Here is a 72,089-nt window from a genome sequence, read left to right on the forward strand (position 1 = left end):
TGTGAATATACTTATATTTTTTATGTATTTAAGTCCTTACAAAGTGCTTAAATACATTATATATACGATACATGTATAAGCATTATAGATTATAAGTATATATATCAAAGAATGTTACGTATAGTTATCGTTTTGAAAACTTAAGTTAGTAGTTTCAAAATATCCTTATAACTCATTGTCATTAGTACACAATGAGATATTAAACTATCCTTACATCATGTTAAATATATATAAATACATATATATACACAAACGTATAATTATCGTATGTTATATAGTTCGTGATATCATCGGTCATATTGGACGGTCAAACGTTGTGTAAAACTCTTTTCAAAAACACAAGTCTCAACAATTTGGATTGCTTATCATGTTGGTATGGTTTAATTTATGTAAATATTAATCTCATAAGTATAATTTGGTCGGAAAATTCCGGGTCATTACAGTACCTACCCGTTAAAGAAATTTCGTCCCCGAAATTTGATAGAGGTTGTTATGGATAACAATAAGAAGGTTTTCATGACAAATATAAGGTGATAATGGAGTTTTATCATCATTGAGTAATGTAGATAAAACGATTCGATTATGCGAAGAATATAAATGAGACTATCGTAAAAGAGTGAGATGAGTAAAATATATTCGTCTTAACCGATGACATAGTTATGATTGATTTCTGGGATTTAAGGGATTTAAAGAGAATCTTACGTAATAAGATTTGGTTCTTTGGTGATTAAGGAAATCAGGATCTTCTTTGATTATATGCAATAATCTGTTTCGATTGTTCTGTCGGATATTTCACTATAAATTCACCCCTTCGTTTCCTTATTTTCTACGACTCACACCTTCTATTCTTTCTCCCTTGATTCTTACTTTAAAGCATTCATCAATATGCTCCATCCAGTCCTGATTCTTGATATACTCCTAACTTTTATATCTGTCATTCTTCTTTTTCATCTACCACCAGAAGAATCTATTTACTTCTACTATACTCTTGTGTTTATAGTGTTTCTAATTCTCCCGTGTCTCTATATTGCTATCTGCATCGATATACATGGTTTGTAATTTCGGGGTTATTATCGAAGTTTATATTCTTCATTATTTTTCCGAGCTTCATGCTTTCGTTTTCTCTTCCCGACTTCGAGTCAAGCGAGTAATGGTCCAGAATTCGTAGATATGAAATTCAGAATGAACATAGCTAATGCTCTAAGAAGAAAATGGTAATAGAACGATTTTGATTTGTTAAATTACCAGAATAGCCTGGAGAAGACCGAGTCATCCAGAAAAATATTCTCTTGATATGTTTAGAGATTAGATAGAATGTAAGAGTCGTGTAAATGGCACATGATGATGGTACTGTGAATCATCATGCTTCATTAGAAACTCAGCATGACTTACTGTAATATAATGACGTTGATCAAGTGTCATTATATTATACTAATCCATGCTTCAGTTCCCAACACTACTTCAAAACATTCATATTTTAAACTCGAAGGTTTCAGAATTTAGAAACTAATACAGTTTCTTTTATGTTGCAGATATTACGGAGAGATAAATGATCTCAGATAAGAATAGTTGTGAAAATATCGCTAGAAATATGGAGGATATTTATAATAGAAAATACGAGAATATCTTAGAATTTCTAATATCAATGGATGATGAAGAAGATTTGTCTGTGAAGGTTTAGAATGAGAAATAAGATGTTTGCTAACGATTTCAACAGGCACAGAATCATTTGGATTCTTTGAAGGCAAACTTATTCTTTGTGATTTGTCCACGGCTTTCTTCATAGTTTCGCATAATTCGATTTTCGGTACTAAATTTTCTATCGAGCGTTCCTAACACTCCTTTCTTTATCATCAAACTTTTGCCCATTAAGATCATCTACAACAAGTTGCTTCGTCAGCATTTTCAAAGTTAACTGATCTGAGTCATCGGTTATCAAACCGAGGTAGTTTCAGGAGAATTGTGTTTTTTTAGAATGATTAATCGCTGATGGTAATATTGTGGAATATAAAAGGTTCCCCAGTAACAATAAAGAGTACGCATATATATCGCAGTTATAATAAAGTTGTTTCGGATGAAAAGTCGGAGTTGACTTGCTGGAGCTGTGACAAAATTAGCTACTTTGGAAAGGGATTGCAAAACGATCTTCGGTAATAACAATGTCAAAGGAACTAGAACAGATACGTGTCAAACGTTTTACTCAGTTTCCGAGGGTTTTTTAGGTGCATAACTATATGCATCAATCTTTTCTTCCGTAGATGAAGTGCGGTTGGTTTATCCTCTCGATTGAGGTGTTTTTAAGAATCATGATAGATTTGAATGTTGATTGTAATCGTCGAGATACAATGAGGTTTAAGATGAAATCAAGTGGCAATCTTGAAGAAATGTTTAGTTTCATATGTTATAATCAATATTTTAATTCATTTTAATTGTCCAATGTCATTAGTCCATAGTCGATAGTCCACAGTAACAGTCCAATAATTCATATATAGTTTAATATATAATATACGAATTAATTAATACGTGTCGTGACCCATATATGTCTCAGACTCGATCACAAATCAAACTATATATATTATTGTAGAATCAACCTCAACCCTGTATAGAGAACTCGATCATTACTACATATAGAGTGTCTATGGTGATTCCAAATAATATATATAGATGCGTCGATATGATATGTCAAAACATTGTATACGTGTCCCGATATTTAAAGTGCGTAAAATAATTACAGAAATTAAATGACGATAAATAAAAGTGCGATAATTAAATTGTGATAAATAAACTACGATAAATAAAATGTAATCAGTTAGCTAGGAACAGTTAGCTGGAACAGTTAGCGTGGATTCTTAACAAAATTTTTCATAGTTAACTTGTTTTTTTCTAACAGATTTTATTTTGTCATATGTTTTCTTTTTATGCCACTTGTTGGATTCTGGGAAGTCAAAATCCAAATATGAAATTGAATGAAAATGGTTATTCTGCGGTGAACGGATACGTATATCGGTGGTTGTAAGTAGGATAGTAAATGACTGTTGAATCAGCTTCGACGAGTGTACAATGTAACTTATTAAGATGAAATCTAATTATTCCTCGGGTATTACCTACCCGTTAAAAAAAATTTCACCATTATTATTTTTTACAAAAGAACTTTTAATTACAATCTTTATGAAAACATATATACATATATATATTTTCTTCAGATGAAATCATGAATTTAATGAGTTAATATGATATTAATATCATTTGCTTTTCGGTTTGAGCTAGAATAAGAAATCTCTAAAACTTTTCGAAACCACATATTCTTCGCAGAATATCAATGAAGTTATGGATCAATACTTCATCGTTCATTATTGTTGGTACTCCTTGGTTTCTATGGTGCGTATGATGTTGATGTTTGTGGGACAGATTATGATGTCGAGACGTGTGATGCGGATGTTGTTTATTAGTGGTGATGATGGTATTTTTGATGTTATTGATGGTGGTGCTGATTATGCTGCTGGTGCCGCTGCTGGTGTTTGCAACCTTCGCACCATGTTCTCCAAAGCCGTCACGCGAGCGCGAAGTTCGTTAACTTCTGCTAGTACACCGGGATGATTGGCGGTTGGAGCGAGCGAATGAACAAGATTTGTAATATGGGATAGTATATAATCGTGACGAGATACTCTAGAAATGAGAGAGAAAATGGTGTTTCGAATAGGTTCGCCGGTAAGTGCTTCAGGTTCATCGCCAAGAGGGCAATTAGGTGGATGGAATGGATCACCTTCTTCTTGTCTCCAGTGATTTAGTATATTACGAACCCATCCCCAATTCGTCCAGAATAGATGATGGGAAATTGGTTGATCCATTCCGGTGACGCTGCTTTCGGAGCCCGAATGGAAATCCATATCGGCATAACTGTCGGAATCTGAAGAATTCGAACTAGATGCGGAATCCATCTTGTATAATGGGGAAAATGAATTTTTGGTATGGAATAGATTATAGGAGTTAGATTTTTACTCTTCAATACATAATTTACATATGTATATATAATACCAAAATCCCGTAAATTACGGAGAATCTTTGAAAAGATATCAGTCAAAGTTCACAATAACAGATATGCTAAGATAAGAATTCGTCTATACACTATCAATGCAGTAAATGCAGTAAAACTTGTCTAGACTTATGAATGATAAGCAGGTAATTTACTAAGGATGATAAGCAGATAATTTCCGACTAGAAATGATAAGCAAAACTTTTGACATGTAGACACGGTCGAAGTCCAGACTCATTAATGCATCCTGACAACTACTAGTTAGACACACTAATACAAGACCTGGTTCGCTACGACCACTGCTCTGATACCAACTGAAAGGACCCGTCCTAATCCACCTGGACGAAGTCATCAACATTTGGTCCCATTGCGATGATCGGCTCCAAGTAATGTCCTTATATTGAGCAAATGCACAGCGGAAGACTTAATTCGTACCTGAGAATAAACATGCTTTAAAGTGTCAACCAAAAGGTTGGTGAGTTCATAGGTTTATCATAACAATCATTTCAATATGTTAATAGACCACAAGATTTTATAATCATAAACATAATACACTTGCAAGTGTATGTAAAGCATTCTAAGTGGTTGAGCACTTGGTAACCATACTTAACATTTAATCAACGTCGCATATTCCCTTTATTATGAAATCTCACTACACCGTACCAAGTGTAGTCACCAAAACGAAGTACTGTGCAACCGTTGAATACTGGTCGTCCAGTCCGGTTGGGGTTGTCAGGCCCGATAGATCTATCAACAGGATTCGCGTTTACAATACCCATGTAAATAGTAGTTACCAAGCTATAGGGAAATATGCCAGTGGTACAACTCAATGTAGAATATATTTTGAAGTACTTGTGTCTATTTTGTAAACATTTATAAAAGCAGCGCATGTATTCTCAGCCCAAAAATATATATTGCAAAAGCAATTAAAAAGGGAGCAAATGAAACTCACTTTTGCCTTGAAGGTATTTAATTCGACTTGGTCTCCGATAGATATCACGAACCTAACCATATATATAATATATCAACATATTTTCTTTTTAAGTAATCGTTACATATATATATACTTTTAATACTTTTAATATTTTCTTAGTCCGTAGTTAGCAGTCCGATGTTAGTGGTCTACAATTAGTTGCTTAAATAAAATAAATAAAGACCCCATCGTATTCGTATTGATCAGAATTAATCTCGACCCATGGTACCATGTTGTCAAATGACGTGTTGCGTACATAAAGTACCGTGTTGTCAAATGACGTGTTGCGTACAATCATGAGGTCTTATGATTAATCTTCTCGTGTTGTTTACGGGTGGTCCTGAAATATATAAAATCAAATCATAAGTAATTATATATAAAATATCATATTAATTAGAAAAGATATGATTAATTTACTTTTTCTCCAAATATTTTTGTAGCTAAACTAGCTTCGGATACCCAATCTTGTTTTAGTCGTAGTTTCTTCATTACAACTCCGTTTTTGTTGGTTCAACTTGCCACTTCCTTGGATCGAGTCAAATTTTAAGAATATGAACTCAAAATACCTTAGTTTGTATTCAAAATCATAGGTTATAGGTCAAACTTTGGTGAAATTTATGAAAGTGACCATTTTCCATCATAAAAACAACATTTAATGATCATTTTTCTAAAAATACTTACACTTAGAGTGAAACCATGAAATTTTTATGTGTTAACATATTCATAAGAAATATCATTTTTCCAGAACATGAACTTCCAATTCAAAGTTCAAGATGGTTTTTAATTATCCAACCCAAAACAGCCCCTGGTTGCACTCCGACGACGTAGATTCAGTTTTTAAGATGTTCTTTGTAAAACCAAGTTATATCTTGTTAGGTTAGCATATCATTATGATATATTACAGGTCTTGAAGTGTTTTAAAAGTCAAGTTAGAAGGATCTATTTAGTTTGCGAACAAGTTTGAAATCATTCAAACTATGTTCTTGTTGTTAAAATTTTATACCACAAAATAAGATAGCTATATGAATATGAATTGAATAAGATTATGAACAAGGTTACTACCTCAAGTTACTTGGACAAAGTTACTGCAAAAGATAAGAAATAATCTTGGAATCAAAGAGTGGTGGAGTTAGATCAAAAGGTTGAAAGTAAACTTCTTCAAATGGGTGGTTATTTTGATATGTTCTTGAAAGAGTTTTCTTATGGTGTTTAAGGCTTGTAATTAAAGCTAAATGATGGGGAAAATGCTTGGAGATGATCAAGTATGAAGTTAGGAGTATTTTGAGAGAGAAATGAGGGTGTAGGTATGAGAAAATGGAGTGAAGAAATGGTGTTCATTTATAAAAACGTTTTTAGTTTATAAAGAAAGAAAAGGATTCCTAATTTTGTTTTCTTACTAATAATTCATACTACTTGACAAATTCTAGTTACCTCATATCTAGGGCAGTAATAATGTTGATTAGGATGTTGATTTGATGTGTATATACCAATAGTAAATACATATAGAAGCTGGGTATGATACGGGTACATATACCCTAGATATACGTATAGAAATCTTGAGGAAACGGAGCGAGAATTCAAATATAGCTATCTTTTGTGAATATACTTATATTTTTTATGTATTTAAGTCCTTACAAAGTGCTTAAATACATTATATATACGATACATGTATAAGCATTATAGATTATAAGTATATATATCAAAGAATGTTACGTATAGTTATCGTTTTGAAAACTTAAGTTAGTAGTTTCAAAATATCCTTATAACTCATTGTCATTAGTACACAATGAGATATTAAACTATCCTTACATCATGTTAAATATATATAAATACATATATATACACAAACGTATAATTATCGTATGTTATATAGTTCGTGATATCATCGGTCATATTGGACGGTCAAACGTTGTGTAAAACTCTTTTCAAAAACACAAGTCTCAACAATTTGGATTGCTTATCATGTTGGTATGGTTTAATTTATGTAAATATTAATCTCATAAGTATAATTTGGTCGGAAAATTCCGGGTCATTACAATACAATATTTTACAAACTTACAATACCGCTTATTTTACATAAAGCATGAAATATAGCACACAATAACTTTGATACAAGATAGTTGTGAAGATAATTCTAGCTAGTACACAAGTCGTTCAGCAAAGGCAATAAAGACACGTAATTCATACGTCCAGAAACAAGTCATGCATTCTGGTTTTACTAGGACTACTTCCCATCCTTGGTCTGGTGGAACATAACCGTTATAGCCGTTGATAAGACAGCGTGTTGTAACGTCGTCATAGGGACGATGGTTACGTAATGACCAACAGTCTCGTAATAACCTAAAAACCTCATTTCTTACCCCAATTACCAACTCCGTCACTTGTGGAAACGTTTTGTTTAATAGTTGTAGCCCGATGTTCTTTTTCTCACTTTGGTGAGAAGCGAACATTACTAACCCGTAAGCATAGTATGCTTCTTTATGTTGCATGTTAGCCGCTTTTTCTAAATCACGAAGTCCTATATTCGGATATATTGAGTCAAAATAATTTCTTAACCCGTTGCGTAAAATAGCATTTGGGTTCCCCGCAATATATGCGTCAAAGTAAACACATCGTAACTTATGGATTTCCCAATGTGATATCCCCCATCTTTCAAACGAAAGCCTTTTATAAACCAAGGCATTCTTGGAACGTTCTTCGAATGTCTTACAAACTGATTTTGCCATAAATAGTTGTGCCGAGGAATTCTGACCGGCTCTAGACAAGATTTCATCAATCATGTCTCCGGGTAAGTCTTCTAAAATATTGGGTTGTCTATCCATTTTGTGTTTTTATACTGTAAAATAGACAAGAGTTAGATTCATAAAAAAATACTTATTAATACAAGCAATTTTTACATATATCATAAAGCATAAGCACACTATATTACATATATTATACCACACGAATACAACTATCTTATTCCGACTCGCTCGTTTCTTCTTCTTCGGTTTTGGTTCGTTTTGCCAAGTTTCTAGGGATATATGATGTTCCCCTAATACTAGCTGTCGTTTTCCACAACGGTTTAGAAAAACCTGGTGGTTTAGAGGTTCCCGGGTCATTGTTACAACTTAAGGACTTCGGGGGTTGACGATACATACAAAGTTCATCGGGGTTAGAATTAGATTTCTCTATTTTTATGCCCTTTCCCTTATTGTTCTCTTTTGCCTTTTTAAATTCAGTTGGGGTAATTTCTATAACATCATCGGAATCCTCGTCGGGATCCGATTCATCGGAGAATTGGTAATCCTCCCAATATTTTGCTTCCTTGGCGGAAACACCGTTGACCATAATTAACTTTGGTCGGTTGGTTGAGGATTTTCTTCTACTTAACCGTTTTATTATTTCCCCCACTGGTTCTTCTTCCGGTTCCAATTCTTCTTCCTGTTCCGATTCTTCTTCTGGTTCCGACTCTTCTTCCGGTTCCTCTTCGGGAGCTGGTGAATCAGTCCAATATATATTCGACTCTTCATTATTATTAGGTGAGTCAATGGGATTTGTGCTAGAGGTAGACATCTATCACACAATATCAAACATGTTAAGAGATTAATATATCACATAATATATACATGTTAATAATATATAGTTTCCAACAAAAATGTTAAGCAATCATTTTTAAAGAAAACACGGTCGAAGTCCAGACTCACTAATGCATCCTAACAAACTCGATAAGACACACTAATGCAAATTTTCTGGTTCTCTAAGACCAACGCTCGGATTCCAACTGAAATGTCCCGTTCTTATTGATTAAAAACGTTCCATATTAATTGATTTCGTTGCGAGGTTTTGACCTCTATATGAGACGTTTTTCAAAGACTGCATTCATTTTTAAAACAAACATAACCTTTATTTCATAAATAAAGGTTTAAAAAGCTTTACGTAGATTATCAAATAATGATAATCTAAAATATCCTGTTTACACACGACCATTACATAATGGTTTACAATACAAATATGTTACATCGAAATCAGTTTCTTGAATGCAGTTTTTACACAATATCATACAAACATGGACTCCAAATCTTGTCCTTAATTTAGCATGCAACAGCGGAAGCTCTTAGTATTCACCTGAGAATAAACATGCTTTAAACGTCAACAAAAATGTTGGTGAGTTATAGGTTTAACCTATATATATCAAATCGTAACAATAGACCACAAGATTTCATAGTTCAATACACATCCCATACATAGAGATAAAAATCATTCATATGGTGAACACCTGGTAACCGACATTAACAAGATGCATATTTAAGAATATCCCCATCACTCCGGGACACCCTTCGGATATGATATAAATTTCGAAGTACTAAAGCATCCGGTACTTTGGATGGGGTTTGTTAGGCCCAATAGATCTATCTTTAGGATTCGCGTCAATTAGGGTGTCTGTTCCCTAATTCTTAGATTACCAGACTTAATAAAAAGGGGCATATTCGATTTCGATAATTCAACCATAGAATGTAGTTTCACGTACTTGTGTCTATTTTGTAAATCATTTATAAAACCTACATGTATTCTCATCCCAAAAATATTAGATTTTAAAAGTGGGGCTATAACTCACTTTCACAGATTTTTACTTCGTCGGGAAGTAAGACTTGGCCACTGGTTGATTCACGAACCTATAACAATATATACATATATATCAAAGTATGTTCAAAATATATTTACAATACTTTTAATATATTTTGATGTTTTAAGTTTATTAAGTCAGCTGTCCTCGTTAGTAACCTACAACTAGTTGTCCACAGTTAGATGTACAGAAATAAATCGATAAATATTATCTTGAATCAATCTACGACCCAGTGTATATGTATCTCAGTATTGATCACAACTCAAACTATATATATTTTGAAATCAACCTCAACCCTATATAGCTAACTCCAACATTCACATATAGAGTGTCTATGGTTGTTCCGAAATATATATAGATGTGTCGACATGATAGGTCGAAACATTGTATACGTATCTATGGTATCTCAAGATTACATAATATACAATACAAGTTGATTAAGTTATGGTTGGAATAGATTTGTTACCAATTTTCACGTAACTAAAATGAGAAAAATTATCCAATCTTGTTTTACCCATAACTTCTTCATTTTAAATCCGTTTGAGTGAATCAAATTGCTATGATTTCATATTGAACTCTATTTTATGAATCTAAACAGAAAAATTATAGGTTTATAGTCGGAAAAATAAGTTACAAGTCATTTTTGTAAAGGTAGTCATTTCAGTCGAAAGAACGACGTCTAGATGACCATTTTAGAAAACATACTTCCACTTTGAGTTTAACCTTAATTTTTGGATATAGTTTCATGTTCATAATAAAAATCATTTTCCCAGAATAAAAACTTTTAAATCAAAGTTTATCATAGTTTTTAATTAACTAACCCAAAACATCCCGCGGTGTTACTACGACGGCGTAAATCCGGTTTTACGGTGTTTTTCGTGTTTCCAGGTTTTAAATCATTAAGTTAGCATATCATATAGATATAGAACATGTGTTTAGTTGATTTTAAAAGTCAAGTTAGAAGGATTAACTTTTATTTGCGAACAAGATTAGAATTAACTAAACTATGTTCTAGTGATTACAAGTTTAAACCTTCGAATAAGATAGCTTTATATGTATGAATCGAATGATGTTATGAACATCATTACTACCTCAAGTTCCTTGGATAAACCTACTGGAAATGATAAAAATAGATCTAGCTTCAAAGGATCCTTGGATGGCTTGAAAGTACTTGAAGCAGAATCATGACACGAAAACAATTTCAAGTAAGATTTCCACTCGAAATAAGATTGTTATAGTTATAGAAATTGAATTAAAGTTTGAATATGATTATTACCTTGTATTAGAAAGATAACCTACTGTAAGTAACAAAGGTTTCTTGATCTTGGATGATTACTTGGAATGGATTTAGAAAACTTGGAAGTAAACTTGCAATCTTGGAAGTATTCTTGATTTTATGAAACTAGAATTTTTGGAATTTATGAAGAACACTTAGAACTTGAAGATAGAACTTGAGAGAGATCAATTAGATGAAGAAAATTGAAGAATGAAAGTGTTTTTAGGTGTTTTTGGTCGTTGGTGTATGGATTAGATATAAAGGATATGTAATTTTGTTTTCATGTAAATAAGTCATGAATGATTACTCATATTTTTGTAATTTTATGAGATATTTCATGCTAGTTGCCAAATGATGGTTCCTACATGTGTTATGTGACTCACATGGGATGCTAAGAGCTGATCATTGGAGTGTATATACCAATAGTACCTACATCTAAAAGCTGTGTATTGTACGAGTACGAATACGGGTGCATACGAGTAGAATTGTTGATGAAACTGAACGAGGATGTAATTGTAAGCATTTTTGTTAAGTAGAAGTATTTTGATAAGTGTCTTGAAGTCTTTCAAAAGTGTATGAATACATATTAAAACACTACATGTATATACATTTTAACTGAGTCGTTAAGTCATCGTTAGTCGTTACATGTAAATGTTGTTTTGAAACCTTTAGGTTAACGATCTTGTTGAATGTTGTTAACCCAATGTTTATAATATCAAAAGAGATTTTAAATTATTATATTATCATGATATTATGATGTACGAATATATCTTAATATGATATATATACATTAAATGTCGTTACAACGATAATCGTTACATATATGTCTCGTTTCAAAATCATTAAGTTAGTAGTCTTGTTTTTACATATGTAGTTCATTGTTAATATACTTAATGATATGTTTACTTATCATAATATCATGTTAACTATATATATAACCATATATATATGTCATCATATAGTTTTTACAAGTTTTAACGTTCGTGAATCACCGGTCAACTTGGGTGGTCAATTGTCTATATGAAACCTATTTCAATTAATCAAGTCTTAACAAGTTTGATTGCTTAACATGTTGGAAACACTTAATCATGTAAATAACAATTTCATTTAATATATATATAAACATGGAAAAGTTCGGGTCACTACACTTTGTGGGTTCCACATCCGCACTCGCGGAGGTCTGGAATCCCAGACCAGATAAACTGGTTGAAAGACCAGTTTCCACACACCCCATCCCATTTTATTTTTCTGCGAAAAAACCCACAAAACCACTCTCAAATTCGCGATTTTTCACCGTTAAACATCAAATTTTTTGCTAAAATCATGTTGAGAAGGATGCTACCAAGAATTTTCTCAAGGAAATCGGTAATTTCTACATCTAAACACCCTTTAATTCGGATTATTAGTGTTTTTGAACAAAAATATACCTATTTTGATTTTGATGATTTCTAGTATAATTGTGCTTAAATTGATTGTATATTATGCTTGTATAACCTAGATTGATGCCATTTAACATGATTAGAAGCCTTAAACTTCAAATTTTGAGTAATCTAGGGTTTGTGTTCTTGAGCAAAATTGGGGCTTTTTGATATAAATGGGTTATGGCCGAATTTTGATGTTAGTTTATACTAAATTGAGTAGTGTAACATGTTTAGGTTGCTAAATGATTAAAACTTTGATCCTAAACATGATTTTCAAGTATTAAAGTAGACTTTTTGAAAGAAAAAAAATGCATGAACTCAATTTAATTGATATGAAGGCCATTTGGAACTTGTTTAATTGCTAGTAATGATTATTTTGGCATGTTATTTGAGATAAAAGCTAAAGAACATTGTATACATTCTCATATTTGTTCATTTATAAAAGTGTAGAATTGTTAATGTTATGAAAATGCGTATAAAGTTTAATATGGATTAAACATGTCATTATGATTGTTTTGGTTTATGATTTTGCTAACACTAATGCATATTTGGATGCACAAAAATTGTGTTTAATGTGTTTTGCAGACTGAAAGGGGTGAATCTTCATCCGCATCTCAGGCTCACAATGCTCCTCCTGAGAATGCAGAAGAACAGGAGATTAATGACCAATATAGACAAGATCTACCGCATCAATTCATTTCATATTCAAATATAGAATTGGCAGATTTACATCCTAATTTAAGGTTTGATCGACATTGGATAGATTATCCAAAATACCAGAGGAACTTGCACACACTTCAGTCTAATGTTGTTGAAGTACCTAGAGTAATAGATTAGGAACCGTTAGAAACAGTTGGATTGGTCGGTCCAATCATAGAATTACTTACACAAAGGTATGGTAATTCTACTTTTACTGATTGGGAACGTTTGTTTAATATACGTAGGCGTGTATATAGAGAATGGTGTGTAGAATTATTATGTAGTGTTGAAATAAATGATCGGGTATCTACCTTAACCGATCATAGTTTTATTAGATTTTTATTAGGAGGTGTGATGCGCCATATGTCTCTACTAGACATGGCTCAGGCTTTGTGTATATATACGCCTGAGGAACTAGCATCTGCTGATTGTTAAAGGTTGATAGTTGAGGGTAGGAGGGTTGATGAGAATTTTGATATGAATGGTGTATGGAGTAGAATGACTAGGCATAACCGATTTCGTGGGGGGAATAACTCTTATACTGATATTGATAGAGCTGAGCTAAGAGTAATCCATAGGTTCTTAGCAAACTCGATTACACAGCGAGGTAAGAACAAAGAGAAAGTAAATGAGAATGATTTATTTTATCTCATGTGTATTCGAGACCCACAGAGCGCTGTGAGTATACCTTATTGTGTGGGTTATTATTTATCATCTATAGTTAAGAGTATACGGCCTAATTGTATAATAGGAGGTGGTATCTTTGTTACTTTAATTGCTGAGTATATTGGTGTCGATAGAAATCGGGGGGGATTAATAATTGCAGTGTAGTGACCCGAACTTTTCCATGTTTATATATATTAATTGAGATTGATATTTACATGATTAAATGTTTCCAACATGTTAAGCAATCAAACTTGTTAAGACTTGATTAATTGAAATAGGTTTCATATAGACAATTGACCACCCAAGTTGACCGGTGATTCACGAACGTTAAAACTTGTAAAAACTATATGATGACATATATATAGTTATATATATAGTTAACATGATATTATGATAAGTAAACATATCATTAAGTATATTAACAATGAACTACATATGTAAAAACAAGACTACTAACTTAATGATTTTGAAACGAGACATATATGTAACGATTATCGTTGTAACAACATTTAATGTATATATATCATATTAAGAGATATTCGTACATCATAATATCATGATAATATAATAATTTAAAATCTCTTTTTATATTATAAACATTGGGTTAACAACATTTAACAAGATCGTTAACCTAAAGGTTTCAAAACAACATTTACATGTAACGACTAACGATGACTTAACGACTCAGTTAAAATGTATATACATGTAGTATTTTAATATGTATTCATACACTTTTGAAAGACTTCAAGACACTTATCAAAATACTTATACTTAACAAAAATGCTTACAATTACATCCTCGTTCAGTTTCATCAACAATTCTACTCGTATGCACCCGTATTCGTACTCGTACAATACACAGCTTTTAGATGTATGTACTATTGGAATATACACTCTAATGATCAGCTCTTAGCAGCCCATGTGAGTCACCTAACACATGTGGGAACCATCATTTGGCAACTAGCATGAAATATCTCATAAAATTACAAAAATATGAGTAATCATTCATGACTTATTTACATGAAAACAAAATTACATATCCTTTATATCTAATCCATACACCAACGACCAAAAACACCTACAAACACTTTCATTCTTCAATTTTCTTCATCTAATTGATCTCTCTCAATTTCTATCTTCAAGTTCTAAGTGTTCTTCATAAATTCCAAAAGTTCTAGTTTCATAAAATCAAGAATACTTTCAAGTTTGCTAGCTCACTTCCAATCTTGTAAGTTGATCATCCAACCTTAAGAAATCTTTGTTTCTTACAGTAGGTTATCATTCTAATACAAGGTAATAATCATATTCAAACTTTGGTTCAATTTCTATAACTATAACAATCTTATTTCAAGTGATGATCTTACTTGAACTTGTTTTCGTGTCATGATTCTGCTTCAAGAACTTCGAGCCATCCAAGGATCCGTTGAAGCTAGATCCATTTTTCTCTTTTCCAGTAGGTTTATCCAAGGAACTTAAGGTAGTAATGATGTTCATAACATCATTCGATTCATACATATAAAGCTATCTTATTCGAAGGTTTAAACTTGTAATCACTAGAACATAGTTTAGTTAATTCTAAACTTGTTCGCAAACAAAAGTTAATCCTTCTAAATTGACTTTTAAAATCAACTAAACACATGTTCTATATCTGTATGATATGCTAACTTAATGATTTAAAACCTGGAAACGCGAAAAACACCGTAAAACCGGATTTACGCCGTCGTAGTAACACCGCGGGCTGTTTTGGGTTAGTTAATTAAAAACTATGATAAACTTTGATTTAAAAGTTTTTATTCTGAGAAAATGATTTTTATTATGAACATGAAACTATATCCAAAAATTATGGTTAAACTCAAAGTGGAAGTATGTTTTCTAAAATGGTCATCTAGACGTCGTTCTTTCAACTGAAATGACTACCTTTACAAAAACGACTTGTAACTTATTTTTCCTACTATAAACCTATACTTTTTCTGTTTAGATTCATAAAATATAGTTCAATATGAAACCATAGCAATTTGATTCACTCAAAACGGATTTAAAATGAAGAAGTTATGGGTAAAACAAGATTGGATAATTTTTCTCATTTTAGCTACGTGAAAATTGGTAACAAATCTATTCCAACCATAACTTAATCAACTTGTATTGTATATTATGTAATCTTGAGATACCATAGACACGTATACAATGTTTCGACCTATCATGTCGACACATCTATATATATTTCGGAACAACCATAGACACTCTATATGTGAATGTTGGAGTTAGCTATACAGGGTTGAGGTTGATTCCAAAATATATATAGTTTGAGTTGTGATCAATACTGAGATACGTATACACTGGGTTGTGGATTGATTCAAGATAATATTTATCGATTTATTTCTGTACATCTAACTGTGGACAACTAGTTGTAGGTTACTAACGAGGACAGCTGATTTAATAAACTTAAAACATCAAAATATATTAAAAGTGTTGTAAATATATTTTGAACATACTTTGATATATATGTATATATTGTTATAGGTTCGTGAATCAACCAGTGGCCAAGTCTTACTTCCCGACGAAGTAAAAATCTGTGAAAGTGAGTTATAGTCCCACTTTTAAAATCTAATATTTTTGGGATGAGAATACATGCAGGTTTTATAAATGATTTACAAAATAGACACAAGTACGTGAAACTATATTCTATGGTTGAATTATCGAAATCGAATATGCCCCTTTTTATTAAGTCTGGTAATCTAAGAATTAGGGAACAGACACCCTAATTGACGCGAATCCTAAAGATAGATCTATTGGGCTTAACAAACCCCATCCAAAGTACCGGATGCTTTAGTACTTCGAAATTTATATCATATCCGAAGGGTGTCCCGGAATGATGGGGATATTCTTATATATGCATCTTGTTAATGTCGGTTACCAGGTGTTCACCATATGAATGATTTTTATCTCTATGTATGGGATGTGTATTGAAATATGAAATCTTGTGGTCTATTATTATGATTTGATATATATAGGTTAAACCTATAACTCACCAACATTTTTGTTGACGTTTTAAGCATGTTTAGTCTCAGGTGATTATTAAGAGCTTCCGCTATCGCATACTTAAATAAGGACGAGATTTGGAGTCCATGCTTGTATGATATTGTGTAAAAACTGCATTCAAGAAACTTATTTTGTTGTAACATATTTGTATTGTAAACCATTATGTAATGGTCGTGTGTAAACAGGATATTTTAGATTATCATTATTTGATAATCTACATAAAGCTTTTTAAACCTTTATTGATGAAATAAAGGTTATGGTTTGTTTTAAAATGAATGCAGTCTTTGAAAAACGTCTCATATAGAGGTCAAAACCTCGCAACGAAATCAATTAATATGGAACGTTTTTAATCAATAAGAACGGGACATTTCAGTTGGTATCCGAGCGTTGGTCTTAGAGAACCAAAATTTGGCATTAGTGTGTCTTATCGAGTTTGTTAGGATGTATTAGTGAGTCTGGACTTCGACCGTGTTTACTTGAAAAATGATTGCTTAACAAATTTTGTTGGAAACTATATATTTTTAACATGTGAATATTATGTGATATATTAATCTCTTAACTCGTTTGATATTATGTGATAGATGTCTACCTCTAGAACAAGTCCCATTGACTCACCTAATAATAATGAAGAGTCAAATGTAAATTGGAATGATTCGTGGACTGATTCACAAGTTCCCGAAGAGGAACCGGAAGAAGAGTCGGAACCGGAAGAAGAATCGGAACCGGAAGAAGAGTCGGAACCGGATGAAGAAATAGAACCGGTGGGGGAAGTAATAAAACGGTTAAGTAAAAGAAAATCCTCAACCAACCGACCAAGGTTAATTATGGTCAATGGTGTTTCCGCCAAGGAAGCAAAATATTGGGAGGATTACCAATTCTCTAATGAATCGGATTCCGACGAGAATTCCGATGATGTTATAGAAATTACCCCAACTGAATTTAAAAAGGCAAAAGAAAATAATAAGGAAAAGGGCATAAAAATAGAGAAATCTAATTCCAACCCCGATGAACTTTATATGTATCGTCAACCCCCGAAGTCCTTAAGTTGTAACAATGACCCGGGAACCTCTAAACCACCAGGTTTTTCTAAACCAATGTGGAAAACGACGGCTCGTATTAGGGGAACATCATATATCCCTAGAAACTTGGCAAAACGAACCAAAACCGAAGAAGAAGAAACAAGCGAGTCGGAATAAGATAGTTGTATTCGTGTGGTGTAATATATGTAATATAGTGTGCTTATGCTTTATGATATATGTAAAAATTGTTTGTATTAATAAGTATTTTTTTTTATGAATCTAACTCTTGTCTATTTTACAGTATAAAAACACAAAATGGATAGACAACCCAATATTTTAAGAGACCTACCCGGAGACATGATTGATGAAATCTTGTCTAGAGTCGGTCAGAATTCTTTGGCACAACTATTTAAGGCGAGATCAGTTTGTAAGACATTCGAAGAACGTTCCAAGAATGCCTTGATTTATAAAAGGCTTTCGTTCGAAAGATGGGGGATATCACATTGGGAAATCCATAAGTTACGATGTGTTTACTTTGACGCATATATTGCGGGGAACCCAAATGCTATTTTACGCAATGGGTTAAGAAATTATTTTGACTCAATATATCCGAATATTAGACTTCGTGATTTAGAAAAAGCGGCTAACATGTAACATAAAGAAGCATGTTATGCTTACGGATTAGTAATGTTCGCTTCTCACCAAAGTGAGAACAAGAACATCGGGCTACAACTATTAAACAAAACGTTCCCACAAGTGACGGAGTCGGTAATTGGGGTAAGAAATGAGGTTTTTAGATTGTTACGGGACTGTTGGACATTACGTAACCCTCGTCCCTTTGACGACGTTACAACACGCTGTCTTATCAACGGCCATAACGGTTATGTTCCACAAGACCAAGGATGGGAAGTAATCCTAGTAAAACCAGAATGCATGACTTGTTTCTGGACATATGAATTACGTGTCTTTATTGCCATTGCTGAACGACTTGTGTACTAGCTAGAATTATCTTCACAACCATCTTGTATCAAATTTATTGTGTGCTATATTTCATGCTATATGTAAAATAAACGGTATCGTAAATTTGTAAAATATTGTGTAAAAGTTTGAACGCGAAATATTATTATAATCAGTTTTTCATATAGAATTGTAATAGTTGAATTGTATATTAGCTACTAAGTATGAACTTAACGGGTAGGTACTACCCGAATTTAAACTTATAAAACGCTAATATGAAGAAAAAGCTTTTATAAATGAGTTCATATTATGCTACGAAATACTATTAACTACTCTTAATATTCTGTATGATTAACTTGTTCCATTTGACTATTTTGAAGGAAATGGCACCGACTACTCGACACACCATGAATATGAATGAAGAGGAATTCCGTACTTTTCTAGCTTCAAACATAGCCGCAGTACAGGCTGCGCTACATACCAACAATAACCTTGGATCTGGCAGTATAGGAAATTGTGTAGGATGCACCTACAAAGAATTCACTGCCTGCAAACCTTTGGAATTTGATGGAACCGAAGGACCGATCGGATTGAAACGGTGGACCGAGAAGGTCGAATCGGTGTTTGCCATAAGTAAGTGTACTGAAGAGGACAAAGTGAAGTACGCTACGCATACCTTCACAGGTTCTGCGTTAACATGGTGGAATACCTATCTAGAGCAAGTGGGACAAGACGATGCGTACGCACTACCGTGGTCAGCATTCAAGCACTTGATGAACGAGAAGTACCGTCCCAGAACCGAGGTCAATAAGCTCAAGACAGAACTTAGAGGGTTACGAACCCAAGGATTTGATATTACCACGTATGAAAGACGATTCACAGAATTGTGCCTATTGTGTCCGGGAGCATTCGAAGATGAGGAAGAGAAGATCGACGCGTTTGTGAAAGGATTACCGGAAAGAATCCAAGAAGATATAAGTTCACACGAGCCCGCCTCCATACAACAGGCATGTAGAATGCCTCACAAACTAGTGAACCAGATTGAAGAAAGAATTAAAGAACAGACTGCTGAAGAGGCCAATGTAAAGCAAGTCAAAAGAAAGTGGGAGGAAAACGGTGATAAGAATCACCAATACAACAACAACAGCAATTACAACAATAATCGCAACAATTATCCCAACAATCGCAACATCAATCGCAACTACAACAAACGGCCCAACAACAACAACAACAACAACAGCAACTACAACAATCATCCCAACAACAATAATAACCGCAACAACAACAACAATCAGAAGCAGCTATGCCAAAGGTGTGAAAAGTATCACTCGGGGTTCTGCACCAAATTTTGCAACAAGTGTAAAAGAAATGGTCATAGCGCGGCGAAGTGTGAGGTCTACGGACCAGGGGTTAATAGAACGAAAGGAACAAATGGTGTCGGAACGAGTAATGGCGGAGCAAGTAGTGTCGGAGCAAGTTATGCCAATGTAGCTTGTTATAAATGTGGAAAACCAGGCCACATTATTAGAAATTGCCCGAACCAGGAGAACACGAATGGACAAGGTCGCGGAAGAGTTTTCAATATTAATGCGGCAGAGGCACAGGAAGACCCGGAGCTTGTTACGGGTACGTTTCTTATTGACAATAAACCTGCTTACGTTTTATTTGATTCGGGTGCAGATAGAAGCTATATGAGTAGAGATTTTCATGCTAAATTAAGTTGTCCATTGACGCCTTTGGATAGTAAATTTTTACTCGAATTAGCAAATGGTAAATTAATTTCAGCAGATAATATATGTCGGAATCGAGAAATTAAACTGGTTAGCGAAACATTTAAGATTGATTTGATACCAGTAGAGTTAGGGAGTTTTGATGTGATAATCGGTATGGACTGGTTGAAAGAAGTGAAAGCAGAGATCGTTTGTTACAAAAATGCAATTCGCATTATACGAGAAAAAGGAAAACCCTTAATGGTGTACGGAGAAAAGGGCAACACGAAGCTACATCTTATTAGTAATTTGAAGGCACAAAAACTAATAAGAAAAGGTTGCTATGCTGTTCTAGCACACGTCGAGAAAGTACAAACTGAAGAAAAGAGCATCAATGATGTTCCCGTCGCAAAAGAATTTCCCGATGTATTTCCGAAAGAATTACCGGGATTACCCCCACATCGATCCGTTGAATTTCAAATAGATCTTGTACCAGGAGCTGCACCAATAGCTCGTGCTCCTTACAGACTCGCACCCAGCGAGATGAAAGAACTACAAAGCCAATTACAAGAACTTTTAGAGCGTGGTTTCATTCGACCAAGCACATCACCGTGGGGAGCTCCTATTTTGTTTGTCAAGAAGAAAGATGGTACATTCAGGTTGTGAATCGACTACCGAGAGTTGAACAAACTTACCATCAAGAACCGCTACCCACTACCGAGAATCGATGACTTATTTGATCAACTACAAGGCTCGTCTGTTTATTCAAAGATTGACTTACGTTCCGGGTATCATCAAATGCGGGTGAAAGAAGATGATATTCCAAAGACTGCTTTCAGAACACGTTACGGTCATTACGAGTTTATGGTCATGCCGTTTGGTTTAACTAATGCACCAGCTGTGTTCATGGACCTTATGAATCGAGCGTGTGGACCATACCTTGACAAGTTTGTCATTGTTTTCATTGATGGCATACTTATTTACTCAAAGAATGACCAAGAACACGGTGAACATTTGAGAAAGGTGTTAGAAGTATTGAGGAAGGAAGAATTGTACGCTAAGTTTTCAAAGTGTGCATTTTGGTTGGAAGAAGTTCAATTCCTCGGTCACATAGTGAACAAAGAAGGTATTAAGGTGGATACGGCAAAGATAGAAACTGTTGAAAAGTGGGAAACCCCGAAAACTCCGAAACACATATGCCAGTTTTTAGGACTAGCTGGTTACTACAGAAGGTTCATCCAAGACTTTTCCAGAATAGCAAAACCCTTAACTGCATTAACGCATAAAGGGAAGAAATTTGAATGGAATGATGAACAAGAGAAAGCGTTTCAGTTATTGAAGAAAAAGCTAACTACGGCACCTATATTGTCATTGCCTGAAGGGAATGATGATTTTGTGATTTATTGTGACGCATCAAATCAAGGTCTCGGTTGTGTATTAATGCAACGAACGAAGGTGATTACTTATGCGTCTAGACAATTGAAGATTCACGAACAAAATTATACGACGCATGATTTGGAATTAGGCGCGGTTGTTTTTGCATTAAAGACTTGGAGGCACTACTTATATGGGGTCAAAAGTATTATATATACCGACCACAAAAGTCTTCAACACATATTTAATCAGAAACAACTGAATATGAGGCAGCGTAGGTGGATTGAATTATTGAATGATTATGACTTTGAGATTCGTTACCACCCGGGGAAGGCAAATGTGGTAGCCGATGCCTTGAGCAGGAAGGACAGAGAACCCATTCGAGTAAAATCTATGAATATAATGATTCATAATAACCTTACTACTCAAATAAAGGAGGCGCAACAAGGAGTTTTAAAAGAGGGAAATTTAAAGGATGAAATACCCAAAGGATCGGAGAAGCATCTTAATATTCGGGAAGACGGAACCCGGTATAGGGCTGAAAGGATTTGGGTACCAAAATTTGGAGATATGAGAGAAATGGTACTTAGAGAAGCTCATAAAGCCAGATACTCAATACATCCTGGAACGGGGAAGATGTACAAGGATCTCAAGAAACATTTTTGGTGGCCGGGTATGAAAGCCGATGTTGCTAAATACGTAGGAGAATGTTTGACGTGTTCTAAGGTCAAAGCTGAGCATCAGAAACCATCAGGTCTACTTCAACAACCCGAAATCCCGGAATGGAAATGGGAAAACATTACCATGGATTTCATCACAAAATTGCCAAGGACTGCAAGTGGTTTTGATACTATTTGGGTAATAGTTGATCGTCTCACCAAATCAGCACACTTCCTGCCAATAAGAGAAGATGACAAGATGGAGAAGTTAGCACGACTGTATTTGAAGGAAGTCATCTCCAGGCATGGAATACCAATCTCTGTTATCTCTGATAGGGATGGCAGATTTATTTCAAGATTCTGGCAGACATTGCAGCAAGCATTAGGAACTCGTCTAGACATGAGTACTGCCTATCATCCACAAACTGATGGGCAGAGCGAAAGGACGATACAAATGCTTGAAGACATGCTACGAGCATGTGTTATTGATTTTGGAAACAGTTGGGATCGACATCTACCGTTAGCAGAATTTTCCTACAACAACAGCTACCATTCAAGTATTGAGATGGCGCCGTTTAAAGCACTTTATGGTAGAAAGTGCAGGTCTCCGATTTGTTGGAGTGAAGTGGGGGATAGACAGATTACGGGTCCGGAGATTATACAAGAAACTACCGAGAAGATCATCCAAATTCAACAACGGTTGAAAACCGCCCAAAGTCGACAAAAGGGCTACGCTGACATTAAAAGAAAAGATATAGAATTTGAAATTGGAGAGATGGTCATGCTTAAAGTTGCACCTTGGAAAGGCGTTGTTCAATTTGGTAAACGAGGGAAATTAAATCCAAGGTATATTGGACCATTCAAGATTATTGATCGTGTCGGACCAGTAGCTTACCGACTTGAGTTACCTCAACAACTCGCGGCTGTACATAACACTTTCCACGTCTCGAATTTGAAGAAATGTTTTGCTAAAGAAGATCTCACTATTCCGTTAGATGAAATCCAAATCAACGAAAAACTTCAATTCATCGAAGAACCCGTCGAAATAATGGATCGTGAGGTTAAAAGACTTAAGCAAAACAAGATACCAATTGTTAAGGTTCGATGGAATGCTCGTAGAGGACCTGAGTTCACCTGGGAGCGTGAAGATCAGATGAAGAAGAAATACCCGCATCTATTTCCAGAAGATTCGTCAACACCTTCAACAGCTTAAAATTTCGGGACGAAATTTATTTAACGGGTAGGTACTGTAGTGACCCGAACTTTTCCATGTTTATATATATTAATTGAGATTGATATTTACATGATTAAATGTTTCCAACATGTTAAGCAATCAAACTTGTTAAGACTTGATTAATTGAAATAGGTTTCATATAGACAATTGACCACCCAAGTTGACCGGTGATTCACGAACGTTAAAACTTGTAAAAACTATATGATGACATATATATAGTTATATATATAGTTAACATGATATTATGATAAGTAAACATATCATTAAGTATATTAACAATGAACTACATATGTAAAAACAAGACTACTAACTTAATGATTTTGAAACGAGACATATATGTAACGATTATCGTTGTAACGACATTTAATGTATATATATCATATTAAGAGATATTCGTACATCATAATATCATGATAATATAATAATTTAAAATCTCTTTTTATATTATAAACATTGGGTTAACAACATTTAACAAGATCGTTAACCTAAAGGTTTCAAAACAACATTTACATGTAACGAATAACGATGACTTAACGACTCAGTTAAAATGTATATACATGTAGTATTTTAATATGTATTCATACACTTTTGAAAGACTTCAAGACACTTATCAAAATACTTATACTTAACAAAAATGCAAACTTAATCAAACAAAAGTTAATCCTTCTAAATTGACTTTTAAAATCAACTAAACACATGTTCTATATCTGTATGATATGCTAACTTAATGATTTAAAACCTGGAAACACGGAAAACACCGTAAAACCGGATTTACGCCGTCGTAGTAACACCGCGGGCTGTTTTGGGTTAGTTAATTAAAAACTATGATAAACTTTGATTTAAAAGTTGTTATTCTGAGAAAATGATTTTTATTATGAACATGAAACTATATCCAAAAATTATGGTTAAACTCAAAGTGGAAGTATGTTTTCTAAAATGGTCATCTAGACGTCGTTCTTTCGACTGAAATGACTACCTTTACAAAAACGACTTGTAACTTATTTTTCCGACTATAAACCTATACTTTTTCTATTTAGATTCATAAAATATAGTTCAATATGAAACCATAGCAATTTGATTCACTCAAAACGGATTTAAAATGAAGAAGTTATGGGTAAAACAAGATTGGATAATTTTTCTCATTTTAGCTACGTGAAAATTGGTAACAAATCTATTCCAACCATAACTTAATCAACTTGTATTGTATATTATGTAATCTTGAGATACCATAGACACGTATACAATGTTTCGACCTATCATGTCGACACATCTATATATATTTCGGAACAACCATAGACACTCTATATGTGAATGTTGGAGTTAGCTATACAGGGTTGAGGTTGATTCCAAAATATATATAGTTTGAGTTGTGATCAATACTGAGATACGTATACACTGGGTCGTGGATTGATTCAAGATAATATTTATCGATTTATTTCTGTACATCTAACTGTGGACAACTAGTTGTAGGTTACTAACGAGGACAGCTGATTTAATAAACTTAAAACATCAAAATATATTAAAAGTGTTGTAAATATATTTTGAACATACTTTGATATATATGTATATATTGTTATAGGTTCGTGAATCAACCAGTGGCCAAGTCTTACTTCCCGACGAAGTAAAAATCTGTGAAAGTGAGTTATAGTCCCACTTTTAAAATCTAATATTGTTGGGATGAGAATACATGCAGGTTTTATAAATGATTTACAAAATAGACACAAGTACGTGAAACTACATTCTATGGTTGAATTATCGAAATCGAATATGCCCCTTTTTATTAAGTCTGGTAATCTAAGAATTAGGGAACAGACACCCTAATTGACGCGAATCCTAAAGATAGATCTATTGGGCTTAACAAACCCCATCCAAAGTACCGGATGCTTTAGTACTTCGAAATTTATATCATATCCGAAGGGTGTCCCGGAATGATGGGGATATTCTTATATATGCATCTTGTTAATGTCGGTTACCAGGTGTTCACCATATGAATGATTTTTATCTCTATGTATGGGATGTGTATTGAAATATGAAATCTTGTGGTCTATTATTATGATTTGATATATATAGGTTAAACCTATAACTCACCAACATTTTTGTTGACGTTTTAAGCATGTTTATTCTCAGGTGATTATTAAGAGCTTCCGCTATCGCATACTTAAATAAGGACGAGATTTGGAGTCCATGCTTGTATGATATTGTGTAAAAACTGCATTCAAGAAACTTATTTTGTTGTAACATATTTGTATTGTAAACCATTATGTAATGGTCGTGTGTAAACAGGATATTTTAGATTATCATTATTTGATAATCTACGTAAAGCTTTTTAAACCTTTATTGATGAAATAAAGGTTATGGTTTGTTTTAAAATGAATGCAGTCTTTGAAAAACGTCTCATATAGAGGTCAAAACCTCGCAACGAAATCAATTAATATGGAACGTTTTTAATCAATAAGAACGGGACATTTCATGCAGCACCAGAACCCCGTGATCCAATTGGTTTGAAAGTATATCATGGTGCTAAGGTTTTAAAGAAACGACATAACGCTGCAGCACCATATGATGGCCAGCATCCACAGGTCGAAAGAGATCAGCAGCAAGGTAATGCGGGAGGGGGAATGAGATGACAGAAATGCAACTTTTTATGGCTCATCATGAGTATGAAATGGCTAGACAACGAGCATTTCAAGATTGGCAGTATCATCAAAACCAAATCATAAGTCATCGTGCACACATAAATGCAAACTACATTGCTACTCCAATGCCCGTATTTCCTCCCTGGACTACACAGACCCGACCACCGTACCCTACATATGACCCAGCTCAAGCATTCTACAGTACATACGGCTATGAATGGGATCCCTACTGGCACCATCCTTATCAACCCTGATTGATTTTTTTTATGCTTATTTTTATTTATTTGGTAACTTGTAATTTTATACTTTTAATATTTTTTTTAATACTTTAATAGTTTTTATAATTTTCAAACTTTTCTTATTAGATTTTTAATAATTTTTGAATGTGGGGTGATATACCCAACTTCAAAAATATGTATATATATGTTTGTAGTTTATCTCATGTACAAAACAGGGTAAAACAGCGCATTTTCAAAGATTGGCATTAAGTTCAGCAAAAGCAACAAATTTTGACGACAAGATGAAAAGTATATGTGAAATAACAACTGTAGGAATGAACAAATGATGTGCACCATTTATCATTCAACAAACAAACGCCAATATGTTTGGAAACTTTGGTAAAATTTAATCTTTTTTCTACGCTGATCACCCTCAATAATTTAAATTGTTACTGATTTCTTGCAAATGAGGGCATTGCAAGATCTTAAGTGTGGGAAGGGATTAAATTCTTTCGGATTTTTAAAATTTTTTGACTTAAACACTTGGTTACCATTAAAAATACTAGTAATGCAGTAGTTGTATTAGAATCTAGTGCTCTCTGATAATAAAGAACAGCCCTAGTCTTATATACTGACTACCCAATTATAGTAAAATTTTTCAAAATTTTCAATTAAATGAATTCAAAATCATGTTTATACATATTTATGAACGATAAAACTAGGTGTCAACACCGAAATTATTGTTACCTCGGAAAGGACATAAATTGAGAAATAATCCAAAATGTTAGAATTCATTTAAAATGGAATAGAGGACAATAAAAAGGCAAAGAAAGGAAAATAAAAGCCAAGTGTGGGAAAATTTATCAAGTTCTTTAAAACATATATCACATATTTTGTACAAAGATACTTTTGTTTTGGACAAAATTAACCATTTTACCCGGAAAATTGTAATATATTTGAAAGAAAGATGGATCTACACGATGAATCAATTCCATCATTAAAAGGAAGTAAAGTCTTCCGAAAAAGACACGCACTTCTTGATTTAGGTCAGGAAGTTGTCGTCCAGACCAGTTGTAGAGTCTACGAAAAACCTTGAAAAGTTTTCTCGAAAATCAGCTGGAAATCCACGGACCTCAGCATCAAACAGGGTCGCCAAGTGGTCAGACTTATCCTAACCATGAGAGGATCTGTCTCGTAAAATGAGGAGGGCACCGTGCAAATTAGCTTGATAAGACTAATGAATCAGATCCCCAGAAAGGATAATCTCCTTAAAAGATCAAAAATCAGCCTTTAAGACTAATATTATTCAATCCTTGAGATTGACTTTTAAAGATTGAGAATTACAAACTCATGGAATTCGATGATATCTAAACTCGAGCTTGAACGAGAAAATATTTTGATCAAATTACAAACTGATTTGTGTTCTGAAAACCCTATTTTCAATGCGTTCATTACCATTGAACGTAAAATCCTAGGAATTCACCTGGAATTCATTAGGTCACCTGAACCAAATCGGGAGTCAACCGTAAGAACGGTGGTTGCATAGCATGGTCAAAGACATGACCTTGTGCTAGACCGAAAAACCATAAGGGTGAGCTTTACTATTGCTCCTACAAAGGATAGTAATTGCATCCGACACGATATAGACCATAATTAAAAGCATGTCAGGGGACATTGCCTTAACAGTTGCTTGTTCAACGCTTTCCTTTACAACCGGATGGTAGTTTACCGAAAGGTAATATACGGAGCAAGTAAACTGGATGTGTTGCTTTCCCAATACAAGGTTAGCAAGTGGGTGACACAAAACCATAAGTTTTGAGCTAAAATTTTCAAATCTGAAAACCACCAAACCCACAAAAACATTTTGCAAACACCGGTGAAGGGTTATTCCGGAAAACTTATCTAGGGTAAAAGCTAGATTGAATTTTCAAAAGATCAAATGTTTTGATAAAGATCCAATTTCCTAAAGGATCTAAATTTTCATAGTCATGTGGGACTGTAAACCACATTGTTACTACCATTGTTCATATCGCCGTATAGAAATCACTGATGTACAAAGTGTGAAGAATAAAGAAGTGATTCTAGTATTTTTATTTCAAGACTATATTGCTTGAGGACAAGCAACGCTCAAGTGTGGGAATATTTGATAATGCTAAAAACGAACATATATTTCATAGCATTATCTCTCAAGAAAGACAAGCTTTTAGTTGCAATTGTTCTATTTACAAGTAATATTCGTTTAAATAATAAAAGGTGAAGACAAAAGACAGACTCGACGAGTTGAAGATGCAAACGACCAAAAAGCTAAAAAGTACAAAGTACAATCAAAGTGGTTCAAATTATTGATGAGAAACATCTCAAAATTACAAGAGTACAAGGCGCAAAACGCAAAGTACAAGATATTAAATAGTACGCAAGGACGTTCGAAAATCCGGAACCGAGACATGAACCAACTTTCAGTGCGCGACGCAACGGACCAAAACTTACAAGTCAAATATGTACAAGAATATAATATAATATATATATAATTATATAAATTATATATATATATATATATTATATATATATATATATATATATATATATATATATATATATATATATATATATATATATTAAAAAAATACAGCGGCCCACGTTTAAATCAAGAGATGTGCTGTAATCCATACCTCCGCACTCGCGGAACTTTTGTGAACAAAATATCCGCACTCGCGGAGGTCTACAGTGAAATGTGGGGCTATAAAAGTCGCGCATTCTGATCAAATTTTTTTACATCTTTTTCTATTTCCTACTCTATATACATAATATATGTATCAATTATCACTCCAAATATTAATCTCAATTTGTAATTTTAATTTTAAGTTAGTAATAATAATAAGGTTAGGTTAGTCGAATGTTTTAAGGTTTTGTAAGTCGAAACTCTGTCCGTGTACCGCTACGCTAATAACACCCACTGTAAGTTATGTTTAATTTTGTTGTTAAATTAATGTCTCGTACTAAGTTATTATTATGCTTATTTAAATTGAAGTAATCATGATGTTGGGCTAAATATTAAAGACGGGGTAATTGGGCTTTGTACCATAATTGGGGTTTGGACAAAAGAACGACACTTGTGGAAATTAGACTATGGGCTATTAATGGGCTTTATATTTGTTTAATTAAATGATAGTTTGTTAATTTAATATAAAGATTTACAATTGGACGTACCTAAAAATATCCATATACACTCGATCGGACACGATGGGCGGGATATTTATAAGTACTAATAATCATTCATTTAACCGGACACGGGAATGAATTAATAGTAATGGACTTATTAAAACAGGGGTGAATTATATACAAGGACACTTGGTGTAATTATAGTTTAAGTCCCAAATTAGTTGGAATATTTGACTTCGGATATAAGGATAATTTGACGAGGACACTCGCACTTTATATTTATGACTGACGGACTGTTATGGACAAAAACCAGACGGACATATTGAATAATTCAGGACAAAGGACAATTGACCCATGGTAATAAACTAAAATCAACAAGTCAAACATCATGATTACGGAAGTTTAAATAAGCATAATTTATATATTTCATATTTAATTGCACTTTTAATTATCGCACTTTAATTTATTGTCATTTTATTTATCGTACCTTTTAATTATCACAAATTTTATTTTATCGCAGTTTTATTTATCACAATTTCATTAACGTTATTTACTTTACGCTTTAAATTAAGTCTTTTATATATTTAATATTTTACATTAGGTTTTAACTGCAACTTAAGTTTTTAAATCGACAAACCGGTCATTAAATGGTAAAAACCCCCTTTTATAATAATAATTGTAATATATATATTTATTTACAAATATAGTTTTAAAAATATAGCGTTAAACTTGGCGAGTTCCCTGTGGACGAACCGGACTTACTAAAAACTACACTACTGTACGATTAGGTACACTGCCTATAAGTTTTGTAGCAAGGTTTAGGTATATCCACTCTATAAATAAATAAATAACTTGTGTAAAATTGTATCGTATTTAATAGTATTTTGTTGTAAAAATATAACTATTTCGTATACACCTCTACGCACATCACCAATATGTATTGGTAGTGTGTAAGTGTGATATTTTTAGATTATCATTTCTGGATAATCTAGGTGGTGTCCTTTTAACCTTGTCGATAAAAATAAAGGTTATGGTTTGTTTTAAAAACGAATGCAGCCTTTGAAAAACGTCTCATATAGAGGTCAAAACCTCGCAACGAAATCAATCAATATGGAACATTTATAATCAATATGAACGGGACATTTCAGTTGGTATCTGAGCGTTGGTCTTAGAGAACCAAAAATTTGCATTAGTATGTCTTATCGAGTTTGTTAGGATACATTAGTGAGTCTGGACTTCGACCGTGTTTTCTTTAAAAACGATTGCTTAAGACTTTTGTTAGAAACTATATATTATTAACATGTAAATATTATGTGATATATTAACCTCTTAATGTGTTTGATATTGTGTGATAGATGTCTACCACTAGTACAAATCCCATCGACTCACCTAATAATAATGAAGAGTCGAATATATTTTGGGAAGAGTCACAAATTCCCGAAGAAGAACCAGAAGAGGAGGAACCGGAAGAAGAGGAACCGGAAGAGGAGGAACCGAAAGAAGAAGAGGTTCCGGAGGAGGAAATATTGATACCTACAGTAAATCGATTAAATAAAAGAAAATTCTCAAAAAACAGACCAAAGTTAAAAATGGTCAATGGTGTTTCCACCGAGGAAGCAAAATATTGGGAAGATTACCAATTTTCCGATGAATCGGATCCCAATGAGGATTTCGATGATGTTATAGAAATTACCTCGACCCAATTTAATATAGCAAAAGAAAATAATAAGGGAAAAGGTATAAAAATAGAGAAACTTGATTCCAACCCCGATGAACTTTATATGTATCGGCAACGTCCGTATTTCCTAAATTGTAACAATAACTCGGGAACCTCTAAACCACTAGGTTTTTCTAAACCATTGTGGAAAATGACGGCTCGTATTAGAGGAACACCATATATCCCTAGAAAATTAGGAAAACGAACCAAGTCTGATGAAGAAGAAACCAGTGATTTAGATTAGAGGGTTGTAATCATGTTGTCTATTATATATATTATAGCGTGCTTGTACTTTTATGTTCTATGTAAAATTGCTTGTATTGTTTGTTAATTATCTTTTACGAATCTAATCCTTGTGTGTTTTACAGTATAAAAACAAAATGGACGTTAAGGGTAGACAACCGAATATTTTAGAAGACCTACCAGAGGATATGATTGAGGAAATCTTGTCTAAAGTCGGTCAGAATTCATCAGCACATTTAGTTATGGCGAAATTAACTTGTCAAACATTTGAAAGACTTTCCAGAAATGCCTTAGCTTATAAAAGACTTTCCTTTGATAGGTGGGGTATATCACATTGGGGAGACCGCAAGTTACGCCGTGTTTTCTTTAAAGCGTTAAATGCGGGGAACCCAAATGCAATTTTACGCTACGGGTTAAGAACCTATTTTGACTCAACATATCCTAACATAGGATTTCGTGAATTAGAAAGAGCTTCTAGCATGCAACATAAAGAAGCATGTTATGCTTACGGGTTAGTGATGTTCGCGTCTCACCAAAGTGAGAAAAAGAACATCGAGTTACAACTTTTAAATAAAACCATCCCACAAGTGACGGATTCAGTAATTGGGGTGAGAAACAAGGTTTTTAGATTATTACGGGGCTGTTGGACATTACGAAACCCTCGTCCTTTTGACAACATTACAACATGCTGCCTAGCCAATGGTCATAACGGTTACTTTCCACAAGACCAAGGATGGGAAGTCGTCTTAGTAAAACCAGAATGAATGACTTGTTTATGGACTTACGAATTACGTGTCTTTATTTCTTTTGCTGGACAACTTGCGTATTAACTAGAATTGCCTTTATAGCTGCCGAGTAGCAAAGTTATTATGTGTTATATTTCATCCTATATGTATAATAGTGGTATTGTAAGTTTGTAATTTTGTATAAAATTTGAACGCGAAATTTTATTATAATCAGTTTTTTTTCATATAGAATTGTAGTAGTTGAATTGTATATTAGCTACTAAGTATGAACTGAAAGGACCCATTCATATACATTATAAACGATTCACAATAATTGATTACATTGTGAGGTATTTGACCTCTATATGATACATTTTACAAACATTGCATTCGTTTTTAAAACACAATCTTTCTTTACATCAAAAATTGACAGGCATGCATACCATTTCATAATATCCACTATCCAACTATAAATTGATTTAATAATAATCTTTGATGAACTCAATGACTCGAATGCAACGTTCTTCGAAATATGCTATGAAAGACTCCAAGTAATATCTTTAAAATGAGCAAATGCACAGCGGAAGATTTCTTTAACACCTGAGAATAAACATGCTTTAAAGTGTCAACCAAAAGGTTTGTGAGTTCATTAGTTGATCATAATCATTTATTTCCATTATTTTAATAGACCACAAGAATTTCATTTCCAGTTCTCATAAATATACGTCCCATGCATAGAGACAAAAAATAATCATTCATATGGTGAACACCTGGTAACCAACATTAACTAGATACATATAAGAATATCCCCTATCATTCCGGGATCCTCCTTCGGACATGATATAATTTCGAAGTACTAAAGCATCCGGTACTTTGGATGGGGTTTGTTAGGCCCAATAGATCTATCTTTAGGATTCGCGTCAATTAGGGTGTCTGTTCCCTAATTCTTAGATTACCAGACTTTAATAAAAAGGGGCATATTCGATTTCGATAATTCAACCATAGAATGTAGTTTCAATTAATTGTGTCTATTTCGTCAAACATTTATAAAAGCGCATGTATTCTCAGTCCCAAAAATATAAAGGGTAAAAAGGTAAATGAAACTCACCATACTGTATTTCGTAGTAAAAATACATATAACGTCATTGAACAAGTGCAAGGTTGGCCTCGGATTCACGAACCTAAATTAATTATATATATTTATGTGTTGGTCAATATTTGTCTAACAAATTAGGTCAAGTCATAGTGTACCACAATCCTAATGCTCGAGACTAATATGCAAAAGTCAACAAAAGTAAATTTGACTCAAAATAATTTCCAAAAATCTATACATGATTAATATATAGTTTAAATATCGTTGTTTTATATTTTTAAATATTTTTAAAAGATTTATTAGAGTAAATAATATAATTTATTTATTAATAAATAAAATTTTATATTATATTTATATAATAAAATATACTTTTATATATATTAAGTAATAAAATTTATAGGGTTCATTTAATATTAAAAAGATAATATGATAGGTATTATTAAAGTAAGTTATTACACGTAGTAAAATATGTTTGTATCAAATATTTATTTGATAAAATAATATCTATAATGATAGTAAGTAAAAGTTGTATTATTTTGTGATAATAATTATTATTATAAAAATATCAATATTTATAATTACTAAGATGACATTATGATAAAACGATAATTCTAATTATGATAACTTTAATATTTACGATAATTTTTAATATTATCTTTAAAATAATAATTCTATTTAAAATAATAATAATAATGATATTTTATAGTAACAATGACATTTCTATTAAAATGATAATTTTTGTTAAAATGATTGTTTTAATACTAACGATAATTTTAATAATAATAGTAATGATAAAAATAATAAGAACGATAATTTTATCTAAATCAATATCTTATAATATTTTAATTTCATCATGATACTCTTACCCATTATTTCCTAATCGTTTCGTTTAATAGCTTTTAATAGTCTTTTATATCGTGTTCGTAATAATGATAATAATAGAAATCAAAATAATTAGGTGTTACAAATATTTGTTTTAATTACACTAATATTAATAATGATAATTACTATAACATTATTAACGATAATACTAATAATTATCTTAATAATAATATAGTAATAATAATAATAACAATAACAATAACCATTTTTAAATAATGATATATATATTAATAATGATAATAATAATAATAATACCAATAATAATAATAATAATAATTGGATAATAATAATAATACTAATTATAACTTTAACGATAATAACGATAGTAATAATAAAAAAAATAACAATTTTTAATGATAAATCCTTTTATTGATAAAGATAATAATAATAATAATAATAATAATAATAATAATAATAATAATAATAATAATAATAATAATAATAATAATAATAATAATAATAATAATAATAATAATAAGATAAAACTAGAACGACGATAATAACGACGATAATAATAATAATCATTTTTAATAATAATACCAAAATTTGATGGAGTATAACTTCAAATCCGTTCATCGAAATCATTTGATATCTAAATGAAAAGTTCTTAATTTTTCGCTAGCTTTCCAACGACATGCATATCTTATACCTTATCTCAGTCGCATGTATAACTAATTCAGGATTCAACATAACCTAACTAAAGGCAATATCAAAAGTACAAACATGCATAATCCTATATACTCGAGCATTAGTCAGGGATACACTATTAGTATGTAAAAGTTAAATTATGAGTACTCACGTATCAATATTGAGATTCAATATTGCAGGAAAGGTACGTAGACGCAACGAAGATGATAAACACTATATTGACCTCACGAGCATACCCATGAACCATACCCAATCACCTCCATAGCTATAACCCATAATTTCCTTAATCCAATCCCACTCGAAAAACAATTTCGAAATCACTCGGACAGCACTCTGACGTAATATTTTAAGTATACTAATAATATCTTGAAATAATACGGAGTAAATATATATATGTAAATCGATTGAGAGAATTTAGAGAAAAATATTTTCAAGTTTCTATGAAATAATGAAACCTATTGAATTCTATTTATAATAGATTTTTTGAATTATTAAAGTGAATTATTAAAGTATGAATTATTAAAGTGAATTATTAAAGTATAATTTATTAAAGTGAATTATTAAAGTATGAATTATTAAAGTATGAATTATTAAAGTGAATTATTAAAGTTAAAGTAAAGTAAAAATAAAGTAAAGGTAAAGTTTAAGTATAGTAAAAGTATAAAACTATGTACGTATAATACGCGTATAAATATATATAATATTAATTTAAATCGTTATATATATTTAATAAAATAAAATATAAATATCGTTATCTTTATCATACTGGTTAAGTAATGAGTTGTCAAAAGTGGTTCTAGATATTTATAAAAGTTATATACGTTTTAATAATAAAGTTCTTTTTAAACTGAAAACGTTTTTGTACGTTTGAAACTAAATCAAATAAATATAATAATTTTGTTTTCCAAAACCAAATATATTTTTAAGAATCATTTTGTTTAAAGGTTAAAATAATAGAAATCGTTATATCATAAAATGTTTTAGAAAAGTAGAATCATATATATTCATAATAGGTTCAAAGTTTTTAAATTACCGTTTGTTGGTGATGAAATGTCCCATTCTTATTGATTAAAAACGTTCCATATTAATTGATTTCGTTGCGAGATTTTGACCTCTATATGAGACGTTTTTCAAAGACTGCATTCATTTTTAAAACAAACCATAACCTTTATTTCATAAATAAAGGTTTAAAAAGCTTTACGTAGATTATCAAATAATGATAATCTAAAATATCCATACACACGACCATTACATAATGGTTTACAATACAAATATGTTACATCGAAATCAGTTTCTTGAATGCAGTTTTTACACAATATCATACAAACATGGACTCCAAATCTTGTCCTTATTTTAGTATGCAACAGCGGAAGCTCTTAGTATTCACCTGAGAATAAACATGCTTTAAACGTCAACAAAAATGTTGGTGAGTTATAGGTTTAACCTATATATATCAAATCGTAATAATAGACCACAAGATTTCATATTTCAATACACATCCCATACATAGAGATAAAAATCATTCATATGGTGAACACCTGATAACCGACATTAACAAGATGCATATATAAGAATATCCCCATCATTCCGGGACACCCTTTGAATATGATATAAATTTCGAAGTACTAAAGCATCCGGTACTTTGGATGGGATTTGTTAGGCCCAATAGATCTATCTTTAGGATTCGCGTCAATTAGGGTGTCTATTCCCTAATTCTTAGATTACCAGACTTAATAAAAAGGGGCATATTCGATTTCGATAATTCAACCATAGAATGTAGTTTCACGTACTTGTGTCTATTTTGTAAATCATTTATAAAACCTGCATGTATTCTCATCCCAAAAATATTAGATTTTAAAAGTGGGACTACAACTCACTTTCACAGATTTTTACTTCGTCGGGAAGTAAGACTTGGCCACTGGTTAATTCACAAACCTATAACAATATATACATATATATCAAAGTATGTTCAAAATATATTTACAAAACTTTTAATACATTTTGATGTTTTAAGTTTATTAAGTCAGCTGTCCTCGTTAGTAACCTCAACTAGTTGTCCACAGTTAGATGTACAGAAATAAATCGATAAATATTATCTTGAATCAATCCACGACCCAGTGTATACGTATCCCAGTATTGATCACAACTCAAACTATATATATATATTTTGGAATCAACCTCAACCCTGTATAGCTAACTCCAACATTCACATATAGAGTGTCTATGGTTGTTCCGCAATATATATATAGATGGGTCGACATGCTAGGTAAAACATTGTATACGTGTCTATGGTATCTCAAGATTACATAATATACAATATAAGTTGATTAGGTTATGGTTGGAATAGATTTATTACTAACTTTCACGTAGGTAAAATGAGTAGTTTTTATCAATCTTGTTTTACTCGCCATTTCTTCGTTTCTAATCCGTTTTGAGTGATTATAGTGGCCACGGTTTCGTATTGAACTTAAATTTATGAATCTAAACAGAAAAAGTATAAGTTTATAGTCGGAAATACAAGTTACAAGTCATTTTTAAAAGAGATAGTCATTTCCGTCGAAAGAACGACATCTTGATGACTATTTTGAAAAACATACTTTCACTTTGAGTTTAACCATGATTTTTGGATATAGTTTCATGTTCATAAGAAAAATCATTTTTCCAGAAGTATAGCTTTTAAATCAAAGTTCTTCTTAGCTTTTAATTATCCCAACCAAAACAGCCCCCGGTTTTACTACGACGGCGTATATCCAGTTTTATGGTGTTTATCGTGTTTCCGGGTTTTAAATCATTAAGTTAGCATAGCATATAGATATAGAACAAGTGTTTAGTTGATTTTAAAAGTCTAGTTAGAAGGATTAACTTTATTTGCGAACAAGTTTAGAATTAACTAAACTATGTTCTAGTGATTACAAGTTTATAACGTTGAATAAGACAGCTTTTTATGTATGAATCGAATGATGTTATGAACATTATTACTACCTCAAGTTCCTTGGATAAACCTACTAGAAATTAGAAAAATGGATCTAGCTTCAAAGGATCCTTGGATGGCTTGAAAGTTCTTGAAGCAGAATCATGACACGAAAACAATTTCAAGTAAGATTTCCACTCGAAATAAGATTGTTATAGTTATAGAAATTGAATTAAAGTTTGAATATGATTATTACCTTGTATTAGAAAGATAACCTACTGTAAGTAACAAAGGTTTCTTGATCTTGGATGATTACTTGGAATGGATTTAGAAAACTTGGAATTAAACTTGCAATCTTGGAAGTATTCTTGATTTTATGAAACTAGAACTTTTGGAATTTATGAAGAACACTTAGAACTTGAAGATAGAACTTGAGAGAGATCAATTAGATGAATAAAATTGAAGAATGAAAGTGTTTGTAGGTGTTTTTGGTCGTTGGTGTATGGATTAGATATAAAGGATATGTAATTTTGTTTTCATGTAAATAAGTCATGAATGATTACTCATATTTTTGTAATTTTATGAGATATTTCATGCTAGTTTCCAAATGATGGTTCCCACATGTGTTAGGTGACTCACATGGACTGCTAAGAGCTGATCATTGGAGTGTATATACCAATAGTACATACATCTAAAAGCTGTGTATTGTACGAGTACGAATACGGGTGCATACGAGTAGAATTGTTGATGAAACTGAACGAGGATGTAATTGTAAGCATTTTTGTTAAGTAGAAGTATTTTGATAAGTGTCTTGAAGTCTTTCAAAAGTGTATGAATACATATTAAAACACTACATGTATATACATTTTAACTGAGTCGTTAAGTCATCGTTAGTCGTTACATGTAAATGTTATTTTGAAACCTTTAGGTTAACGATCTTGTTGAATGTTGTTAACCCATTATTTATTATAACAAATGAGATGTTAAATTGTTATATTATCATGATATTATGATATATAATATATCTTAGTATGATATATATACAGTTAAATGTCGTTACAACGATAATCGTTACATATATGTCTCGTTTCGAAATCATTAAGTTAGTAGTCTTATTTTTACATATGTATTTCATTGTTAATACACTTAATAATATATTTACTTATCATTTAACATAATTAACCAAGTGTATCAATACCTTAATATGATTCATATGTACCTAGTAAGACGTTGTTATAACGATAATCGTTATAAATATCGTTTTCGAGTTTCTTAAATTAATAGTCTCATTTTTATGTATATAACTCATTGTTAAAATACCTAATGAGATACATACTTATAATAAAATCATGTTAACTATATATATAACCATATATATGTCATCGTATAGTTTTTATAAGTTTTAACGTTCGTGAATCACCGGTCAACTTGGGTGGTCAATTGTCTATATGAAACCTATTTCAATTAATCAAGTCTTAACAAGTTTGATTGCTTAACATGTTGGAACCACTTAATCATGTAAATAAAAATTTCATTTAATATATATATAAACATGGAAAAGTTCGGGTCACTACAGTACCTACCCGTTAAATAAATTTCGTCCCAAAATTTTAAGCAGTTGGAGGTGTTGACGTATCTTCTGGAAATAAATGCGGGTATTTCTTCTTCATCTGATATTCACGCTCCCAGGTGAACTCGGGTCCTCTACGAGCATTCCATCGAACCTTAGCAATCGGTATCTTGTTTTGTTTAAGTCTCTTAACCTCACGATCCATTATTTCGACGGGTTCTTCAATGAATTGAAGTTTTTCATTGATATGGATTTCGTCCAATGGAATAGTGAGATCTTCTTTAGCAAAGCATTTCTTCAAATTTGAGACGTGGAAAGTGTTATGTACAGCCGCGAGTTGTTGAGGTAGCTCCAGTTGGTAAGCTACTGGTCCGACACGATCTATAATCTTGAATGGTCCAATGTACCTTGGATTTAGTTTCCCCCATTTACCAAATCGAACAACGCCTTTCCAAGGTGAAACCTTAAGCATGACCATTTCTCCAATTTCAAACTCTATATATTTTCTTTTACTGTCCGCGTAGCTCTTTTGTCGACTCTGGGCGGTTTTCAATCTTTGTTGAATTTGGATGATTTTCTCGGTAGTTTCTTGTATTATCTCCGGACCCGTAATCTATCTATCCCCCACTTCATTCTAACAAATCGGAGACCTACACTTTCTACCATAAAGTGCTTCAAACGGCGCCATCTCAATGCTTGAATGGTAGCTGTTGTTGTAGGAAAATTCTGCTAACGGTAGATGTCGATCCCAACTATTTCCGAAATCAATAACACAAGCTCGTAGCATGTCTTCAAGCGTTTGTATCGTCCTTTCGCTCTGCCCATCAGTTTGTGGATGATAGGCAGTACTCATGTCTAGACGAGTTCCCAATGCTTGCTGTAATGTCTGCCAGAATCTTGAAATAAATCTGCCATCCCTATCAGAGATAATAGAGATTGGTATTCCATGTCTGGAGACGACTTCCTTCAAATACAGTCGTGCTAAATTCTCCATCTTGTCATCTTCTCTTATTGGCAAGAAGTGTGCTGACTTGGTGAGACGATCAACTATTACCCAAATAGTATCATAACCACTTGCAGTCCTTGGCAATTTAGTAATGAAATCCATGGTAATGTTTTCCCATTTCCATTCCGGGATTTCAGGTTGTTGTAGTAGACCTGATGGTTTCTGATGTTCAGCTTTGACCTTAGAACACGTCAAACATTCTCCTACATATTTAGCAATATCGGCTTTCATACCTGGCCACCAAAAATGTTTCTTAAGATCCTTGTACATCTTCCCCGTTCCAGGATGTATTGAGTATCTGGTTTTATGAGCTTCTCTAAGTACCATTTCTCTCATATCTCCAAATTTTGGTACACAAATTCTTTCAGCCCTATACCGGGTTCCGTCTTCCCGAATATTAAGATGCTTCTCCGATCCTTTGGGTATTTCATCCTTTAAATTTCCCTCTTTTAAAACTCCTTGTTGCGCCTCCTTTATTTGAGTAGTAAGGTTAGTGTGAATCATTATATTCATAGATTTTACTCGAATGGGTTCTCTGTCCTTTCTACTCAAGGCGTCGGCTACCACATTTTCCTTCCCCGGGTGGTAACGAATCTCAAAGTGGTAACGATTCAGTTGATTAAATATGTGTTGAAGACTTTTGTGGTCGGTATATATAATACTTTTGACCCCATATAAGTAGTGCCTCCAAGTCTTTAATGCAAAAACAACCGCGCCTAATTCCAAATCATGTGTCGTATAATTTTGCTCGTGAATCTTCAATTGTCTAGACGCATAAGCAATCACCTTCGTCCGTTGCATTAATACACAACCGAGACCTTGATTTGATGCATCACAATAAATCACAAAATCATCATTCCCTTCAGGCAATGACAATATATGTGCCGTAGTTAGCTTTTTCTTCAATAATTGAAACGCATTCTCTTATTCATCCTTCCATTCAAATTTCTTCCCTTTATGCGTTAATGCAGTCAAGGGTTTTGCAATTTTAGAGAAATCTTGGATGAATCTTCTGTAGTAACCAGCCAATCCTAAAAACTGGCGTATGTGTTTCGGAGTTTTTGGGGTTTCCCACTTTTCAACAGTTTCTATCTTTGCCGGATCCACCTTAATACCTTCTTTGTTCACTATGTGACCGAGGAATTGAACTTCTTCCAACCAAAATGCACACTTTGAAAACTTAGCGTGCAATTCTTCCTTCCTCAATACTTCTAACACCTTTCTCAAATGTTCACCGTATTCTTGGTCATTCTTTGAGTAAATAAGTATGTCATCAATGAAAACAATGACAAACTTGTCAAGGTATGGTCCACACACTCGGTTCATAAGGTCCATGAACACAGCTGGTGCATTAGTTAAACCAAACGGCATAACCATAAACTCGTAATGACCGTAACGTGTTCTGAAAGCAGTCTTTGGAATATCATCTTGTTTCACCCGCATTTGATGATACCCGGAACGTAAGTCAATCTTTGAATAAACAGACGAGCCTTGTAGTTGATCAAATAAGTCGTCGATTCTCGGTAGTTTGTAGCGGTTCTTGATGGTAAGTTTGTTCAACTCTCGGTAGTCGATACACAACCTGAATGTACCATCTTTCTTCTTGACAAACAAAACAGGAGCTCCCCACGGTGATGTGCTTGGTCGAATGAAACCACGCTCTAAAAGTTCTTGTAATTGGCTTTGCAGTTCTTTCATCTCGCTGGGTGCGAGTCTGTAAGGAGCACGAGCTATTAGTGCAGCTCCTGGTACAAGATCTATTTGAAATTCAACGGATCGATGTGGGGGTAATCCCGGTAATTCTTTCGGAAATACATCGGGAAATTCTTTTGCGACGGGAACATCATTGATGCTCTTTTCTTCAGTTTGTACTTTCTCGACATGTGCTAGAACACCATAGCAACCTTTTCATATTAGTTTTTGTGCCTTCAAATTACTAATAAGATGTAGCTTCGTGTTGCCCTTTTCTCCGTACACCATTAAGGGTTTTCCTTTTTCTCGTATAATGCGAATTGCATTTTTGTAACAAACGATCTCTGCTTTCACTTCTCTCAACCAGTTCATACCGATTATCACATCAAAACTCCCTAACTCTACTGGTATCAAGTCAATCTTAAATGTTTCGCTAACAAGTTTAATTTCTCGATTCCGACATATATTATCTGCTGAAATTAATTTACCATTTACTAATTTGAGTAAAAATTTACTATCCAAAGGTGTCAATGGGCAACTTAATTTAGCACAAAAATCTCTACTCATATAGCTTCTATCAGCACCCGAATCAAATAAAACGTAAGCAGATTTATTGTCAATAAGAAACGTACCCGTAACAAGCCCCGGGTCTTCCTGTGCCTCTGCCGCATTAATATTGAAAACTCTTCCGCGGCCTTGTCCATTCGTGTTCTCCTGGTTCGGGCAATTTTTAATAATGTGGCCCGGTTTTCCACATTTATAACAAACTACATTGGCATAACTTGCTCCGACACTACTTGCTCTGCCATTACTCGTTCCGACACCATTTGTTCCTTTCGTTCTGTTACCCCCTGGTCCGTAGACCTCACACTTCACCGCGCTATGACCATTTCTTTTACACTTGTTGCAAAATTTGGTGCAGAACCCCGAGTGATACTTTTCACACCTTTGGCATAGCTGCTTCTGATTGTTGTTGTTGTTGCAGTTATTATTGTTGTTGGGATGATTGTTGTAGTTGCTGTTGTTGTTGTTGTTGTTGTTGGGCCGTTTGTTGTAGTTGCGATTGATGTTGCGATTGTTGGGATAATTGTTGCGATTATTATTGTAATTGCTGTTGTTGTTGTATTGGTGATTCTTATCACCGTTTTCCTCCCACTTTCTTTTGACTTGCTTCACATTGGCCTCTTCAGCCGTCTGTTCTTTAATTCTTTCCTCAATCTAGGTCACTAGTTTGTGAGCCATTCTACATGCCTGTTGTATGGAGGCGGGCTCGTGTGAACTTATATCTTCTTGGATTCTTTCCGGTAATCCTTTTACAAACGCGTCGATCTTCTCTTCCTCATCTTCGAATGCTCCCGGACACAATAGGCACAATTCTGTGAATCGTCTTTCGTACGTGGTAATATCAAATCCTTGGGTTCGTAACCCTCTAAGTTCTGTCTTGAGCTTATTGACATCGGTTCTGGGATGGTACTTCTCGTTCATCAAGTGCTTGAATGCTGACTACGGTAGTGCGTACGCATCATCTTGTCCCACTTGCTCTAGATAGGTATTCCACCATGTTAACGCAGAACCTGTGAAGGTATGCGTAGCGTACTTCACTTTGTCCTCTTCAGTACACTTACTTATGGCAAACACCGATTCGACCTTCTCGGTGTGACAACCGGGAAATTTCCAACCAAATTTAAACTTTAATCTTTATATGTTTCCGACACGATAAGCAATATTTGTTAAGTTAAATTTTAAGAATTTTAAACTATGTTCATACATTCATTCAACCTCGACCAAGTTCCAACGATTCACGAACCATTAAACGAATATGATTATATATGTATATGTGTATAAATATTATAACTTGAAACGTAAACAAAATATTAGATTAAATACTTTATATGATTGTATCTGTTTCAAAATATTTATCAATGGAATTAGAAGATAAGATCAAATGATTGAATTATCAGATATATTGAATTATGATTACAAGTCTCTGTTGAAAGGCCCACGTTGATTTGAGAAATCTTTCCATTTTAACAATATTCGGAAAATGGTAAAGTGATTTATAAATAAGAACAAATTGTCAATCATTGAGAATTAGACAAAGGATAGTGGAAGATTGAATCTCATAAAGAATCGATTGATCTATTTAGTTTCAAACGTACAAAAACGTTTTCAGTTTAAAAAGAACTTTATTATTAAAACGTATATAACTTTTATAAATATCTAGAACCACTTTTGACAACTCATTACTTAACTAGTATGATAAAGATAACGATATTTATATTTTATTTTATTAAATATATATAACGATTTAAATTAATATTATATATATTTATACGCGTATTATACGTACATAGTTTTATACTTTTACTATACTTAAACTTTAACTTTACTTTATTTTTACTTTACTTTAACTTTAATAATTCACTTTAATAATTCATACTTTAATAATTCACTTTAATAATTCATACTTTAATAATTCACTTTAATAATTCATACTTTAATAATTCACTTTAATAATTTAAAAAATCTATTATAAATAGAATTCAATAGGTTTTATTATTTCATAGAAACTTGAAAATATTTTTCTCTAAACTCTCTCAATCGATTTACATATATATATTTACTCCGTATTATTTCAAGATATTATTAGTATACATAAAATATTACGACGGAGTGCTGTCCGAGTGATTTCGAAATTGTTTTTCGAGTAGGATAGGATTAAGGAAATTATGGGTTATAGCTATGGAGGTGATTGAGTATGGTTCATGGGTATGCTCGTGAGGTCAATATAGTGTTTATCATTTCCGTTGCGTCTACGTACCTTTCCTGCAATATTGAATCTCAATATTGATACGTGAGTACTCATAATTTAACTTTTACATATTAATAGTGTATCCCTGACTAGTGCTCGAGTATTTAGGATTATGCATGCTTGTACTTTTGATATTGCCCTTAGACAGGTTAGGTTGAATCTTGAATTAGTTACACTTGCGATTGAGATAAGGTATAAAATATGCATGTCCTTGGAAAGCTAGCGAAAAATTAAGAACTTTTCCTTTAGATATCGAATGGTTTCGATGAACGGATTAGAAGTTATAATCAATTGAATTTTCTATATTTTTATTAAAAATGATTATTATTATTATCGTCGTTTTTATCGTCGTTCTAGTTTTATCTTATTATTATCATTATTATTATCTTTATCAATAAAAGGGATTTATCATTAAAAATTATTTTTTTTATTATTACTATCGTTATTATCGTTAAAGTTATAATTAGTATTATTATTATTATCCAATTATTATTATTATTATTATTATTATTATTATTATTATTATTATTATTATTATTATTAGTATTATTATTATCATTATTAATATATATATCATTATTTAAAAATGGTTATTGTTATTGTTATTATTATTATTACTATATTATCATTAAGATAATTATTAGTATTATCGTTAATAATGTTATAGTAACTATCATTATTAATATTAGTGTAATTAAAACAAATATTTGTAACACCTAATTATTTTGATTACTATTATTATCATTATTATGAACACGATATAAAAGACGATTAAAAGCTATTAAACGAAACGATTAGGAAATAACGAGTAAGAGTATCATGATGAAATTAAAATATTATAAGATATTGATTTAGATAAAATTATCGTTCTTATTATTTTTATCATTACTATTATTATTAAAAGTATCGTTAGTATTAAAACTATCATTTTAACAAAAATTATCATTTTAATAGAAATGTCATTGTTACTATAAAATATCATTACTATTATTATTTTAAATAGAATTATTATTTTAAAGATAATATTAAAAATTATCGTAAATATTAAAGTTATCATAATTAGAATTATCGTTTTATCATAATGTCATCTTAGTAATTATAAATATTGATATTTTTATAATAATAATTATTATTACAAAATAATACAACTTTTACTTACTATCATTATAGATATTATTTTATCAAATAAATATGTGATACAAACATATTTTACTACGTGTAATAACTTACTTTAATAATACCTATCATATTATCTTTATGATATTAAATTAACCCTATAAATTTTATTACTTAATATATATAAAAGTATATTTTATTATATAAATTTAATATAAAATTTTATTTATTAATAAATAAATTATATTATTTACTCTAATAAATCTTTTAAAAATATTTAAAAATATAAAACGACGATATTTAAACTATATATTAATCATGTATAGATTTTTGGAAATTATTTTGAGTCAAATTTACTTTTGTTGACTTTTGCATATTAGTCTCGAGCATTAGGATTGTGGTACACTATGACTTGACCTAATTTGTTAGACAAATATTGACCAACACATAAATATATATAATTAATTTAGGTTCGTGAATCCGAGGCCAACCTTGCGCTTGTTCAATGACATTATATGTATTTTTACTACGAAATACAGTATGGTGAGTTTCATTTGCCTTTTTACCCTTTATATTTTTGAGACTGAGAATACATGCGCTTTTATAAATGTTTGACAAAATAGACACAAGTAATTGAAACTACATTCTATGGTTGAATTATCGAAATCGAATATGCCCCTTTTTATTAAAGTCTGGTAATCTAAGAATTAGGGAACATACACCCTAATTGACGTGAATCCTAAAGATAGATCTATTGGGCCTAACAAACCCCATCCAAAGTACCGGATGCTTTAGTACTTCGAAATTTATATCATGTCCGAAGGAGGATCCCGGAATGATAGGGGATATTCTTATATGTATCTAGTTAATGTCGGTTACCAGATGTTCAACATATGAATGATTATTTTTGTCTCTATGCATGGGACGTATATTTATGAGAACTGGAAATGAAATTCTTGTGGTCTATTAAAATGATGGAAATAAATGATTATGATAAACTAATGAACTCACCAACCTTTTGGTTGACACTTTAAAGTATGTTTATTCTCAGGTGTTAAAGAAATCTCCCGCTGTGCATTTGCTCATTTTAAAGATATTACTTGGAGTCTTTCATATCATATTTCGAAGAACGTTGCATTCGAGTCATTGAGTTCATCAAAGATTATTATTAAATCAATTTATAGTTGGATAGTGGATATTATGAAATGGTATGCATGCCTGTCAATTTTCGATGTAAAGAAAGTTTGTCTTTTAAAAACGAATGCAATGTTTGTAAAATGTATCATATAGAGGTCAAATACCTCGCAATGTAATCAACTATTGTGAATCGTTTATAATGTATATGAACGGGTCCTTTCAGTTGGTATCAGAGCGGTGGTCTTAGCGAACTAGGTCTGCATTAGTGTGTCTAACTGATAAGTCGATAGGATGCATTAGTGAGTCTGGACTTCGACCGTGTCTGCATGTCAAAAGTTTTGCTTATCATTTTGTGTCAAAAATTAACTACTTATCATCCTCAGGAAATTACCTGCTTATCATTTTTAGTCTAAGACACGTCTTGCTGCATTGATTGCATGAATAGTGTATAGACAAAAATTCATATCTTAGCATATCTGCTAAATCATATCTTATCGTATCTGTTACTTTAAACTTTGCTAACATATCCCGCAAAGTCCTCCGTAATCTACGAAATCTTTTGATCTATATATATATATATATATATATATATATATATATATTCTATGTAATTAAAATACCATCCGTTAGCCAAAATCATTTCATATCGAAAAAAAAAATCCTTTATCCAATCATACAAAATGGAATTCGTCATCAGTTCAAGTCACTCAGATTCCGAAATGGAATCCCATTCAAGCTCCGAAAGCAGTGTGACCGGAATAGATCAACCAATCAGTCATCACCTGTTCTGGATGAATTGAGGATGGGTTCGTAGCCTCCTCAATCATTGGAGACAAGAAGATGGTGATCCCTTCCATCCACCACATTGCCCTCTTGACGAAGAACCTGAAGCACTCACCGGCAAACCTGTCCGAAACACCATTTTCTCGCTCATTTCTAGAGTATCTCGTCACGATTATATATTACATCAAATTTTAGATTTTATTTATCCGCTCGTCCGAACCGACAATCACCCCGGTGTAATAGAAGAAGTCAACGAGCTTCGCGCTCGGGTAGTGGCTTTGGAGAATACGGTGTAGAGATTACAAACACCAGCAGCAGCATCAGCAGCATAACCAGTACCACCATCATCAACGCCAACTGTACCATTACCACCTCCAACCACAACCGCGTCGTAAACCTCAACTTCACAATCTGTCCCACGAGCATCAACGTCATAAGCACCATAGATACCAAGGAGTACCAATAACAATAACTGACGAAGTATTAATTCATAACTTCATTGGAGAAATATTCCGCGGCGATTATGTAATCTCTAAAGTCTTAGAGATTATCTAATCTAGCCCTAACCATAAATCAGTTAAGCGAACCAAAATGATAGAAGGAAGAGTAGAAACCCTGATAAAAATGATGTGTGATTAACAAGCTAAACTTGCTTTACCAACAGCATCAACAGTACCGTCAGCTTTACCAGCATCGTCAGTACAGTCCACATCCGAATCAACAACACCAATAACATCACAAACTCCGTCAGTTTAAGAATCACTGTGGACATCATTACGAATCAATAACGTGTATATTGTATCAACGAGTTATGAAGAATTAACTCATTCCCTCTGAAGAAATTATATGTGTATATATATATATATATATATATATATATATTGAAATAAATCTTTCCGTGCTAAGCTATTGTGTGTGAATCTTAACTACTCGGTTAATTCATATTACAAATATGCAATAATGTACGTCTTTCGGCCGCAACTTAACCAGCGTTAACTACAATCTCTGTCGCAATTCAACAAATTCCAATTCATAATAAATCAAGTATATATTTGATTTTACACTTTCATCATCGATGTACCCGAAACTTTTCAGATAACATCATTCGTACTTTGCGAAATTTACAAGAATTCCACGAACTGAACATCATACATCAACAAATAACGAAGTATTGATTCATAATTTCAATGTCATTAAAGAAATACTGCGTAAAAGTTATGTACTTTTTAAAGCCTTTAGGGATTATTCAATTCTAGTTTCAACCGTAAATCAAATGAGTTTAATTTAACATTAACTCATTAAATCTATGTTACATCTGAAGAAAATATACATATATATATTTTCATAAAGACTGTAATAAAATTCTTTTGTACAAAATATTAATTGTGAAATTTTTTTTAACGGGTAGGTAATACCCGAGAGATATATAAATTCACAATTAATATGTTACATTCTTCGAATCTGATTCAGCAAATCATCCATTATACTCCCTACTTTCACAACAATATACATTCTTTTATAGAAATCAAAACAACCATACTCATTCAAAATTTAATTACATATTCTGATTTTGAAATCTCCAAATTTAACTTGAGATATGACCAAAATCATCACTCTTAGATCCTTACATCTTTCACAAGCTATATTTTAACTTCAAAACTGTGTTAGAACATCAAATGTATGTTAACGATTACAATCTGTGTTCAAACCCTTCGACAATTTCTGAAGACACTTCGAATGATGAGCAATCGAGATGATGATCCAACCACATGTTACCCACAGTTATGTACCTGAAAAACTCTTGAAACCAAAGTAAAAGTTTAAACAACGTATCCGCGTCAGATTCTTTGGCATTTATTAGCAAAAATAACTTTGCGACTCCTATTCAAAGTAGCCAGTTTTGTCACAGCTCCAGCAAGTCAACTTCGACTTTTCAGTCAGACTAACCTTATTATAACCTTGAGATATACACCATCGTTACCAGGAAACCTTTTACATTCCACCACATTATTAGTAGATGTACCAACAACTTCCTTACCCTTTGACTTTAGCCTCTCCAAAAAGTCATTATAATTATTCATTGAAACCCCATCATTTACTCATTCGAATCTTGTAATGAGAATTGCCATACGAATCATTGGGAATTAGCAATCAGTATTTTGAAATCTCGCAGCATGTCTACGCCAACAGTTATATGTGTATATATAACGTCTATCTTCTGGACTTAATTTGAATGTGAAGTTTCTGAAAAACACTCCGAACTACGAATTGGTTCTCCGAAAATGGAAAAAAATGCTGATGAAGCAGCAAAAACTATAAACGAGTTTAAACGGTAAAAGCTGGATGATAATGATGAAGTGTGCTGGCAAAGCGCAGAAAAAGAGAAGTTTTGGAACTGGAAAACGGATTGAGCAAAGTAGGAAGGAGGCTGTGAAAAAATTACAAAGACTGAACCTGACTTCAAAGGATCCAAATGATTCAGCACCTGCTGAAGTCATTAATGAATACCTTGCTCCCGAATCTAAACCCCTGCAGACAATATTCTTCATCATCCTCTGATATTAGAAATTCTAAAATATCATCATATCTTTCATTATAAATATCCTCCATATTTCTGAAGATATTTTCTTAATTTTTCTTATTTGAAATCATTTACCTCTTCGCGCTATCTGTATTACATCATAAAAGAAACTATTTTAGTTTCTAAATTCTGAAACATTCAAGTTTAAAATATGAATATTTTGAAGTAGTGTTGGGAACTGAAGCATGAATTAGTATAATATAATGACACTTGATCAATGTGATTATATTACAGTAAGTCATGCTGAGTTTCTAAATAGAACGTGATGATTCACAGATCATAACATCATCATGTGCCATGTTATACGACTCTTGTATTCTATTTAACCTCTAAAATATCAAGAAAATATTTCTTGATGATTCAGCCTTTTCCAAGGTATTCTAGTAATTTGACAAGTCAAGATCGTGCCATCACAATTTCCTTCCTAGAACATTAACAATGTTCATTCCGAAATTCATATCTGTGAATTCTGGACCATTACAAGCGGTGCTTAATCTCAAGAAGAAGAAACGAAAGGACAAAACTCCGAAATAGAAATTGAGATATAAATTGCAGCAAATAAAAGAGAGCATTAACTGTGAATGATTATGATTATAGAAGACAGAAGCAGAGACTTTGAAATATAAGGGAACATATAAAGCCCAACGACAAACCAGAAATTATAAACCATATATATCGATGCATATAGCAATATAAAGACACGGGAGAACTAGAAACACTATAAACCCAAGAGTATAGTAGAAGTAAATAGATTCTTCCGGCGGTAGATGAAAAAGAAGAATGACCGATATGAAAGTTAGAAGTATATCGAGAATCAGAACTGGATGGAGCATATTGATGAATACTTTAAAATATGAGTTGAGGGGGAAAGAATAGAAGGTGATGAAACATGACTAGAAACTTAGAAATCAACAGATTTAACTCACACAATGGCGGAATAAGTGAATCAAACCCTCTAGTGAATAGGTTAAGTTTTTTTTTTTTGGTTAATTTAGTCAAACCACAAATAAATCAAGTGTGATTAGATCAACACCTAGAGCTATTATTCACCACCTGGGTGATTTGGACTGAGAGAGAATCGGAGGAGCTCACTAGATCTGAGTGTGTGTAACAAATGAGAGGCTTAACCTAAAATGAAGAACATAAGACTTTATATACCCCTGCTGTTGACTCACCCATACGATTCATTCATCACACGTACGAGTTGGCTTCATCAGCCGTACGGGTGATCACTCACTCGTGTCTTCTCATTTAGGTTGTAATTATGACTTAGCTCAGCATCAACCGTGCGTATGAGCCTGTCAGCCGTACTAGTGAGGCTTCACTCGTACGTCTGACTAAGTCTAACATAGTTTAATATCTAAATCTCGTTCCTGCAGTTCCTGTAATCACATACAAACACGGATAGGATAATAACGAGCAATCATGGTGGCCTGTAAACTGTTGTACCTGCAATGGACGTGGGTAGATGTCTAGGGACTTGCATAAAATGCATCAACAGAAGGTGTGAGTTGTAAGGAAATGAAGGAGATGAATTTATAAGAAAATCTCCGAAGAACAATTAAAATGGACGATCGCATTTAAAGCGGATCCTAATTCCCTGATTACCGGAGAGTCAAATCTTATTAAGAAGATTTTCTTCAAATCCCTTGAAATCTGGGAATCAATCATATCTACGTCAAATGATAAGATGAATCTACACTTGCTCATTTCACTCTTCTATGTTAGCTTCATTCGTACTCTTCATATAAATGGATTGTTTATCCAAATTATTCGCTGATGATAAAACTCTAATTTTCAGCCCGTATGCATCATGAAAACATACTTATTATCATTCACAACCTTTCCACTCAAATTTCGGGACGAAATTTCTTTAACGGGTAGGTACTGTGACAACCGGGAAATTTCCAACCAAATTTAAACTTTAATCTTTATATGTTTCCGACACGATAAGCAATATTTGTTAAGTTAAATTTTAAGAATTTTAAACTATGTTCATACATTCATTCAACCTCGACCAAGTTCCAACGATTCACGAACCATTAAACGAATATGATTATATATGTATATGTGTATAAATATTATAACTTGAAACGTAAACAAAATATTAGATTAAATACTTTATATGATTGTATCTGTTTCAAAATATTTATCAATGGAATTAGAAGATAAGATCAAATGATTGAATTATCAGATATATTGAATTATGATTACAAGTCTCTGTTGAAAGGCCCACGTTGATTTGAGAAATCTTTCCATTTTAACAATATTCGGAAAATGGTAAAGTGATTTATAAATAAGAACAAATTGTCAATCATTGAGAATTAGACAAATGATAGTGGAAGATTGAATCTCATAAAGAATCGATTGATCTATTTAGTTTCAAACGTACAAAAACGTTTTCAGTTTAAAAAGAACTTTATTATTAAAACGTATATAACTTTTATAAATATTTAGAACCACTTTTGACAACTCATTACTTAACTAGTATGATAAAGATAACGATATTTATATTTTATTTTATTAAATATATATAACGATTTAAATTAATATTATATATATTTATACGCGTATTATACGTACATAGTTTTATACTTTTACTATACTTAAACTTTAACTTTACTTTATTTTTACTTTACTTTAACTTTAATAATTCACTTTAATAATTCATACTTTAATAATTCACTTTAATAATTCATACTTTAATAATTCACTTTAATAATTCATACTTTAATAATTCACTTTAATAATTTAAAAAATCTATTATAAATAGAATTCAATAGGTTTTATTATTTCATAGAAACTTGAAAATATTTTTCTCTAAACTCTCTCAATCGATTTACATATATATATTTACTCCGTATTATTTCAAGATATTATTAGTATACATAAAATATTACGACGGAGTGCTGTCCGAGTGATTTCGAAATTGTTTTTCGAGTAGGATAGGATTAAGGAAATTATGGGTTATAGCTATGGAGGTGATTGAGTATGGTTCATGGGTATGCTCGTGAGGTCAATATAGTGTTTATCATTTCCGTTGCGTCTACGTACCTTTCCTGCAATATTGAATCTCAATATTGATACGTGAGTACTCATAATTTAACTTTTACATATTAATAGTGTATCCCTGACTAGTGCTCGAGTATTTAGGATTATGCATGCTTGTACTTTTGATATTGCCCTTAGACAGGTTAGGTTGAATCTTGAATTAGTTACACTTGCGATTGAGATAAGGTATAAGATATGCATGTCCTTGGAAAGCTAGCGAAAAATTAAGAACTTTTCCTTTAGATATCGAATGGTTTCGATGAACGGATTAGAAGTTATAATCAATTGAATTTTCTATATTTTTATTAAAAATGATTATTATTATTATCGTCGTTTTTATCGTCGTTCTAGTTTTATCTTATTATTATCATTATTATTATCTTTATCAATAAAAGGGATTTATCATTAAAAATTATTTTTTTTATTATTACTATCGTTATTATCGTTAAAGTTATAATTAGTATTATTATTATTATCCAATTATTATTATTATTATTATTATTATTATTATTATTATTATTATTATTATTATTATTATTATTATTATTATTATTATTATTATTATTATTATTATTATTATTATTATTATTAGTATTATTATTATCATTATTAATATATATATCATTATTTAAAAATGGTTATTGTTATTGTTATTATTATTATTACTATATTATCATTAAGATAATTATTAGTATTATCGTTAATAATGTTATAGTAACTATCATTATTAATATTAGTGTAATTAAAACAAATATTTGTAACACCTAATTATTTTGATTACTATTATTATCATTATTATGAACACGATATAAAAGACGATTAAAAGCTATTAAACGAAACGATTAGGAAATAACGAGTAAGAGTATCATGATGAAATTAAAATATTATAAGATATTGATTTAGATAAAATTATCGTTCTTATTATTTTTATCATTACTATTATTATTAAAAGTATCGTTAGTATTAAAACTATCATTTTAACAAAAATTATCATTTTAATAGAAATGTCATTGTTACTATAAAATATCATTACTATTATTATTTTAAATAGAATTATTATTTTAAAGATAATATTAAAAATTATCGTAAATATTAAAGTTATCATAATTAGAATTATCGTTTTATCATAATGTCATCTTAGTAATTATAAATATTGATATTTTTATAATAATAATTATTATAACAAAATAATACAACTTTTACTTACTATCATTATAGATATTATTTTATCAAATAAATATGTAATACAAACATATTTTACTACGTGTAATAACTTACTTTAATAATATCTATCATATTATCTTTATGATATTAAATTAACCCTATAAATTTTATTACTTAATATATATATAATTATATTTTATTATATAAATTTAATATAAAATTTTATTTATTAATAAATAAATTATATTATTTACTCTAATAAATCTTTTAAAAATATTTAAAAATATAAAATGACGATATTTAAACTATATATTAATCATGTATAGATTTTTGGAAATTATTTTGAGTCAAATTTACTTTTGTTGACTTTTGCATATTAGTCTCGAGCATTAGGATTGTGGTACACTATGACTTGACCTAATTTGTTAGACAAATATTGACCAACACATAAATATATATAATTAATTTAGGTTCGTGAATCCGAGGCCAACCTTGCGCTTGTTCAATGACGTTATATGTATTTTTACTACGAAATACAGTATGGTGAGTTTCATTTGCCTTTTTACCCTTTATATTTTTGGGACTGAGAATACATGCGCTTTTATAAATGTTTGACGAAATAGACACAAGTAATTGAAACTACATTCTATGGTTGAATTATCGAAATCGAATATGCCCCTTTTTATTAAAGTCTGGTAATCTAAGAATTAGGGAACATACACCCTAATTGACGCGAATCCTAAAGATAGATCTATTGGGCCTAACAAACCCCATCCAAAGTACCGGATGCTTTAGTACTTCGAAATTTATATCATGTCCGAAGGAGGATCCCGGAATGATAGGGGATATTCTTATATGTATCTAGTTAATGTCGGTTACCAGATGTTCACCATATGAATGTAAAAACACATCGCAATATAGGTCTCTTAAAATATTGGGTTGTCTATCCATTTTGTGTTTTTATACTGTAAAATAGACAAGAGTTAGATTCATAAAAAAAAATACTTATTAATACAAGCAATTTTTACATATATCATAAAGCATAAGCACACTATATTACACCACACGAATACAACTATCTTATTCTGACTCGCTCGTTTCTTCTTCTTCGGTTTTAGTTCGTTTTGCCAAGTTTCTAGGGATATATGATGTTCCTCTAATACGAGCTATCGTTTTCCACAACGGTTTAGAAAAACCTGGTGGTTTAGAGGTTCCCGGGTCATTGTTACAACTTAAGGGCTTCGGGGGTTGACGATACATATAAAGTTCATCGGGGTTGGAATTAGATTTCTCTATTTTTATGCCCTTTCCCTTATTATTTTCTTTTGCCTTTTTAAATTCAGTTGGGGTAATTTCTATAACATCATCGGAATTCTCGTCGGAATCCGATTCATCGGAGAATTGGTAATCCTCCCAATATTTTGCTTCCTTGGCGGAAACACCATTGACCATAATTAACTTTGGTCGGTTGGTTGAGGATTTTCTTTTACTTAACCGTTTTATTATTTCCACCACCGGTTCTATTTCCTCCTCCGGTTCCTCCTCTTCCGGTTCTGATTCTTCTTCCGGTTCTGATTCTTCTTCCGGTTCTTCTTCGGGAACTTGTGAATCAGTCCAATATATATTCGACTCTTCATTATTATTAGGTGAGTCAATGGGATTTGTGCTAGAGGTAGACATCTATCACACAATATCAAACATGTTAAGAGATTAATATATCACATAATATATACATGTTAATAATATATAGTTTCCAACAAAAATGTTAAGCAATCATTTTTAAAGAAAACACGGTCGAAGTCCAGACTCACTAATGCATTCTAACAAACTTGATAAGACACACTAATGCAAATTTCTGGTTCTCTAAGACCAACGCTCGGATACCAACTGAAATGTCCCGTTCTTATTGATTAAAAACGTTCCATATTAATTGATTTCGTTGCGAGATTTTGACCTCTATATGAGACGTTTTTCAAAGACTGCATTCATTTTTAAAACAAACCATAACCTTTATTTCATAAATAAAGGTTTAAAAAGCTTTACGTAGATTATCAAATAATGATAATCTAAAATATCCATACACACGACCATTACATAATGGTTTACAATACAAATATGTTACATCGAAATCAGTTTCTTGAATGCAGTTTTTACACAATATCATACAAACATGGACTCCAAATCTTGTCCTTATTTTAGTATGCAACAGCGGAAGCTCTTAGTATTCACCTGAGAATAAACATGCTTTAAACGTCAACAAAAATGTTGGTGAGTTATAGGTTTAACCTATATATATCAAATCGTAACAATAGACCACAAGATTTCATATTTCAATACACATCCCATGCATAGAGATAAAAAGCATTCATATGGTGAACACCTGGTAACCGACATTAACAAGATGCATATATAAGAATATCCCCATCATTCCGGGACACCCTTCGGATATGATATAAATTTCGAAGTACTAAAGCATCCCGTACTTTGGATGAGGTTTGTTAGGCCCAATAGATTTATCTTTAGGATTCGCGTCAATTAGGGTGTCTGTTCCCTAATTCTTAGATTACCAGACTTAATAAAAAGGGGCATATTCGATTTCGATAATTCAACCATAGAATGTAGTTTCACGTACTTGTGTCTATTTTGTAAATCATTTATAAAACCTGCATGTATTCTCATCCCAAAAATATTAGATTTTAAAAGTGGGACTATAACTCACTTTCACAGATTTTTACTTCGTCGGGAAGTAAGACTTGGCCACTGGTTGATTCACAAACCTATAACAATATATACATATATATCAAAGTATGTTCAAAATATATTTACAAAACTTTTAATACATTTTGATGTTTTAAGTTTATTAAGTCAGCTGTCCTCGTTAGTAACCTACAACTAGTTGTCCACAGTTAGATGTACAGAAATAAATCGATAAATATTATCTTGAATCAATCCACGACCCAGTGTATACGTATTCCAGTATTGATCACAACTCAAACTATATATATATTTTGGAATCAACCTCAACCCTGTATAGCTAACTCCAACATTCACATATAGAGTGTCTATGGTTGTTCCGCAATATATATATAGATGGGTCGACATGATAGGTAAAACATTGTATACGTGTCTATGGTATCTCAAGATTACATAATATACAATATAAGTTGATTAGGTTATGGTTGGAATAGATTTATTACTAACTTTCACGTAGGTAAAATGAGTAGTTTTTATCAATCTTGTTTTACTCGCCATTTCTTCGTTTCTAATCCGTTTTGAGTGATTCCAGTGGCCACGGTTTCGTATTGAACTTAAATTTATGAATCTAAACAGAAAAAGTATAAGTTTATTGTCAGAAATACAAGTTACAAGTCGATTTTGAAAGAGGTAGTCATTTCCGTCGAAAGAACGACATCTTGATGACCATTTTGAAAAACATACTTTCACTTTGAGTTTAACCATAATTTTTGGATATAGTTTCATGTTCATAAGAAAAATTATTTTTCCAGAAGTATAGCTTTTAAATCAAAGTTATTCTTAGCTTTTAATTATCCCAACCAAAACAGCCCCCGGTTTTACTACGACGGCGTATATCCAGTTTTATGGTGTTTATCGTGTTTCCGGGTTTTTAAATCATTAAGTTAGCATATCATATAGATATAGAACATGTGTTTAGTTGATTTTAAAAGTCTAGTTAGAAGGATTAACTTTATTTACGAACAAGTTTAGAATTAACTAAACTATGTTCTAGTGATTACAAGTTTATAACGTTGAATAAGACAGCTTTTTATGTATGAATCGAATGATGTTATGAACATCATTACTACCTCAAGTTCCTTGGATAAACCTACTGGAAATGATAAAAATGGATCTAGCTTCAAAGGATCCTTGGATGGCTTGAAAGTTCTTGAAGCAGAATCATGGCACGAAAACAATTTCAAGTAAGATTTCAACTCGAAATAAGATTGTTATAGTTATAGAAATTGAATTAAAGTTTGAATATGATTATTACCTTGTATTAGAAAGATAACCTACTGTAAGTTACAAAGGTTTCTTGATCTTGGATGATTACTTGGAATGGATTTAGAAAACTTGAAAGTAAACTTGCAATCTTGGAAGTATTCTTGATTTTATGAAACTAGAACTTTTGGAATTTATGAAGAACACTTAGAACTTGAAGATAGAACTTGAGAGAGATCAATTAGATGAAGAAAATTGAAGAATGAAAGTGTTTGTAGGTGTTTTTGGTCGTTGGTGTATGGATTAGATATAAAGGATATGTAATTTTGTTTTCATGTAAATAAGTCATGAATGATTACTCATATTTTTGTAATTTTATGAGATATTTCATGTTAGTTGCCAAATGATGGTTCCCACATGTGTTAGGTGACTCATATGGGCTGCTAAGAGCTGATCATTGGAGTGTATATATACCAATAGTATATACATCTAAAAGCTGTGTATTGTACGAGTACGAATTCTGGTGCATACGAGTAGAATTGTTGATGAAACTGAACGAGGATGTAATTGTAAGCATTTTTGTTAAGTAGAAGTATTTTGATAAGTGTCTTGAAGTCTTTCAAAAGTGTATGAATACATATTAAAACACTACATGTATATACATTTTAACTGAGTCGTTAAGTCATCGTTAGTCGTTACATGTAAATGTTGTTTTGAAACCTTTAGGTTAACGATCTTGTTGAATGTTGTTAACCCATTATTTATTATAACAAATGAGATGTTAAATTGTTATATTATCATGATATTATGATATATAATATATCTTAGTATGATATATATACAGTTAAATGTCGTTACAACGATAATCGTTACATATATGTCTCGTTTCGAAATCATTAAGTTAGTAGTCTTATTTTTACATATGTATTTCATTGTTAATACACTTAATAATATATTTACTTATCATTTAACATAATTAACCAAGTGTATCAATACCTTAATATGATTCATATGTACCTAGTAAGACGTTGTTATAACGATAATCGTTATATATATCGCTTTCGAGTTTCTTAAATTAATAGTCTCATTTTTATGTATATAACTCATTGTTAAAATACCTAATGAGATACATACTTATAATAAAATCATGTTAACTATATATATAACCATATATATGTCATCGTATAGTTTTTACAAGTTTTAACGTTCGTGAATCACCGGTCAACTTGGGTGGTCAATTGTCTATATGAAACCTATTTCAATTAATCAAGTCTTAACAAGTTTGATTTCTTAACATGTTAGAAACACTTAATCATGTAAATAACAATTTTATTTAATATATATATATATATATATATATATAAACATGGAAAAGTTCGGGTCACTACAGGTGAAGCATGGGATAAAGTTCAAAGGTTAAATAAACGTATGAAATCATCTTAATGAAAAATGTTGAGTTACTTAACTTGTCGATATCCAATATCTAAGTTATTTACACTTCACGTTCTTACTTATAAATTACTTTACCATTTTCCGAATGTTGTCAAAAAGAATATATTTCTTAAATCACAGTGGACCTCATAACATAGACCTGTAATCATATCATAATGTATCTGATAAATCAATCATTTGATATTATCTTCTAATTCCATCGATAAACATATTGAAGCAAATACGTTCATGTAAAGTATTATACGTTTAATACTTTATTAATATTCTCAAGCTATAATATATATATATATATACATATTTATTTATATATAACGGTTCGTGAATCGTCGGAATTTGGTCGAGGTTATAATGAATGTATGAACACAATTTAAATTCTTGAGATTTAACTTAACAAACTTTGCTTATCGTGTCGAAATAATATAAATATAAAGTTTAAATTTGGTTGGAAATTTCCGGGTTGTCACAGTACCTACCCGTTAAAGAAATTTCGTCCCGAAATTTGAGTGGAAAGGTCGTGAATGATAATAAGTATGTTTTCATGATGCATACAGGCTGAAAATTAGAGTTTTATCATCAACGAATAATTTGGATAAACAATCCATTTATATGAAGAGTACGAATGAAGCTAACATAGAAGAGTGAAATGAGTAAGTGTAGATTCATCTTATCATTTGACGTAGATATAATTGATTTCCAGATTTCAAGGGATTTGAAGAAAATCTTTGTAATAAGATTTGATTCTCTAGTAACAAAAGGAATTAGGATCCGCTTTAAATGCGATCGTCCATTTTAATTGTTCTGTTGGAGATTTTCTTATAAATTCACCTCCGTCGTTTTCTTACAACTCACACCTTCTGTTGATGCATTTTATGCAAGTCCCTAGACATCTACCCACATCCATTGCAGGTACAACAGTTTATAGGCCACCATGATCGTTCGTTATTATCCTATCCATGTTTGTATGTGGTTACAGCAACTACAGGAACGAGATTTGGATGTTTGACTATGTTAGACTTAGTCAGACGTCCGAGTGAAGCCTCACTCGTACGGCTGACAGGCTCATACGCACGGTTGATGCTGAGCTAAGTCACAATTACAACCTAAATGAGAAGACGCGAGTGAGTGATCACCCGTACGGCTGATGAAGCCAACTCGTATGGTGATGGATGAATCGTACGGGTGAGTCAACAGCAGGGGTATATAAAGTCTTATGTTCTTCATTTTAGGTTAATCCTCTCATTTGTTACACACACTCAGATCTGGTGAGCTCCTCCGATTCTCTCTCAACCCAAATCACCCAGGTGGTGAATAATAGCTCTAGGTGTTGATCTAATCACACTTGATTTAGTTGTGGTATGACTAAATTAATCCCAAAAAGCTTAACCTATTCACTAGAGGGTTTGATTCACTTATTCCGTCATTGTGTGAGTTAAATCTGTTGATTTCTAAGTTCCTAGTCATGTTTCATCACCTTCTATTCTTTCCCCCTCAACTCATATTTTAAAGTATTCATCAATATGCTCCATCCAGTTCTGATTCTCGATATACTTATAACTTTCATATCGGTCATTCTTCTTTTTCATCTACCGCTGGAAGAATCTATTTACTTCTACAATACTCTTGGGTTTATAGTGTTTCTAGTTCTCCTGTGTCTTTATATTACTATATGCATCGATATATATGGTTTATAATTTTTGGTTTGTCGTTGGGCTTTATATCTTCCCTTATATTTCAAAGTCTCTGTTTCTATCTTCTATAATCATTGTCATTCACAGTTAATGCTCTCTTTTATTTGCTGCAATTTATACCCCAATTTCTATTTCGGAGTTTTGTCCTTTCGTTTCTTCTTCTTGCGATTAAGCACCGCTTGTAATGGTCCAGAATTCACAGATATGAATTTCGGAATGAACATTGTTAATGTTCTAGGAAGGAAATTGTGATGGCACGATCTTGACTTGTCAAATTACTAGAATACCTTGGAAAAGGCCGAATCATCAAGAAATATTTTCTTGATATTTTAGAGGTTAAATAGAATACAAGAGTCGTATAACACGGCACATGATGATGTTATGATCTGTGAATCATCACGTTCCATTTAGAAACTCAGCATGAATTACTGTAATATAATCACGTTGATCAAGTGTCATTATATTATACTAACTCATGCTTCAGTTTCCAACACTACTTCAAAAACATTCATATTTTAAACTCAAAGGTTTACAGAGTATAGGAACTAAACAGTTTCCTTTTTGATGTAATACAGATAGCGCAAAGAGATAAATGATTCTAGATAAGAATAGTTATGGAAATATATTCAGAAATATGGAGGATATTTATAATGAAAGATACGATGATATCTTAGAATTTCTAATATTAGAGGATGATGAAGAATATTGTCTGTAAGGGTTTAGTGTCAGGAGTAAGGTATTCGTTAATGACTTCAGCAGACAATGAATCATTTGGATTCTTTGAAGGCAGGTTCAGTCTTTGTGATTTGTCCACAGCCTCCTTCATAATTTGCTCAATCCGTTTTCCAGTTCCAAAACTTCTCTATTTCTGAGCTTTGTTAATACATTAATCTTTATCATCAAACTTTTTACTGCTAAGGTCGTTTACAGTTTTTGTTGTTTTATCAGCATTTCGAGAACTAGTTCGCAGTTCAGAGTGTTTTTCAGAAACTTCACATTCGAAGTATGTAAGCCTTGGAAATAGATGTTATGTATAACTATTGGCATCAACATGCTGTGAGATTTGAAAATACTGATTGTTAATTCCCAATGATTCGTATGGCAATTCTCGTTACAAAAGGCAGATAAGTAAATGATGAGGTTTCGATAAATATAAAGATTCTTCGGAATGCCCAAGATCAGTGAAGTTGTTGCTAAGTTTATTGCTAATGTGGTGGAATATGAAAGGTTCTCCGGTAACAAAAGGGTAATCACATATATCAAAATTATGATAAGGCTACTCCGAATGAAAAAATCGAAGTTGTCTTGCTGGAGCTGTGATATAATTTGCTACTTTGCAAAGGAATTGCAAGGTTATTTTTGCTAATAAATGCCAAAAGATCTGACACAGATATGTGTTGAGTTATGACTTTGGTTTTGAGAGCTTTTTAAGTACATAATTGTGGGTAATATGTGGTTAGATCATCATCTCGATTGCTCATTATTTGAAGTGTCTTCAGAGATTTTCGAAGGGTTTGAACACAGACTGTAATCATTTGTATACATTTGATGTTCTAACACACTTTTGAAGTCAAAATATAGCTTTGAAAGATGTAGGAATCTAAAAGTGATGGTACCGGTTATATCTCGAATTGAATTCTGAGATTTTAAAATCAGAATATGTAATTGGGTTTGAATGAGTATGGTTGTTTTGATTTCTATGAAAGAATGTATATTATTGTGAAAGTAGGAAGTATAATTGATAATTTGTTTAATCTGATTCGAAGAATGTAACATATTAATTGTGAATTTATATATATCTCTCGGGTATTACCTACCGTTAAAAAAATTTTCACAATTAATATTTTGTACATAAGAATTTTATTACAGTCTTTATGAAAATATATATGTATATATTCTCCTCAGATGTAACATAGATTTTAATGAGTTAATACTAAATTAAACTCATTCGATTTACGGTTGGAACTAGAATTGAATAATTCCTTGAAGGCTTTAGAGGTTACATAAGTATTTCTTCAATAATATTGAAATTATGAATCACTACTTCATTATTTGTTGAGATGTGATGTTGGTTTTCGTTAAATTCTTATGAACTTCGCAAAGTACGAATGATGTTATCTGAAAAGTTTCGGTTACATCAATGATGAAGTGTAAAATCAAATATATACTTGATTTATTAGGAATTAGAATTTGTTGAATTGAGACAGAGATTGTAGTTAACGATGGTTAAGTCGCGGGCGAGGGACGTACATTATTGCATATTTGTAATATGAATTAACCGTGTAGTTAAGATTCACACACAATAGCTTAGCACGGAAAGATTTATTTTTTATTTCAAAAATATATATATATATATATATATATATATATATATATATATATATAATTTCTTCAGAGGGAATGAGTTAATTCTTCATAACTTGTTGATACAATATACACGTTATTGATTTGTAATGATGTCCACAGTGATTCTTGAACTGACGGAGTTTGTGATGTTATAGGTGTTGTTGATTCTGATGTTGACTGTACTGACGATGATGGTGACGTTGATGGTACTGTTGATGCTGTTGGTAAAACAAGTTTAACTTGTTAATCACACACCATTTTTGTCAGGGTTTCTACTCTTCCTTCTATCATTTTGGTTCGCTTAACTGATTTATGGTTAGGGCTAGATTAGATAATCTCTAAGACTTTAGAGATTATATAATCGCCGCGGAATGTTTCTCCAATGAAGTTATGAATTAATACTTCATCAGTTATTGTTGTTGGTACTCCTTGGTATCTATGGCGCGTATGACGTTGATGCTCGTGGGACAGATTGTGAAGTTGAGGTTTACAACGCGGTTGTAGTTGGAGGTGGTAATGGTACCGTTGGCGTTGATGATGGTGGTACTGGTTATGCTGCCGGTGCTACTGCTGGTGTTTGTAATCTCTGCACCATATTCTCCAAAGCCACTACCCGAGCGCGAAGTTCGTTGACTTCTTATATTATTCCAGGATGATTGTCGGTCGGAACGAGCGGATAAATAAAATCTAGAATTTGATGTAGTATATAATCGTGACGAGATACCCTGGAAATGAGAGAGAAAATGGTGTCTCGAACAGGTTCGCCGGTAAGTGCTTCAGGTTCTACGCCAAGAGGGCAATGTGGTGGATGGAAAGGATCGTCTTCTTCTTGTTTCCAATGATTGAGGAGGCTACAAACCCATCCCCAATTCATCCAGAATAGGTGATGACTGATTGGTTGATCCATTCCGGTCACACTGCTTTCGGAGCTTGAGTGAGATTCCATTTCGGAATTCGAGTAACTTGAACTGATGACAAATTCCATTTCGTACGATTGGATAAAGGATTTTCGATATAAAATTATTTTTCGGCTATCGGGTGGTATTCTATTTACATAGGATATCTATATATAGAGATCAAAAGATTTCATAGATTACGGAGGAATTTGCGGGATATGTCAGGCAACGTTTAAAGTAACAGATACGATAAGATATGATTTAGCAGATACGCTAAGATATGAATTTTGTCTATACACAACTCATGCAATTAATGTAGCAAGACGTGTCTAGACTAATAATGATAAGCAGGTAATTTCCTATGGATGATAAGCAGATGATTTTAGACTAGAAATGATAAGCAAAACTTTTGACATGCAGACACGGTCGAAGTCCAGACACACTAATGCATCCTAACGACTTATCAGTTAGACACACTAATGCAGACCTGGTTCGCTAAGACCACCGCTCTGATACCAACTGAAAGGACCCATTCATATACATTATAAACGATTCACAATAGTTGATTACATTACGAGGTATTTGACCTCTATATGATACATTTTACAAACATTGCATTCGTTTTCAAAAGACAATCTTTCTTTACATCAAAAATTGACAGGCATGCATACCATTTCATAATATCCACTATCCAACTATAAATTGATTTAATAATAATCTTTGATGAACTCAATGACTCGAATGCAACGTTCTTCAAAATATGCTATGAAAGACTCCAAGTAATATCTTTAAAATGAGCAAATGCACAGCGGAAGATTTCTTTAACACCTGAGAATAAACATGCTTTAAAGTGTCAACCAAAAGGTTGGTGAGTTCATTAGTTTATCATAATCATTTATTTCCATCATTTTAATAGACCACAAGAATTTCATTTCCAGTTCTCATAAATATTCGTCCCATGCATAGAGACAAAAAATAATCATTCATATGGTGAACACCTGGTAACCGACATTAACTAGATACATATAAGAATATCCCCTATCATTCCGAGATCCTCCTTCGGACATGATATAATTTCGAAGTACTAAAGCATCCGGTACTTTGGATGGGGTTTGTTAGGCCCAATAGATCTATCTTTAGGATTCGCGTCAATTAGGGTGTATGTTCCCTAATTCTTAGATTACCAGACTTTAATAAAAAGGGGCATATTCGATTTCGATAATTCAACCATAGAATGTAGTTTCAATTACTTGTGTCTATTTCGTCAAACATTTATAAAAGCGCATGTATTCTCAGTCCCAAAAATATAAAGGGTAAAAAGGTAAATGAAACTCACCATATTGTATTTCGTAGTAAAAATACATATAACGTCATTGAACAAGTGCAAGGTTGGCCTCGGATTCACGAACCTAAATTAATTATATATATTTATGTGTTGGTCAATATTTGTCTAACAAATTAGGTCAAGTCATAGTGTACCACAATCCTAATGCTCGAGACTAATATGCAAAAGTCAACAAAAGTAAATTTGACTCAAAATAATTTCCAAAAATCTATACATGCTTAATATATAGTTTAAATATCATCGTTTTATATTTTTAAATATTTTTAAAAGATTTATTAGAGTAAATAATATAATTTATTTATTAATAAATAAAATTTTATATTATATTTATATAATAAAATATACTTTTATATATATTAAGTAATAAAATTTATAGGGTTCATTTAATATTATAAAGATAATATGATAGGTATTATTAAAGTAAGTTATTACACGTAGTAAAATATGTTTGTATCAAATATTTATTTGATAAAATAATATCTATAATGATAGTAAGTAAAAGTTGTATTATTTTGTGATAATAATTATTATTATAAAAATATCAATATTTATAATTACTAAGATGACATTATGATAAAACGATAATTCTAATTATGATAACTTTAATATTTACGATAATTTTTAATATTATCTTTAAAATAATAATTCTATTTAAAATAATAATAATAATGACATTTTATAGTAACAATGACATTTCTATTAAAATGATAATTTTTGTTAAAATGATAGTTTTAATACTAACGATAATTTTAATAATAATAGTAATGATAAAAATAATAAGAACGATAATTTTATCTAAATCAATATCTTATAATATTTTAATTTTATCATGATACTCTTACCCATTATTTCCTAATCGTTTCGTTTAATAGCTTTTAATCGTCTTTTATATCGTGTTCGTAATAATGATAATAATAGTAATCAAAATAATTAGGTGTTACAAATATTTGTTTTAATTACACTAATATTAATAATGATACTTACTATAACATTATTAACGATAATACTAATAATTATCTTAATGATAATATAGTAATAATAATAATAACAATAACAATAACCATTTTTAAATAATGATATATATATTAATAATGATAATAATAATAATAATACCAATAATAATAATAATAATAATATTTGGATAATAATAATAATACTAATTATAACTTTAACGATAATAACGATAGTAATAATAAAAAAATAACAATTTTTAATGATAAATCCTTTTATTGATAAAGATAATAATAATAATAATAATAATAATAATAATAATAATAATAATAATAATAATAATAATAATAATAATAATAATAATAATAATAATAATAATAATAATAATAATAATAATAATAATAAAACTAGAACGACGATAATAACGACGATAATAATAATCATTTTTAATAATAATACAAAAATTTGATGGACTATAACTTCAAATCCGTTCATCAAAATCATTTGATATCTAAATGAAAAGTTCTTAATTTTTCGCTAGTTTTCCAACGACATGCATATCTTATACCTTATCTCAGTCGCATATATAACTAATTCAGGATTCAACATAACCTAACTAAAGGCAATATCAAAAGTACAAACATGCATAATCCTATATACTCGAGCACTAGTCAGGGATACACTATTAGTATGTAAAAGTTAAATTATGAGTACTCACGTATCAATATTGAGATTCAATATTGCAGGAAAGGTACGTAGACGCAACGAAGATGATAAACACTATATTGACCTCACGAGCATACCCATGAACCATACCCAATCACCTCCATAGCTATAACCCATAATTTCCTTAATCCAATCCCACTCGAAAAACAATTTCGAAATCACTCGGACAGCACTCTGACATAATATTTTATGTATACTAATAATATCTTGAAATAATACGGAGTAAATATATATATGTAAATCGATTGAGAGAGTTTAGAGAAAAATATTTTCAAGTTTCTATGAAATAATGAAACCTATTGAATTCTATTTATAATAGATTTTTTGAATTATTAAAGTGAATTATTAAAGTATGAATTATTAAAGTGAATTATTAAAGTATAATTTATTAAAGTGAATTATTAAAGTATGAATTATTAAAGTGAATTATTAAAGTATGAATTATTAAAGTTAAAGTAAAGTAAAAATAAAGTAAAGGTAAAGTTTAAGTATAGTAAAAATATAAAACTATGTACGTATAATACGCGTATAAATATATATAATATTAATTTAAATCGTTATATATATTTAATAAAATAAAATATAAATATCGTTATCTTTATCATACTGGTTAAGTAATGAGTTGTCAAAAGTGGTTCTAGATATTTATAAAAGTTATATACGTTTTAATAATAAAGTTCTTTTTTAACTGAAAACGTTTTTGTACGTTTGAAACTAAATCAAATAAATATAATAATTTGGTTTTCCAAAACCAAATATATTTTTAAGAATCATTTTGTTTAAAGGTTAAAATAATGGAAATCGTTATATCATAAAATGTTTTAGAAAAGTAGAATCATATATATTCATAATAGGTTTCAAGTTTTTAAATTACAGTTTGTTGGTGAAGCATGGGATAAAGTTCAAAGGTTAAATAAACGTATGAAATCATCTTAATGAAAAATGTCGAGTTACTTAACTTGTCGATATCCAACATCTAAGTTATTTACACTTCACGTTCTTACTTATAAATTACTTTACCATTTTCCGAATGTTGTCAAAAAGAATAGATTTCTTAAATCACAGTGGACCTCATAACATAGACCCGTAATCATATCATAATGTATCAGATAAATCAATCATTTGATATTATCTTCTAATTCCATTGATAAACATATTGAAACAAATACGTTCATGTAAAGTATTATACGTTTAATACTTTATTAATATTCTCAAGTTATAATATATATATACATATTTATTTATATATAACGGTTCGTGAATCGTCGGAATTTGGTCGAGGTTATAATGAATGTATGAACACAATTTAAAATTCTTGAGATTTAACTTAACAAACTTTGCTCATCGTGTCGGAATAATATAAAGATAAAGTTTAAATTTGGTTGAAAATTTCCGGGTTGTCACATGAACTTAACGGGTAGGTACTACCCGAATTAAAACTATAAAATGCTAATATGAAGAAAAAGCTTTTATAAATGAGTTCATACTATGCTACGAAATACTATTGACTACTCTTAAAATTCTATATGATTAACTCAATTCTTTTGGGCTATTTTTGAAGGAAATGGCACCGGCAACTCGTCAGAATTTGAACATGAGTGAGGAAGACTTCCGTGTTTTCCTTGCAGCAAACATAGCCGCAGTACAGGCTGCGATGCAAAATAACAATAACTATGGATCTAGCAGTGGAACTAATTTCACAAGAAATCGTGTAGGATGCTCCTACAAAGAATTCACAGCCTGCAAACCTTTGGAATTTGATGGAACCGAAGGACCAATTGGATTAAAACGGTGGACCGAGAAAGTCGAATCGGTATTTGCCATAAGTAAGTGTACTGAAGAGGACAAAGTTAAGTACGCTACGCATACCTTTACAGGTACTGCGTTAACATGGTGGAACACCTATCTTGAACAGGTAGGACAAGATGCTGCTTACGCACTACCGTGGTCGACATTCAAGCAATTGATGAATGAGCAGTACCGTTCTAGAAACGAAGTCAATAAGCTCAAGGTAGAGCTTAGAGAGTTACGAACACAAGGGTTCGACATTACCACATATGAACGACGATTCACAGAGTTGTGCCTATTGTATCCGGGAATGTTCGAAGATGAAGAAGAGAAGATCGACACGTTTATAAAAGGGTTACCAGTAAGGATTCAAGAAGATGTGAGTTCACACGAGCCCGCTTCCATACAAAAGGCAAGTTGAATGGCTCATAAACTCATAAATCAGATTGAGGGAAGAATTAAAGAGCAGACGGCCGAAGAAGCCAACACGAAACAACTCAAGAGAAAGTGGGAGGAAAACAGTGACAAGAATCACCAGTACAACAACAATAACAATTACAACCACAATCGCAACAACTATCCCAACAACCGCAACAACAATCGCAATAATAATGGCAATCCTAACAATAACTACAACACACGTCCCAACAATAACAACAACTACAACAACCGTTCCAACAATAATAACAATCCCAACAACAACCTCAATAACAACAACGGCAACAAAAACCAAAAATGCCAAAGGTGTGAAGAGTACCACCAGAATGAGTTTTGCACAACATTTTGCACAAATTGTAAAAGAACTGGCCATGGTGCGAAAAAGTGTGAGGTCTATGGACCAAAGTTTAACAGAACTAAAGGGACAAATAGTGCCAAAACAAGTAATGCCGCCTTTGTTTGTTATGGTTGTAGAAAACCGGGCCACATTAGAAGTAATTGCTCGAATCAGGGGAATACTAATGGGCAGGGTTGCGGAAGAGTTTTCAATATAAATACGGCAGAAGCGCAGGAAGACCCGGAGCTTGTTACGGGTACGTTTCTTATTGACAATAAATCTGCCTATGTTTTATTTGATTCGGGTGCGGATAGAAGCTATATGAGTAGAGATTTTTGTGCTAAATTAAGTTGCCCATTGACGCCTTTATAGTAAATTTTTACTCGAATTAGCAAACGGTAAATTAATTTCAGCAGATAATATATGTCGGGATAGAGAAATTAAATTGGGGGATGAACCGTTTAAAATTGATTTAATACCAGTCGAGTTAGGGAGTTTTGATGTAATAATTGGCATGAACTGGTTGAAAAAGGTGAGACCAGAGGTCGTTTGTTACAAAAATGCGATTCGCATTATGCATGAAAAAGGAAAACCTTTAATGGTGTACGGAGAAAAGAACAACGCGAAATTAAATCTTATTAGTAGTTTGAAGGCACAAAAACTAATAAGAAAAGGTTGTTACGTCATTTTAGCACACATCAAGGAAGTTAAACCTGAAGAAAAGAATATCAGTGATGTTCCCGTCGCAAAAGAATTTCCCGATGTATTTTCGAAAGAATTACCGGGATTACCCCCACATCGATCCGTTGAATTTCAAATAGACCTTGTACTAGGAGCTGCACCAATAGCTTGTGCTCCATACAGACTCACACCCAGCGAAATGAAAGAATTACAAAGTCAGTTACAGGAACTTTTAGAGCGTGGTTTCATTCGACCAAGCACATCACCGTGGGGAGCTCATATTTTGTTTGTCAAGAAGAAGGATGGTACATTTAGGTTGTGTATCGACTATCGAGAGTTGAACAAACTTACCATCAAGAACCGCTACCCACTACCGAGAATCGACGACTTATTTGATCAATTACAAGGCTCGTCAGTTTATTCGAAGATTGATTTACGTTCTGGGTATCATCAAATGCGGGTGAAGGAGGATGATATTCCAAAGACTGCTTTTAGGGCGCGTTACAGTTACTACGAGTTTACGGTTATGCCGTTTGGGTTAACTAACGCACCAGCTGTGTTCATGGACCTCATGAACTGAGTGTGTGGACCATACCTTGACAAGTTTGTCATTGTTTTCATCGATGACATACTTATTTACTCAAAGAATGACCAAGAGCACGAAGAACATTTGAGA

Source organism: Rutidosis leptorrhynchoides, chromosome 1, assembly GCF_046630445.1.
Source record: "Rutidosis leptorrhynchoides isolate AG116_Rl617_1_P2 chromosome 1, CSIRO_AGI_Rlap_v1, whole genome shotgun sequence".
Lineage (NCBI taxonomy): Eukaryota > Viridiplantae > Streptophyta > Magnoliopsida > Asterales > Asteraceae > Rutidosis > Rutidosis leptorrhynchoides.